General features: G+C 36.2%; 1 long non-coding RNA gene across 1 annotated transcript; it reads right to left on the bottom strand.

Annotated features, from left to right (window-relative positions):
- Positions 1-29,715: 29,715 nt before the first annotated feature.
- Positions 29,716-57,317, bottom strand: LOC108585982. The gene is made up of 3 exons (XR_001902617.3): positions 56,762-57,317; positions 52,955-53,070; positions 29,716-30,901 (listed from the first exon to the last, which is right to left on the bottom strand). It is a non-coding gene; the product is annotated as an uncharacterized LOC108585982 (long non-coding RNA).
- Positions 57,318-72,089: the final 14,772 nt, after the last annotated feature.

Here is a 72,089-nt window from a genome sequence, read left to right as displayed (position 1 = left end):
AGTTAGATACATATGATATGGGTCATATCTGTCTCGGATATGGAGAAATTTGACTAAAATGAAAAATGTTAGGAAGGCATATCCAGCTATATATTAAATAAAGTTGGTTTAGAAAATCATGCATGAGGCCGGGCGCGGTGGCTCAAGTCTGTAATCCCAGCACTTTGGGAGGCCCAGATGGGCGGACCACTAGGTCAGGAGATCGAGACCATCCTGGCTAACACAATGAAACCCCGTCTCTACTAAAAAATACAAAAAAACTAGCCGGGCGAGGTGGCGGGCGCCTGTAGTCCCAGCTACTCGGGAGGCTGAGGCAGGAGAATGGCATAAACCCGGGAGGCGGAGCTTTCAGTGAGCCGAGATCTGGCCACTGCACTCCAGCCTGGGCAACAGAGCGAGACTCCGTCTCAAAAAAAAAAAAAAGAAAAAAAAAAAAGAAAATCATGCATGAATGGAGAAGTCAGTTATTAATATTATTTAAAAACCAGAGGCATATTAACACATTAGTAAAAATGTGATAAATTGGCAATAAATTGTGCAATAAATTTCTTTATTGCAGATATCTATGGCTAGCATGACTATTTCATTTGCCGTATACTAAATGACATTTCATTAATCCTTGGATTTTTATATATCAACACTACTAACCTACTAACCTTTCATAGACTGATATGAACACTGATATTTTATACCTCAGTACAGTCTCATGTTATCTCAACTTAATGTCTAGTGATATAATGAAAAATTTATCTAATGTCATGAGCAAACTCTTCTTAAAATTACTATTTGTTTGTATGAATACAATGCAGCCCTGTAAAGAAAATCCATCAGCCAACATCAACAGACAAGAACTCACTGAATACATAATGATCTTTTTAAATGTTATGAATTCAAGCTTGAACTCTGTACTAACTTTTACGTGTTCATGAGAACATGCCGGGCTTTTTCATAAAACATATCCTAAAGAACTCTGATTGTCACTTTGGCAGTTTCCAAGAGTTGCAGGTGGCTAACTTTCACTAGAACTTAATCGAAAACCTACTTGTTGATTAAGCATTATATGAAACACACACACATACACACAAAACAAACAAATATAAAATGTTTAAACGTGCTGCAGAGAGGAATTTTAAGGGAAAAAAGGTGTTTCGAACATTTTCAAGAGTTAAAAATTATCTGGTTTAACTTGATGAAAATCTCATTAATGGTTTTATAGTTGCAGTAAAAACATATCCTACATAGCTGCTTCTTTTTTTTTCCTTTTTCAGTTTGAGGAAAGGCCAAAGAAAACCTAGAAGCAGGGAACTAATTATAAGACTTTATTTTTACTTTCTCTTTCTCCAGTTTTTGGATAGAATTTAGAAAGAGAGATACTAGACAATGAAAGCCACGGGCTTCTCAGAAACTTAAAGAGTGTTCATCAGTTAAATTTAGTGTAAAGTAAGTGGCAGACATTGTTTTAAGGAGACAAGAAATGTAGAATATATCCAGTTCTTAGACTAGTTGACAATATAAAGGCATTGATGTGAAGTCTAGAAGACTTTATGCCAATTCACCATGAAATTGGAGAAGCTTCTGCAAGTCTTCTTCACACCATTCCCACAGTACATTTTCAATTTGGAACGATTTGGGATATATAAAAAATTCATTAATCTATTACTCTTAAGTCCATATGTCTCACATTGAGTAGTTTAAAAACACCCAGAGGGTCTTGAAATTGTCCCCATGGCATAGCAATTAAAGGCAGTAAGGCATGTATCTTTTTTTAGGAGGTTTTATTTTCAGAGCAGTTTAAATTTCCAGATAAAATGCATAGAAAGCACAAAGAGCTGCTCAACAATTGCCTCCACCCCCCCACACAGTTTCCCTCATTATCATTAACGTTTTGCATGAATGTAGCACATCTGTTACAACTGATAAACCAACCTTGATATATTATTATTAAGTAAAGTTCATAGTTTCCATTGGGGTTCACTCTTTTTGTTGTATGGTTGCGTGGGTTTTGACAAATGCATAATTCCATATATCCACCATTAGACTATCATATCAAGTAGTTTTGATTGCCCCAAAATGCCCTATACTCCACCTATTCACCCTTTCTCCACCTCTTCCTGAATCCCTAGCAATCCTTAATCTTTTCATTGTCTCTCTAGTTTTCCTTTTTATAGAAAACCATGTTTTCTAGAAAATTGGTTGTGATCATACAGTGGGGAGCCTCTTCACATTGGCTTCTTTCGCTTTGCAGTAAGCATTTAGGCTTCCTCTATGTCCTTTTGTGGTTCAGTAGTTCATTTTGTTTTATCTCTGAATAAAATTCTACTTTGTAAATGTACCATAATTTGTCTATTCATTCACTTACAGAAATACATCTTCTCTGCTTCCAAATAAGTGGTAATCAACAGTCGACATCCATGTGCATGTTTTTGTGTAGACCTAAGTTTTCAACTCCTTTGGGTAAATGTCAAGGAGCACAATTGCTGGATTATATGATAAAAGTGTGTGTGGTTTCATAAGAAACTGACAAACTGGTTCCCAAAGTGATTGTACCATTTTGCATTCAGACCAGCAATTCATGAAAATCCCTCGCGCGTTACATGCTCCTCGGCATTTGATATTTTCAGTATTTTAGATTTTAACTATTCTAGAAGGTGCGTAGGCATATCTCATATTGTTTTAATTTGCAATTATCCAAAGATGGAAGATGTTAAATATTTGCCATCTATCTCCTTTCTTAAGGTGTCTAGATCATTTGCCTATTTTTAAATTGGGTTTTTCATTTTATTGTTGAGTTTTAAGAGTTCCCTGTATATTTCAGATACAACTTGATCTGATATGCTTTTTTCCAATATTTTCTCCCAATCTTTGACTTGTGTTTTCATTCCCTTGGCAGCATCTTTCGCAGGACAGAACTTTTAAATTTTAGTGTAGTTAATCTTATCATTTTCTACTAAATTATCTTCTACAAATTATATGGTTTTACATTTTACATTTAGGTATGTCATCTTTTGAGTTAATTTATTTGAAAGGTATATAATGCTGTATCTAGATTCATTTTTCGGCATCTAAATGTCCAGTTGTTTCAGTAGCAGTTGTTTAAAAGCACTGTCCTTTCTCCATTGATTGTTTTTACGTTATTATCAAATTTTGCTTGATTATATTTTTGTGAGTATATTTCTGAGCCCTTTATACATTTCCACTGATATATTTGTCTGTTGTTTTACCAATGCCACACTGTCTTGATTGCTACAGCTTTATGGTAAATCTTGAAGTCAGACAATGTTAACCTTCTGACTCTTTTTCTACTACAATTATGTGTTAGCTGTCTTGAGTCTTTCGCCTTTCTATATAAACTTCAAAATGATGATTAAATGACTGTTCTTGTGATACTATAATGGATAGAATAGTCTTTTCTCTCCTTAATGTCTATTTTCTCTGGGTCATGTCTGTTCTATTTGTTTATCTTGATCATTTTCTTTTAAGTTCTTCCTTCCTTCAAATGGTGGTTTTTCTAGGCTGTCCATTTGTACTCGATAATAAAGCAATGAAAATACTTAGCTGGATCTATATGGGTGTGGCTTATTTGCTAGTGAGCATCTATATTTCTGTGTGTACGTATGTGTAGGAGCTGAACTTTAATTTTTTCAGTGCCCCAAATAAGAGAAAACTGAACATTTACTTTTGGACCTTAGACTTTCATACTAGGTCTCATCAAAGTGTTCATTAAATTTTTCAAAAGCATCTCTGTTTGTATTTGTTTTCATTAACTTTAGCTTCACTTTGGTTTTGTCTGAGGGGTAGTTGTAAGCAGATGTTGTTATCACTTATTCTTCATATAGATTTTCCAATGACCTAATGCCTGTCTCACGCATCATTTCTACTTTTCTTCACACCTGATAGCTCTGATATTTGAAGGGTCTCTGTGTTCTTCAGAAGAGGCTACCTCCCTCCATGAGCATATGCATTGTAACTGGGCCATTTGCAGCTGCAGATTCCTCAGTCCTGCTCCACCACTAACAACTCATCCATCCATGTTCTTTTCTTCAGATATTACCCTAAATCTCTCTAAAATTTTTGTTGTTGTGAATTTTGCTATTCTAGATATTTTCATATATCCTAAATTAATGTTCCCAAAGCCTAAACGTTTTAACCACTGCCCCTATCCATGGTTAGAATGTGTCTGAGAGGTGACTAAATGAAGCAAAATATCATTGTACAATATATATATCGTAACTGGAGCTTACACAATACAGATAGAATGGTCCCGGTTTTACCAAGTGAAATGCTCTCTTACTGTTATTGTATTTTCTAGGATCTGATGGTTTGGTATAGGAGATTGCCCCTTCCTGCTATCACTCTATATGGACTGTAAAAAAATTAGCAAATATGTATGAGGGTATGCCACTCTTCTTCATTTCTCAATGGACTACATGGTTAAGCCATGTGGTTTTCTTAATGGTATTCTTACATTCTGTGTTGACATATCTGGTTATCATGACCCACTGAATAAAATTTAGCCTATTTTGCTCAAATATCTTTCCTTCGTCTAAGATTTCAACATCATATTTTATTACCCCAACATCAACTGCTTTTAAATCCTATTGTTTACCATTAGTTATTTAATATTTTACACTAACTCATTAACTAGAGCTAGTTTCTATTATGCTTATAGTAAACAAATATAGCATTGAAGTACTGTGCTTTGGGAAGAAATGTTATCTTCACTACTTGCAAGGATCCCTTTTTCTTCAATAACAACATCAGGTTCAAATAACCTACGTTCCAGAGAATATTTTTCACCCACTCTTTGGTCAGTAAACAAGAAATTAGGGTTACATAATTTTTGGACACTGTGGGTACAGCCTCCAGAGTTACTTCAGGTTCTCAGTCACATTAGCTCCTTTTTTTTAAGAGGGTCTGTGTATGTATGTTTCATCCCACATGTCTGACATCCCTAGTAATATGTCAGTGCCTGGTGAGGTGAGATTTTCAGGAAAGCTTTTCAGATACTTAATCTCAATCAACAAATACTAGAATTTTAGAACTAAAGAGATGTTTAAGTCATCCCTTTGGTTTCTGTTAGGATATAGTGAGACTTTTTAAATTAGTCTACACATTCTCCTTGCATTTATTCATTACTTTCACAAGGATGTATTGAGCTTCTGCCATGTAAGCACTTTTTTAAATTCTAGTGATCCAATGGAAAAAATCAAAGTCCCTGCTCTCTGAAGCTTATAGTCTTGTGATGCGGAAAGTAAATTGAAAACAATAAAAAATAATAAAATGTCTAGTTGTGTTATATGTTGTTAAAAGGTAAAATAAGGTAATGTATTGAGAATGATGAGAGAAATTGTTAAAATGTTTGTTTAGTAAAGGAGATGTTTAAGAAAAATTTTAGATGGAATGAAAGTGAACAGTGTGTAGTTCTTTGGATCAAGAATGCCAGGCAAAGAGCAGGAAGAGCAAAATTCTGAAGTGAGAACAAACTTGGTATTTGTGAGATGAGCATAAAGGTAATGGTAGCTTGAGCTGAGTGAGAATAAAAGTCACGAGATGATTGTGGTAACAGACACATGAGAACATCATAGGCCAGATTGGATCTACTCTGAATGAGCTATTCCACTAATTAGAAGTGTATGCTCCAAGGGAATGACATATCTAGTTTATGGTTTGTTTTTTTCTTTTTTAAATCAACTTTTAAGTTCCAGAGTACAAGTGCAGGATGTACAGGTTTTCTACATAGGTAAATGTGTGCCATGGTAGCTTGCTGCACAGATCAACCCAACGCCTAGGTATTAAGCCCAGCATCCATTAGCTATGTTTTCTGATGTTCTCCCTCTCTCCACACCCACTTCCACTCTTGTCCTACATCTACAATTTTTCTCAAGGGAGTCAAATGGATTTTTATATGCTTAGGCATATGGATTTTTATCCGTTTGACTGCCTTGAGCAAAATTGTACAGGTAGGTCAAGAGTGGAAGTAGCAAAATCATTAAAAGTTTTTCTTAGAACTAGAAGAGAAATTATGGTGACTTGGACTAGGGTGCTAGAGCTCTGAAGATGATAAAAGTGGCCATATATGGAACATATTTTGAAGACAGCAATGATATAAGTTATTGATACATTTTATGTGGTTATAATAGAAGGAGAGGAAGCAAGGATGGTTTCTTTTGGCCAAGGCAGCAGGTGGTGCCACCATTTGCTAAAATGCAAAAGATTAGAGGTGTAATAGATTTACCAGAGGAGTATAAAGAGTTCCAGTTTGGATGTGTTGGTTTTTTCTTAGCCATCTAAATGGACATTTAGAATAGAAAATGCGCTATGTGAGTGAATGTGTAGTTCAAAGGAGTGGTCAGGGCTAGGTGACACATTTGAAAGTCATCAACATATAGATAGGATATAAAGACTTACCTCCATTAAAATCATGTGTATAAACAGAGAATTATAAAAGCCCAATATTTTTTCTTTCTTATTTTTAATATGACTAGAGACATTGAACACCAGTTCTCCTCAGAAAGAAGAAACGAAGTTACAGGTGAATAATCATAACTCGAACAGAATATTAAAGGGAGAGTGCCGGAGCCTATGGAAGAACTCAAGAGAAGAAGCTAGCACACAGAAAAAGAAGGAAGCAAGCATCTGGCAGAGATGGAACCCTGAAGGATTTGGTGTTCCATGGAAAGGGCAGGTGGGTGTGTTTGGTTTTTTGGTTTTGTTTTTTGTTTTTGCTCCCTTCACCCCTGCAGCATAGTACTGCTTTCTAAACCATCAGAGAGCTACTCTACCCTTGTAAGCTCAATCACTAGTGTGGGCAGCAAATTGGGAGCTTCTTGAGGGCCTTGCACCAAGCTACCAGCTTGCCCAGGTTCACTCACCACTGGCCCAGACCCCAGCTACAATGACAGGGCACCATATTGAATGTGTACCCATTGTAGGACTCTTACCATGGGATGACTGTGGTCAGAGACACATGAGAACACCATAGGACTGATTGGATCTATCAGTCCTTGTGTCTCCACATCACTGAATTCCCCACAGACATACCCCAGCACCCACTGGGATTACAGCAGCCACACAGAGCTTGTTGGACCAAGGGGAGCTGTGGGATTCCTTGTAGTCTAGCCCTCAGGGCATGTTTCTCCTAGGGAAAGGGAGAGTACAGACTGTCTGGGGGGTGCCAAAGGAAGCCAGAGGAAACCAGAGCATGTACTTTCTTGTGCCCAAGAGCTCCCACTTGTGGGCACAGAGTGACTGTGGCTCTTCCAACAGAGATGTAGGTGCTGTGCTCAATTCTGTGAGGGAAGAGTGTGGTTCTGCTCCAGTGATCAGGCAGCCACAGTGCTCAGGCACAGGCCTGAAGAGTTGGATTTCTCATCTCTGCTAGTCCATTGCTGCAGATGTAGCCATGGATGCCCCTGCAAGAGACTGGCATGGATGCACAAGAGGATAGCCATTCTCAGGGGCACTGCATCCCTACTGGTGGTGTGCCCACTGCACCTGGGCAGCCTTCCTGCAGCAAAGATCAGGAAAGTCACAAAACTTGGTGTTTTGGGCTGTAGAAAAGATTACACACTCAAGCCATTTCAGCAGAAAGTTGAGGGACAGGCATCTTCTATGGCACTCAGCTACATTGCAGCCTGGATATAGATAGCAGTGTCTATCTGAACTGAGAATCCCAAGCCCCGGGACAGGATATGAAAGTAGATTACATTCCTACATGCACAGCTGTGGAGTTGGGGTAACCCCTTTACCCCCTGCAGGCTTCAGTGCATTTCACTAGGAGCTCCCCCTACTGCCCACACCAGGACTGGTGCTTATGCTTGCCGTTGGGTATGTAAGGAGAAACTTGACAGTCTCCCCATCTGGAGCTGAGCTGGGAGCTCAGGGCAACAGGCATTCCACAGACTAGCCCATCACCTGAGACGATAGAGAGCTCCTCCTGGTAAACAAAGATCAAGGCTATACCCTTCTGCTTCTGCTCTGCCAGCTCTTATCCATAAGCGCCACCTATTGGCCTGAAGGTCGATATGCACAACCAAACACAAAACCTGCTGACAGAGCTGCACTGGAGAAGGAGAAAATCTTGAGACCTCAACAGTTCCAATCCTGAAGAAGACAGTGAGCCTGACCATACACCCGTACATCACTACTACATCCACCAATTTAGAAAGCCACTACACAAAAGCTACCTATTACCAAGGAACTTATACAGAGTGTTTGCCATTGAAAGCACCCAGAGCCGAAGCCGAATGACTGGACACAACATACATTAGTGTCACATCAAAAAAAAAAAAAAAAAAAAAAAAAGAAGAAGAAGAAGAATATAGCTTATCCACATGAGAAGGAAGCAGAGAAACAATTATGGTGATAAGAAAAAGCAAAGTGTTACAACACTCCCAAAGGACCATACTAACTCTCCAGCAATAGATCCTAATAAAATATTTGAAATACCATATAGTTCAAAATATTGAACTGATTCAAAAGATTGATTTTAAAGCAGGTCAATGAGACCCAAGAGAAAGTTGAAAACCAACAAAAAGAAATCAGAAGAAATTCAGATTATTGAAAAATTCACTAAACGTGTATATATATAGATATAAACGTTTAGTGAATTTATATATATATAGATAGATATATAGATACATACATATATGCGTGTGTGTGTGTGTGTATATATATATATATATAGGGAGAGAGAGAGGCTCTCATCCCCTAGGCTGGAGTGCAATGGCGCAATCGCAGCTCACTGGAACCTACGCCTCCTGGGTTCAAGTGATTCTCCTGCCTCAGCCTCCTGAGTAGCTGGGATTACAGGTGCCTGCCACCACACCCAGCTAATTTTTTTTTTTTTTTTTTTTTTTTTTTTTTTTTTTTTTTTTTTTTTTAGTAGAGATGGGGTTTCACCATGTTAGCCAGGCTGGTTGAACTCCTGACCTCAGGTGATCCTCCCACCTCGGCTTCCGAAAGTGCTGGGATTACAGGCATGAGCCACTGTGCCCAACCTAAATGGATACATATTTAAAGGAAAAATTTCTGGAAATGAAAAATATGTTGAAGAAATTACAAAATATAGCTGAAAGCTTTAACAAACACTAAGCCAAGCAGAAGAAAGAATTCCAGAGCTTGGAGACAAGTCTTTTGAATTGACCCAGTCAGACAAAAGTAAAGAAAAAGGAATTTTTAAATATGAACAAAACCTTCCAGAAATATGGGATTATGTAAAATGTCCAAACTTATTAGTTATAGGTATTCCTGCGAGAGAAGATAGAAAGTAAAATATTTGCAAAATCTCTTTCAGGGAATAATTAAGGAAAAGTTCTCTGATTTTGCTAGAAATTCAGATATATAAGTACAACAAGCATAGAGAACTCCAAGAAGATACATTGCTAGATGGACTTCGGGAAGGTAATAAGTTCATCAGACTATCTAAAGTCAACGTGAACAAAAAAAAGTCCTAAAAGGAGCAAGAGAAAAGCATTTAATCACCTATATAAAATCCAATTAGACTAACAGCAGAATTATCAGCAGAAACCCCCAAGCTAGAAGTGATTAGGGTCCTACTTTTCAGTATTCTTAAAGGAAAAAAAAAACTATCAGCCAAAGATTTTTGTATCTTACTTAACTAAATTTCATAAATAAAAGAGAAAGTCTTTACCAGACAAGCAAATGCTAAGGGGATTCATTAATTCATCACTAGACCATACCTACAAGAAATATTCAAAGGACTTCTAAACATAGAGATGAATGATCAATATTCACCCTCATAAACACATACAGAAGTATGTAACTCACATGTCATGTAAAACAATGACACAATTGAGACTCAGAAGCAAGTAGATAACAATTAACATTATGGCAGGGAGACAACCTCACATATTGATAGTAACTTTGATGGTAAATGAACTGAATGCTCTACTGAAAAGATATAGATTAGTGGAATGGATTTATAAAACAGAATTCTTTCATATGATGCTTACAAGAAATGCACCTAAGTGATAAAGACACTTATATACTCAAGATAAAAGGGTGGAGAAAGACATTTCACACAAATGGAAACCAAAATAAAGCAGGAGTAGCTGTATAGATCAGATAAAACAGATTTTAAAACAACAGAAGTGAAAAGAAAGACAAAGAAGGTAATTATATAATGATAAAGGATTCAATTCAACACAAATATTTAATAATCCTACGTCTATATATGCGACCAACACTAGGCATACAGATTTATAAAACAAATACTGTACTACTAGACCTAAGAAAAGAGATAGACAGTGATACAACACTAGTGAAGGATTTCAACAACCCACTGACAGCAAGCACTAGGCTGATAATCAAGGCAGAAAATCAATAAAGAAACTTTGAACTTAAACTGGGCTCTAGACCAAATGGACCTAACAGATTTACAGAATATACATTTTTCTCATCTGCATGTGGAACATTCTCCAAAACTGACCATATGCTTGGCCACAAAGCAAGTCTCAATAAATTAAATAATATATGTATTAAATATCTTCCTAGACCACAGTGGAATAAAATCAGAAATCAATACCAAAAGGAACTCTCAATAATATGCAAGTACATGGAAATTAAACAACTTGCTGCTGAATGATCGCTGAGTAAATGACAAAATTAAGGCAGAAATTTAAAAAAAAAATAGAAATGAATGACAATAGAGGCAAAACATAGCCAAACCTCTGGGACACAGAAAAAGTAGTGCTAAGAGGAAAGCTTATAGCATTAAATGCTTAAATCAAAACCATAGAGAAATCTCTAATTAAAAATTTAACATCTCACCTCAAGGAACTTGAAAAGTAAGAACAAACCAAACCCAAGACTAGGAGAAGAAAAGATATTTAAAAAGATCAGAGCAGACCTAAATGAAATTGAGAATTAAAAAATGGAACAAAGTATCAACAAAACAAAAAGCCAGTTCTATGAAAAGATTAAAAAAAAAAAAAATGATAGATCACTAGCTACACTAACCAAGAAGAAAAGAGAGAAGAGTCAAAGAAACACAATCAGAAATAATAAAGGCAACACTGCAATTGATACTACACAAATACAATAGCTCATATGAGACTATTATGAGCAGCTCTATATGCACAAATCAGAAAACCTAGAGGAAATGGACATATTCCTGGAAACATACAACCTCCAAAGATTACCAGGAATACATAGAAATCCCAAACCAACCAATACTGAGGAATGAGATTGAATCAGTAATAAAATATCTTAAAACAACAACGACAACAAAAAACCCTGGACCAAATGGATTCATGGCTGAAGTCTACCAGTCTTACAAATAAGAACTGGTACCAATCCTACTGAAACTTTCAAAAAGTCAAGAAGGCTGGACGCAGTGGCTCACATCTCTAATCCCAGCACTTTGGGAGACCGAGGTAGGAGGATCGCTTGAGCCAAGAGTTTGAGACAAGCCCAGGCAACATAGGGAGACCCTGTCTCTACAAAAATTGTTTTCAAAAATTATGTGGGCATGGTGGCTTGCACCTACAGTCCCAATTACTCAGGAGGCTGAGGTGGGAGGGTCATGTGAGGCAGTGGGTTTAAGGCTGCAGTGAGCTGTGATCATGCCACTGCACTCCAGCCTAGGCAACAGAGCAAGACACTGTCTCAAAAAAGTTAAATAAATAAATAAAGTTGAGAAGAAAGGAATCCTACCCAACTCATTCTATAAAGCCAGTATCACCATAATACCAAAGCCAAATAAGGACACAGGAGAAAAACACATATCCCTAATGAACATAGAAAATACTAGGAAACGAAATCCAGCAGTACATCAAAAATATAATACACCACAATCAAGTGGGTTTTATTCCAGGGATGAAAGGATGGTTCAACATGTGGAAATTAATAAATGTTATTCAACACATAAACATAACTAAAAGCAAAAAACATGATCATCTCAACAAATACAGGGAAACATTTGAAAATATTCAGCATCAATTCATGATAAAAACCCTCAACAAATTTGGCATAGCAGAACATACCTCAAAATAATAAAAGCCATATATGACACACCCACAGCCAACATCATACTGAATGTGGGAAAGTTGAAAGCATTATCCTCAAGAACTGAAACAAGATGAGGCTTCCCACTTTCACCATTCCTATTCACAAAAGTCAGAGCTAGAGCAATCAGGCAAGATAAACAAAAGACATCTGAATTGAAAAAGAGAAAGCTGAATGATTTATAATCCTTTGGGTATATACCCAGTAATGGGATTGCTGGGTCAAATGAAATCATTCTACTATAAAGACACATGCACAAGTATGTTTACTGCAGCACTGTTCACAATAGCAAAGACTTGGAAACAACCCAAATGTCCATCAATGATAGACTAAATAAAGAAAATGTGGCACATATGCATCATGGAATACTATGTAACCATAAAAAAGGATGAGTTCATTGCCCTTTGCAGGGACATGGATGAAGTTGGAAACCATCATTTTCAGCAAACTAACACAAGGACAGAAAACCAAACACCACATGTTCTCACTCATAAGTGTGAGTTGAACCATGAGAACATATGGACACAGGGAGGGGGAACATCACACACCAGAGCCTTTCAGGGGTTGGGGGGGGCGGGGGAGAGATAGCATTAGAAGAAATACCTAATGTAGATGACAGGTTGATGGGTGCAGCAAACCACCATGGCATGTGTATACATATGCAACAAACCTGCACGTTCTGCACATGCACCCCAGAACTTAAAGTATAATAATAAAAATAAATAAATAAAAAGAAAAAGAGAAAGTCAAGTTATCACTGTTTGCTAGTGACATAATGTTATACCTAGAAAACTCTCAAGACTCCTCCAAAAAAATTCTAGATTTGACAAATGACTTCAGTAAAGTTTCAGGATACAAAATTAACATACAAAATCAGTTGCATTTTTATGCACCAATAATTATCAAGCTGAGAACCAAATCTAGAGCTCAATACTATTTACAATTGCTACAAAATAAGTAAAATACCTAGGAATACAATTAACCTAGCCAAGGAGGTGAAAGATCTCTACAAGGTGAACTTAAAATCACTAATGAAATAAATCATAAAAGACGTAAACAAATGGAAAAACATTTCATGTTTATGGATTGGATTAATCAATATTGATAAAATGCTTATATTGTCCAAAGTCCTATACAGATTCAGTGCAATTTTTTGTCCAATTACCAATGTCATTTTTCACAGAATTGGAATAAGCAATCCTCAAATTCCTATAGAGTCAAAAAATAGTCTGAATAGCCAAAACAATCCTAAGCAAAAAGAACAAAGCTGGATGTATCACATTCCTTGAATGCAAAGTATACTACAAGCCTACAGTAACCAAAACAGCATGGTACTGGTATAAAAATAGACACAAAAATCAATGGAACATAATAGAGAACTCAGAAATAAAGCTGCATACCTACAGTCAACTGATCTTTCACAAAGTAGACAAAAATATACACTGGGGCAAGGACATTCTATTCAATATATAGTGCTGGGAAAATTGGATAGCCATATACAGGAGAATGAAACTGGACCCATATCTCTCACCGTATATAAAAATTAACTAAGATGAAAATCACACGTGCATACACACACACACACACACACACACACAATTGACTATTAACTATACAAAAGAATAAAATAGTGGTTTTTTTTTTTTTTTGCAGTAACATGGATGAAATTGGAGTCTATTATCTTAAGAGAAATAACTTAGAAACAAATGTCAAATACTGCATATTCTCACTTAAAAATGGGAGCTAAAAATGTGTACACATGGACATGCAGAGTGGAATAACAGATATTGAAGACTCCAAAAGGTGGGAAGTTGAAAAGGGGGCAAGGGATGAAAAATTACCCATTGGGTACAATGTACATTATTCAGCTGATATTCATGTAACAAAACTGCACTTGTACTCCCTAAATTCATTTTTTAAACCTCACACTATCTACAAAGGCCAATAAAGAGAAGTGCAATAAAATGAAAAAATAAAAAATACGGCCAGTTCAAAAGCTTGAAGCACTATAACATTTAGAAATGAAAAAGAGAAAGTACCGGCAAACATCAAAAAGGTGCAACCAAGGAACTTATCTCCTAAAGCTTACTTTCAAGACAACTCAGTTTCTTAAAAATTGTCTATATTGTATTTCTCAAATAAACTCTGATGATACAGTTCACGGGCCTCTATTTCCCAGAAATCAAGTATAATTACACGTCTGTTAAGACTTCCCTATTAATATCAATGAATAACACCAAAATTTATAAGAATTTGCAAAAACCATCACAGGTATAATCACCAGCTGGGTCTCAAGCTTTTTTTTTTTTTTTTCTTTTTTTTTCTTTTTTAAAAAAAAAAGATTTATTCAAGTGTAACACACACACATAAATAAAATAGGCAAAAGTATACTAATCTTTTTTTTTTTTTTTTTTTTTTTTTTTTGAGATGTAGTTTTGCTCTTGTTGCCCAGTCTGGAGTGCAATGGTGCAATCTTGGCTCACTGCAACCTCCACCTCCCGGGTTCAAGCGATTCCCCTGCCTCAGCCTCCAGAGTAGCTGGGATTATGGGCATCTGCCACCACGCCTGGCTAATGTTTTGTATTTTCAGTAGAGAGATGGGGTTTCTCCATGTTGGCCAGGCTGGTCTCGAACTCTTGATCACCTCAGGTGATTCCCCCTGCCTCAGCCTCCCAAAGTGCTGAGATTACAGGTGTGAGCCACCATGCCTGTTCAAGTATGCTAATCTTAAGTGTATATCTCAAATATTTGTTTATAGATACGGAAGTGACATCTACATGTCAAGCGACACCACCTCTGACACCAAATTGTGTGATTTTCTGACACCAACTTCATGTCCAACAGTTCATCCAATTCTGAAACCAATTCCAAGAGTTGTCATAGACTGCACAGATTAATAATTTAGTCCTACAAAACTCCCCCTACTTCAGGCATCTGTCCAAATTCCAGGGCAGGACAGGGCAGTGGTTATGGCCTGAAGTTCAGAAATATGGTACCTATATTGCTGAACAACTGGCTATTAATTAGGAGTTCCACAACCCTCTCCTCAGGCTTGACAATTCACTAGAACTACTCACAGAACTCTGGAAAACACTTTACCTGCATTTACTTGTTTATTATAAAGGATACAGCTTAGGAATAGGCAAATGGAAAATATGCATAGGGCAAGGTATGGGGGAATAAGAATGTAGACCATGCATGCAATGTCAAGGCATGACACCCTTGATGTGTTCACTGATGTGAGAACTCACTGAATCCTATAGTTTATGGTTTTTATGGAAGTCTCATTATGTAGGTATGATTGATTAAGTCATCACCCATCGGTGATTAAACTCAATTTTTGGTCCTTTCCCCTTCTGTGAAGGTTGAGAGATAGCCCTAAAAATTCCAATTCTCTAAACATGTATTGGTCTTTTTGATGACAAGCCCATATTCTGAAGCTAGTATGGGCCCCAGCCATCAGTCATCTGATCAATCAGGATAAAAGACATTCTTATCAATCATGAACTCCAAGAGTTTTAGATTTGTGCCAGAAACAGGTGAAATAGAGCAAATATTTCTTTCTTACTGCACAAGAACCTATATATATATATATCCTTGAAGCAAAACTCAGATCATGATACAGAATATTTTGGAAATTTGCTTCCTGGATGTCTTGATCATTCATCCACTTCATTCATCCACTTCATTCTTAGCTCCAACCTCAACAATTTTTGTGGTCCTGGCAAAGCCAAATTGAGATTCTAGTGACATCTCAGAAACTAGAGTGTGAGAGGTTTGATCTATGGGACATTCTATAATACATACGGAATCCCAAAAAGGTGTTCAGTTGTCTGCAGTTGGAAGGCTAGGGAGAGTGATGGAAGAGATTTCTAAAGAGTTTACCAGTTGTTGGAAAATACTCTGTTCTACATAAATATAACAGCAATGCAAAAGAACATCTTTCCACCACAGACAACAAGTTTATCTCTTTTAAAAAAATGTTTTAACAAGACGTTTTAATGTTTTTCTGAAGTGCTCTAGAATATTTTCTAAATATGTCAATAGTCCCAGATATATCAGATTTCCTAAGCACTTTATTAGTCACTAGAAAAATATGGAAATCCAATAATGCACCGAGGCATTCTTTCTCTCCAACAGGTCAAATCTGGAGGTCAAAAGACTGTTTTCTACTTAGGGTTATCTGGTTATAGTCCCTCCATAGTTTTCAAAGTGACTTTTAACATTAAGGGTTATTAAGCCAGGAAACTCTGAGTTTCCAGTTCAGTACATGAGAAGCTGGAAGGAGCCACTCTGTCCTAACTCACAAGAAGCTGAACAAACTGAAAAAATCAACAACTCTTCTTAGATCCATCAGAGAGGTGAATTCAACGGTGCAAATTATTGCACTAAATGCAAAGGTGAATGCAGAGACTCTCAGTTTGCCAAAGCAAAAACCTCCAGGAGAACCAGTGCTGGGTTAGGAAAATCTGAACTGTAATTGATGAATTGCTAGAGACTCAGCATAAACAAATCTGACATAAAATCTCCAGGGAGACCTAGTTATCAGTGCCCCCCACACTTTTATGAGTTTTACCTCCAGGAGCTTAACCAGATCCTTATAGTAAATATGGGGGAAAAAAAATTCCTCATGCTTCCAGCAGAGGGGAAAAGGAACCATTTGTAAATACACCAGAGCACGCTCTTCTTTTTAACAAGATCTGCACTCAGGAAAATCTATTTAACCAGAGCATAACTTAACAGAGTTTTATCAGAGATTAAACTACCTGGAGGAAAGGAAATACACAAATTCAGTCCCCTCTAGTCTTCCATGTGGAAGAAGGAAAATATTCAACTACACACCACTCTAAATGTACCAATTAAAAAACAGAGATGGTCAGAGTGGATAAAAAAATAAATAAACAAAATCAACCGTATGTTGCCTAAAAGAAATCCACTGTAAATGTTTTTTTTAAAAATATAGATTAAAAGTAAGTGTATGGAGAAAGAAATATGATAACACTAATCAAACACAAGCAGGCATAGCTGTATAAATTTCAGACAGCTCAGACTTCTGTATAAATTTCAGACAGCTCAGACGAAGATAAGCTCTCTGGGATAAAGGACATTACATAATGGTAATGGCATCAATTTTCCAAAACACATAACTGTTTTTAATGTGTAAGTGCCCAACAACAGAGTGTCAACCTATGTAAGATAAAAACGGATATAACTGCAAGAAGAAATAGATGAATCCACTACAGGACTACAGGCTGTAGGCCTATATAGGGAACCTCCATTGTAATCTCAAGGAACCAGTATTTCTGTGGTCTGTCATTGACTGTACATCATTATGTGGCACATGAACTCACTGTCAACTGATTTTTGACATAGAAGTAAAAACAGTACAATGGAGAAAAAAATTGTCTTTTCAACAAATGGTGCTGGAAAAATTGGACATGCACATGGAAAAAAAATTGTATCTAGACATAGACTTTACATCCTTCATCAAAGTTAACTCAAAATGCATCACAGACCTAAATGTAAAACAGAATATTATAAAACTTTTAGAAGGTAACATGGAAAAAAACCGTAAATGTCCTTAGGTATAGTGGTAACATTTTAGGTACCATACCAAAGGCATAATCCAGGAAATAAATGTGATAAACTTGACTTCATTACAATTACAAACTACTGCTCTGTGAAAGACAGTATCAAGAGAATTTAAAAAAAGAAAAAGTCACAGATTGGGAGAAAATATTTGCAAAAGATATATAAAAATATGCCTCACATCATATAACATCCATCAGAGAAATGTAAATCAAACAACAATGAAATAGCCCTATGTACACATTAAAATGGCCAAAATCCAGAACCCTGACAATGCCAAGTGTGGGAATGAATGTTCAGTAACAGGAACTCTCATTCATTCTTATTTGAAATACAAAATGCTACAACCATTTTGGAAGACATTTTGACAGTTTCTCCCAGAGCTAAACACACTCTTACATTATAATCCAGTAATCATGCTCCTAGACATTTACTCAAAGGCCTAGAAAACATAGGTCCACATTAAAACTTTGCACAGATGTTTATAGCAGCTTTATTCATAATTGCCAAAACCTGGAAGTAACCAAGATGTCCTTTAGTAGGTGAATGGATAAATAAATGGTGGTACATCTAGAAAATGGAATATTACTTAGTGCTAAAGAGAAATGTCCTCTCAATCCATGAAAATACACATGGAAACTTAAAGGCGTATTTACTGTGTGAAAGGAGTCAATCTGAAACAGCTACATACTATATTACTTCAACTATATGACATTCTGGAAAAGATAAAGCTATGGAGAGAGTAAAAACAATCGGTGTTTTCCAGCAGTTAGGAAGAGGAAAGAATAAACAAGAGGAGCACAGATAAGTTTTCGGGCAATGAAACTATATGTATAATACTACAATGGTTGAGATATGCCATTACAAATTTGTTCAAGCCCATAAAATGTATAATACAATACCAAGAGTGAACCTCAATGTAAACTATAGACTTTGTGTGATGCTGTGTCGAGGTTAGGTCACCAGTTGTATCAAATGCACCACTTTGTTGAGAGATGTTGATAATGGAGGAAGCTCTGGATGAGTGAGGGCAGAGGGTATATGGGAAATCTCTATAACTTCCACTCAATTTGTTGTGAAGCCAATACTTCTCTAGAAAAATAAAGCCAATTTTTAAAAAAAATCACATAAAAATCAAATATTAATTGCACTTGAGGATCGTGGAATTTGGAACAAAATATCTTCCTCAATTTTGATCCCTTTTATTCTCTATTATTATAATATATATTCTTCAGTTTCTCCCCTGCTTCATTCTCCATCCTACATGAGTTTGTCCTGCTCTGTGACTTGAGATGAGGCAAGAAATATAAACTTAGACAGTATCTCCTCAGTTTCACTTAACCTCTGCCTTCCAGTTGGCATCAGCCAATAAAGATTTTGGCAGCACATAAGAGAACAGGTAGTAAGAGGTCAGGAGGGTCACCCTAAATAGCTTGAGCTTTTATTGGCTTTTATAACCCTCTTTCCTTGTACTGTCACTTTAGTCCTTGTTGTAATAATGTTTTCCTATTGCTATTTTCTTGGTGTCTCAACATTCTATATTGGTTCCCATAGCCATGCCTACCCCTCTTTAATTAAGGCTAGCTGTGCCTTCTGTGTTCTGTCAAGACTCTGACTAATAAAGTTCTTTAGCATACATTTGATTTTATTCATTTTTGTAATATACTAACATAACCAGAAATGTTAATGAATCCGGAGACCAAGATAAAATGTCATTGATTAAGCATTTCTTAATATGTTCCCTTATTCCATTGGCTTACAGTGTTCCCTATAGAATTGTTCCCAAATGCTCATTGGTCCTGAAACTCTATCTGCTTCTCATTCTCAAAATCCACATTATACTCATCAGTAGAAAACACTTTCCTCCTTCCTCTGGCTTCTTCTTTAATGTATTTTTCCTTAGTGTGCTGTACCTACTTATCATGGCTCTGTTGAACAGGGTAAGTCTGTGGCCAACTTCCTAGGCATCCTGGTTTCCACACCATGGGAAGCATAAACATAGAGAACGTTGCTTTCGATTAGTGAAAGCACCCTGGGCAGAATCCCCTGGATCCTGCAGATGCTCACAACAGCAACTATTATTTTTCTTGTCCTGACAACTGCCTTTGACAAATTAGTTTTTGTGTATTCAATTAACTGTTTTATTTTTTCCTCCCTCTCACAGATTCTACACACTTGCATAATATTTGAGTTCTTGGTATGTAAACAACAAGCCCCAGGTTGACTTCTTATCCAATAAATACAACACACGTTGTGTAGGTGCATTTAATTAGCATGTTGAAAGAAATATATCCATCAATTAGAAATATTTCTCACAGACTTTCAAAAATTATAGAAATCTAACTTCATGTTAAAATTCCAGATTATTTAATGCACATATAAGGACCTTTCTTCATAGACAATAGTCCCTGGATAAATTCAGCTAGAAATATTGTGGGTCTCATTATTATAGACTCAAAAACTAAGGCATCATCCAAATTCTGAGTCAAGCGTGCATTTTTTGCTTTAGCTCATATCCACTTATCCCACTACTTCAAGGGCTCTAGTGTGTTTAACACATCCCTCTCTACAGTTTTTTTCCTCCCTGTAAGAATTTATTCCTTCTACCATACTTGCTTATCTTGGACTGACTCCTAGACCTGGTCATCATTCCAATGACAGTTTGGTGATATGATGCAGGGTATCTAGCTTGTTTCTACAGTGTTTGTTGATTTAAGCATGCCAGACAATATCCTAATGTTCGAAACCCTGAAAGATAGCCTTCACAAATATTGCACATCCATTATGCACTATAAATTCTGGAAGGATATACAGGCATAGTTCCTTTCCAGGAAAGAAACAAAAAAGCAATCTTAATACGAGTAAAGCACAAACACAAACAGAGCCAGAGAAAGATCTAAACTTTTCTTTCCTGTACATATTGAGTTGCCTTTTATACATAAATAAAACCTTTCAGCCGGGCACAGTGTCTCACGCCTGTAGTCCTAACACTTTAGAAAGTTGAGACAGGTGGATTGCTCGAGCCCAGGGGTACAAGACCAGCCTGGGCAATACGATGAAACCCTGTCTCTACAAAAAAAAAAAAAAAAAAAAAAAAGTACAATAATTAGCCAGATATGGCGACATGTGCCTGCAGTCCTAGATACTAGGGAGGCTGAAGTGGAAGAATCACTTGAGCCCAGGAGGCAGAGGTTGCAGTGAGCCATGATTGCACCCCAGCCTGGCCAGTGGAGCAAGACCCTGTCTCATTAAATGAATGAATAAGTGAATGAAACCTTTGAATTGATATACAGAAGCTTGCTTCTCCCTGCACAGAGTACAAGTCCAGGCAGACTTGAAACAGGCTCCATTCTGAGAAGCAATTAATAGAGAGATTTTACTGTTTGTAGACACGGAAGAGAGATGGTGTTTCCCATTTTATGTGGTTAAGACTAATAGTAATACTCTTTGTCATACTCACACTAATGTAATTTTAAAAGATGAGAAATCAGTCCTAGATATTCAGCAATTTCTTAGCTAATTTAACATTTGCATATAAACATTTTGTAAACTAGAAATACAAATATTGTTAACTTTTAAATGGGATTTACTCTAATGTTTTTACTTATTTATAAAACTATAGTATGATTCCTTTGATAATTTATATTTAACTTTTTCTTAAATATACCACCAACATCAAAGTGTTTGTTTCCATTTATTTTATAGTACGTTTCTAATTTTCAGAGAGAGAAATATACATTCTCATTTTGTCTTCTTATAAAGAATACCATGAATTTGCTCTGTACCTAGGCATAAATGTCAAGTATGTGGTCTCTATGCAGCTTTGGTCATTCAATGCATAAAATCAACTGATCCAGTAAAAGTTTGCTTTTCATGACCTTGGGTTCATTGGTATTATTTTCTAATCTACATAACTAATTGTATAATTTTTAGACTATCAATGTATAGTATTATAAAATTACTTAGATGCATTTGATATGATTGGACATGTTTTATGTATTATTTCTGTATATATGATCTGAAGTTTTATTATCTATTTATCCATCTATCTGTCTATCTGTTTAAAGTTGGAGATCCACCAGGACAGTGATCTTGAAGAGGAATTCAGTGCATAAGTGTTAACCTTACATTCAGCATGTCTTTTCCATATATACACATACCTTATATACATATGTGTGTATATAAGGGGTGTGTGAAGGGGTGCCTGTGTGTGTGGAGGGGGAAATATATATATATATATATATACACACATATTATTATTATACACACACATCTTTGATCTCTTTTACTTATCATGGAAAAATGGAAAATTCTGAAATAAAGCTACTTAAGAAAATAGCAGCTTATTTTATATGCACTGTTTCCAAGGATAAAAAACTAAAAGTATACCTTAAGAGCCATATACTGGCTCTTGAAGCTTCTACTCAGAAGTGACATATGTCACTTCTAATCACCATTACTGGGCAAAACAAGTCAATGGCTAAAACTTACCTTAGTGTGGTGAGTAAAATGTTCCTTTTCCTGGGAGTAGCATCAGCATATGCAGCAAACTGTAATATACCGTAAAGTAGAATACTGCCATTGAGGTTATCACTTAAAATATCATAGTTGCTTAAGTGTAAAAATAATTCTTCAGTTATTTTTCTATAATACAATGTAATAAGTTATGAATCATATTTTTATTTTTTTATCCCTGGAAAAAAAATTGTGTGTCTGGAAAAACAAACACAAAATTAGTGCTTTCAAGATGGGATATGCCTAAGTTTTCCCATTAATGAGCTAAATGATTTTTTTAACAGACACACTTGGAGGCTGAAGTAGCTGGGGACTGATGGATACAGATGGATGGTGAGCTAGGGAATTGGAGCTATTCTAATTTGCACAGAAGGTAAGTATGAATGCATCTTTTTGTGGCATATTTTTCCAGGGTTCATTTGAATGATAAATATAAATGAGTGAAAATATGTTTCCAATATAAAACTTAGGCTTCTTCCTCTCCCCATTAAAATTTACTTAGATGATTAGTAATGTACCCAAGAACTATAAGAACTTTGTCTTTCCTGTTGCACTTACATTCTAAAACAGAGGATCCTGTCAAGAGCAAAGAAAAAAAAAAGCTTCTTTAACTGAAACAGACATTTATTAGGTATCTAAAACGATAAGACCCCAGAGAAGGAGAAAAAAACAGAACTACGGTGTAAATATAACTAACAAGTAAATAAAACAGTCACCAAACATATTAGCTTTCTTTGTTAAAATTCTTCAGAATGATTGTCTACACAATCGAGTCTGAAGTTCCAATCCAAAGGACATACTGTAGGACAACTCTGGGCATTTGTGGCTCAGATAAATTAAAGAGGCTGTTGGATCAGTGCTGGGTTTCTCCAAAGAAAGGTGAAAGACAGCTGTCCATTTATGTATATAAAATGAGTGTGGATTACTCTTGCTAGCCAATATAATATGCAGTCATATTTTGCGCACATGGTACCCATTAGTGAGAAGAGTAATATTTAGAGAAGTTATCATGAAGACAAGAATTCTGCCTGATAAAGTGTACTCATAATTAATAGAATTTAATAGGTGGGATAAACCTGTGTTTTAATGACATTTCATTTTTCCATAAAAAATCAAAGTAAAATTGACATATTTTTAGGAGCATAAAATGTAATATATGTGTGTTTTAGAAAAACAATCTAGTTTCATACTAAAGTGAACTCTAATAATTTTTAATTCATTCATTATTTCATATTAGTTATTTCCTCTTTTGGAAAATCATTTCATTTTTCTCCACATAATTTTCCTACAGATTGCCTTAGAGTGAGGGAAACTAAAGGTGTTAAAAGACACAGTGAAATTAAAGCTCTGTTCCAAAGTGGTGACCAACAACACCATGAATAGGTTTTGGAATTATTTTTGAAAGCTGTGTACTATCACTCCTTTATGAATCTTTGAAGCAACCTGAAACTAAATTAGCTTTTATTTATTAATTTTCTTAGATCTTCTGGAATCTGTTTTAATACAGTACTTGCCATGGTTAGACTAGGCATCAGATTCAGAATTCTGGGTCTTTTTCATGTCCTGATGATCTTTGAATGTGTGGAAAGCTTATCATATCCATTTTTTTTCCAGCTGTAAGCCTGGATTTAATAATACTACCTAACATTTGTTGAGTACTCACTGTGTGTCTGGCTCTATTATAAATGCTTATTTAACCCTAAAAAACAACTCTGGGAGATTAGTACCATTATCATCCACATTTTACAGATTTAGAAAAACTAAAGCTGTAGAAAGGTTCTTAGCTAGGGAATGTATAGCCAGGACTCATGCCGGCCATTTTGTCCCAGGGCCCTTAACTATGGCCATCTCTACTTGCATAAGATTCTATACGAACAAAAACGTTAATCATAGTTAAGTTTTTCTAGGATATTCAAACAAAAGTAATAAATATGAAAAGATAAGGTTTACATTTTATTGTTATTTCTGACAAAGCATGAGTCATTTCTTTTAGTCATCTCTTTATATTGCATAATTCCAGATGGAAAAGTATGCATCACACTGTACTAACACATTCAGAAATACAGTAAGTAGAATTATTTAACCACATTGTGTTCAGGAGAGACTAAAGCATTTATGTGCCAAGAATTTTTCTTCATACAGTTTGGTTTATACTAGCTTTTGGAAGCTGTCTTGTCCATTGAAAAAGTATCTGTGAATAGTACATAGTGAATAGAAAATATTTTTGCAGATGTTCAGTGGTATTCATGAGTTCCTACAAACACCCGCAAACACCCACAAATTTTCCCCTGAGTCTTGGCTAATTTTCACTTCACAGATCTGTGAAATATTTTACAATAAAAGAAGCATGTCAGGAAATCTTTGGTTGTCTGGTTCTTTTTTTCTTGGCTCCTGGTGTTTTATCCCTTACCCTGTTTTGCCACCAGGTTTTGTTTGTCTATGCACAAAACATGTATGTATTTGATCAATTTATTGAACACTTCCTGATGAAAAACTTCAACCTACAAGAAATGTAAAGATATTTTAGAGTAAGTATTCTTAGGTTCATCACCAATGTTGTGTCATTAAAATTTACTGTATTTGTTTCATCACATATCTTTTCATGTCTCTGATAGAGCTTTATATTTTACACATTTCAAGGTAGGCTGCAAATATCTCTAGCTTGCCCCTAAATATTTCCGCATGCACATTATTAACTATAGCTAATTTTGTTTATTTTTTAAATCTTATGTAAAATTTACATGCAATAAATGAAGAAGTCTAAATTGCGCATTTGCAGAGTTTTGATATTGGGTTTGAGTATACCTTATCCAAAATGATTTGGAGCAGAAGTGTTTTGCATTTTGAATTTCATCAAATTTTGAAATATTTGCATATACATAATGACATATTTTGGGGATAGGACACAAGTCTAAACACAACATATTTTAAGTTATATACACATATACCTATACCTAAGACATATATACCTTATACATATAGCCAGAAGGAAATATATACAATATTTTAAAATAATTTTGTATATTAGAAAATTTTTATATACATTGAACCGTCAGAAAGCAAAGGTATGACTATCTCAGTCATCCATGTGGACAATCTGTGGTTATCTGGCATCACCATCATTCCTGACTCTGAATGTGTATGCTACTTGTAAGAAGTCATTTTCTTCTACATATTCATATGTAAGTACTTTAAAATATATGATATAGCATAAATACAGTGAAACAATAATGTATTCAGGATAACTAAGCAATACAGTAGCATCACCAGAATCTCTGCATCGTCTGTTTAACAGCAGCAGTAAGAAGCAATGGCAAGCTTTCAGTCTCCACCTATGATGCTGTGTTTTGATTAAATGGTTACTGTATATTGCATTTTACTTTTTTAGGTGAGGAGAAGCATCAGAATGAGCTGAAGGACAAAGAAGTGAGGTCCTCTAGGGATGAGAAGGCATTCTGCTTGGTGGCTTTTGAAAAATGTTTTCTCCAGAGTCGTCTGCCTCATTAACAATGCTTTTTGTCTTAGAAGTCTCTCTTTGATTTTATGAGATTTCATCTCATATGTTTAAATCTATTTAAACATAATGTATTGTTTAGTATAAAATTAATGAATTCATTATTGTGTAGTTTTTAACATGTGAGATGTAAAATCTCTAACAATAATAGTACAAAAGACATGAAGGGAGAAAAAGAAGGATACAGTTGTAAGTTTCTTAGACCATGTGTGAGGTGGCATCATATTATTTGAAGGTAGATTCTGATAAGATAAAACTTATGTTGTGAAGTTAGAATAACCAGTCACATAAAACTATATGATATGAAATAAAATGAATGGAAAGAAAATGAATTGGGATGGGGAGCTGTCAGCATAGCGATAGTATTAAAGCCATGGGGCTGGGTAAAAACACAAGTCCATGGATGGAGCTATGGGAAACTCCAACATAGATAGTTTAGGAAAGGAAGGAGAAGCTTTTCATAGAGAAAAAAAAAAGAAATAATAAGGCAGGGAGAAAGTAAAGACTGATTAGGGCAAGATTGGCTTCTTTTCAACTACTGGACTTTAAACATTTTGTTGATGCGGATGAGGCAATTTTATAGAAACTCTCCCACAAATGGAAGTTACGTGCTCTTCTTGAAGTAGATGCTTTTTCTGATATTCTTAGAAGCATATATAAGCATATATATATATATATAATATATTAATATGTATAATATTTTACATGTCTGATGTATAATATACTCAATTGAGTAAAAATTATTCTTAAAATATAAAAATGTTTGTAAAGACAAGTATGTCCTTATTTCTATTGACATGTCAATTTCTATTATATGTATAGTAATCTTGGCAACATCTCTCATGATGATGGATGGATTTTTTTTTTTTTTTGAGACAGAGTCTCTCTCTGTCACCCAGGCTGGAGTGCAATGGTGCAATCTCCGTTCACTGCAACCTCTGGGTTCAAGCGATTCTCCTGCTTCAGCCTCCTGAGTAGCTGGGATTACAGGCGCCTACAACCACGCCCCGCTAATTTTCGTATTTTTGTAGAGACAGTTTCACCATGTTGGCTAGCCTGGTCTTGAACTCCTGACCTCAAGTGATCCACCCGCTCCAGCCTCCCAAAGTGCTGGGATTACAGGGGTGACCAACCACACCTGGCTGATGGACTGATTTTTAACAAAGCACCAAAGTAATTCAAAATGGGATAAGTGTTTTTCTTTTTCAAAAAGCCCATTTTTCTGGAAAGCCTGTGAGAGAAAACATAAATGAATATCCTTTTGTGTGGATGAGGCAAATATTTCTTAGATATAGAAAGCAACAATCATAAAATCATAAAAAAGAAACACAACTAAGACTTTATCAAATTATAATTGGGATTAGATAGTCCAGAATAATTTTGATAATTCATGTAAATGATTCATGTATTTTCCATGCTTAATCTTACCTAACAATCAACTATATTTCAATTGTCTCTTAAGTATGAATATTTCTCTTGATAAGTAAATGGTACACTATCCATAAAGTTATTGAAACAATTTTATGTATTTTTCTTTTTCTTCTACTGATAGTATATTCATAAATCATGTCCACCACATTATCTGGCATTGCACTCCTTAATTTGTTCAGCTTTTCAAATTTCATCATTACTAAATAATTTTCTTTGCAAGGACTTTTTTTTGCAGGAACTATATGCATTATGATTTTGAAAGTTACAGAAAAAAATAATTAATTAAATTAGTAAATAATGCTGACAGCCCCTAAAATGGTCCCCAGTGATTCTTGCCTTCTGGTACAAATGGTATATGTCATCTCTTTCCTTTGAGTATAGGTTGGACCCGTTAACTCTCTTCTAAGGAAAACAATACAGCACAAGTGATGTGATGCCATTTCTATAATTCATTTATAAAATGACGAGGACTTCTGCCTTGTCCTTCTCTCTCATTCTCTAATCTCTTAGAATCCCCTTTCTGGTGCAAGCTGCTACATTGTTAGTAGCCCTACTAAGAACCCACATAGACGTCCCTGGCCAGTACACATAGGGATGTCTGCAGCCCCTGCCAACACCTTAGTTGCAGCCTGAGACCTCCTGAGTCAGAGGCAGCCAGCTAAGCTCTGCCCAAAGTCCTGACCCATAGAAATGTTAATATAATGTTTATTGCTTTTAAGCAGCTAAGTTTTAGGGTAATTTTTTATGTAGCAGTAGATAATTAACATAAAGAACAAGAGAGTTATGTTGATATGCTGATGGTAGCAAGTCAACTAGGCTCAGTCACTGGCTGGGTGATTAAGGTCTAACGCTAGCCCCATAGTATCTCCCACTGAAAAATAATTTTGAGAAAATTTATGAATTATCTAAATTATTAACCTTCAGAAGACACAGGAACAAGAATACTAAAAGGACTAATAATAAATATTTGAATATCAAATGTCTACCTTATTCAAAAATTATAAATCTTCACATTTATTGCATTGTTCTTACAATACTAAATTTGAACAATATAAAAGAGTCACAAATAACCTTTTTTTATTTATACATAGCTCCTCAACTGCAGCTATGGTACAGTCTCTAACTGCAATGCTATATGCTGCGCAGAAAATCTTTGTGTCTTGATTTATTGGGTGTTACAACTGCATTATGACATTCTGTTCCACCCCACCTCTCTGTGCTTTCCTCAGTCTTGGATACTGGTGATCAGGCATTGCTAGCACCCTGCTTTAAGCACCATGGATTTCTCGGGTGCTTGCCTGTAAAGCAGAGCAACCCCATCACAAGTAATTGTAGCATGATTAATAAGGAAAAGACCTTCAATGTTTGCTTTTCTCCTACTTTCTTTATCCCTAGAAATGTTACCACATGCAGTATTTCATACAAGTGACCTGAACATGAGAGATGTACTATTTTCTAGGAGGACTATAATCTTGTGATTGTCAAAATTAATTTTAAAAATCAGAACAAAAACTGACATACTACTCAACAATATAAAAGTTGCAGGGGTTTTAATTTTAAGACATTTATTTTAAGGATTGTTGTTGTTGTTGTAAAACAACAACAGGTTTTGGCATAAATGTAGTTTTATCTGAGAGATTCTACCCAGCAAACTTCATAGACTTTTCTGTATGGGACTGCCATCTAGTGGACAGTCCAGTGGGGCTAGCTAATAACAGTAGGAAACTTGGTTTGGTATTGGTAAACAGAGCCAGTTCATTACACAAATATTTATTGAGCACCTGCTGTATGCGAGGTACTTCCTTACAAGCTGTGGGAGATTTTTAAAATGATTAAAAACTTAGACCTAAGTTCAAACTTTTTTTCATTCTTTTCACTGGAATTTTAAAACTACAACCTGCTACACAGTGTCTTTTAATCTCATGACTTTAAATTATTTAACGGTACGGTGATATTTTAAAAGCCTCCATGTCTTCTATACACTTTTCCTCCCTCCTATACCCTGGCCTATTCTGAATTTAAAATAAATTAAGGCAGTATAAATAGAAAGTGGTTTTGAATCAAACCAGAGTTTTGAAGAATCAATATGTAATGAAAATACTATGAATATTGGAATTTCTCCTCCTGGCTTAGTCAATGACAAATTTCCTCAAGAAAATTTAGGCCAGCACGGTGGCTCACACCTGTAATCCCAGCATTTTAGAAGGCCAAGGCAGGTGGATCACGAGGTCAAGCGTTCAAAAACAGCCTGGCCAACATAGTGAAACCCCATCTCTACTAAAAATACAAAAAATTAGCCAAGCGTGGTGGCGGGTGCCTGTAATCCCAGCTATTTGGGAGGCTGAGGCAGGAGAATCGCTTGAACCTGCGAGGCAGAGGTTGCAGTGAGCCGAGATCGCACCACTGCACTCCAGCCTGGAGGACAGTGCAAGACTCCATCTCAAAAAAAAAAAAAAAAAAAAAGAAAAAGGAAATTTAGTTTTCCATAAACAACAAAATCAGGTGTGACATTTATTGTGAAGGCTCACTATTTATTTTATCTACTGAGTTTTAAATGATGTTTTATATAAAAGCCAATAAATCACTCTTTATAAAAAAAAATATAAACCTTGTAAATTTAATAAAAGCTAAAAGGTGAATTGAGTGTATAAATGAATTCAGTATCTACAATAATAATGCAGAAGAACCTTTCAAATGCTCATATTTATGCTAAAATTTTAAAGAAGGCAATATCACCAGTGGTTTCAGTAACAGCCTGCTAAATTTCAGAAAAGAGAGAAACATAGACATTTATGAAGATAAAGTATTAACATAATTATGAAAAGAGTATGACAATTTTTTTTTATTTTAATTATACTTGTCCCAGACATTTTGGACTGGCAACTGCAAAAAAACGTATCTTAAAGACCAAAAACAAGTATACCCAGCAGACTCAGAATGAATACATGGAAGCTCTTATAATTATTCATGAGATTATAATGATTTATTTGGAAAGGCCACTAGGAAAACTTTATTTCTAATATATTTCCATATCACAGTTCACTAAAAATAATAGTTGTCATTTGTATAGTGCTTTGAAGTTCATAAAATGCTTTTACAAACTGTATTTTATTCACACATCTGTGGGCAGATACTCATTTCCAGTCTAACACATGAGGTATTTAGATTTCACACAGCTGGCAGACCAGTGCTTCTCCTTTAAGTCAATTATGGGCTATTATCTGGAAAAACGTGAGATTTTTCACAGTAGAAGATGTGATTAATCCTCTTTTTCTAGTGTAGTGAATGGACTTAAGGATCGAGGGAAAAACTTAAATCTAAATTTAAGTGTATTTTTCTACTATATAATACTTGGTAGAAAACCATTTTACTGTTTAAAATTGTATACATTTCATAGAATATAGCTAGTTTAGAGATTATTTACTTTCTTAGAGCAAATTCTTTTTCGTCTATCTCTACTTAGCTCAAGGTAAATGTGTTACCCCAAAAATTACAAATTCATTTCACCTGGAGTTCCTGAAGTTATTTTGTGATCCCACACTTACTGTCTTCCCTTTGAAATACTTTATGCTCATCATTCAAATGCACACACAGTTAAATCCAACTCATTACTTAGTATCAATTTTCTAACACACATTAAATTTGTTTTGTTTGTTTTGGTTTTGATTTATTTTTCGTTGTTGGTTTTTGTTTTGTCTTGCTTTTTAGTTCTCTGCATGTTTCAACAGGCATCTTAGGCAGCACATGATCCTGGAGTGTTTTTCTAGTATACTACCAGTCGGATTTTCTTCAGCATTGTCATTACCACTAGAAGCATTACCAGTTCTACAAAAAATCATAAAAGGCTGTGTTTAGTGTTAAACACTTTTCAATACTGATATTGCTATAATAATGCAGGACCTTCTCTGTGATTTAAAGCACCATCAAATAATTTACTCAAGTTCGATAAATTTAGTGTCTGGAGACTTTTGTACTTACTTTCTGTGTGGCTCTGGTTAAGTCATTCCTTTGCTTTTCTAGTCTGAGATTCCTCATTTAAGAATAGAAGATAATAATAAGACAACATAGGACTTATATGAGATAAAATGGAAACCATTTTTAAACTCACACAGAAAAGCATGAAACAGTATTTAAAATGTGCCCTTAAAAAACAAGTTTATCTAAGATGTATCATATATATTTTAGATAATTTTACTATTTATGCCAGACACACACACACACACACACACACACACACACACACAAATCATCTTTTATTACCTTTCAAGGAGAAATTTTTAAACAAAAACAAGAAACACTATATACTTTTAAAAAAAATTTGCAACACGCGTGTTGGGATTTGGGGAGGAAATTCGGAGTTTTTTGCTTATTATTACATAGCCATTATCTTGGTTCTTTTGAATTGTTCTTAAGATGTAATGTTTTCTTCATAATGGTCAAGCATTTTCTTCTTCTTGCTTAAAAATGATAGTTCACTTTGAAAGCAAAGATCCACATAACACACTCTTCATTTAAATCTATGTAATGAAATAAAATCTTTATGTCCACACATTTTGAACTCCTACCTTCATGCATTTATAGTGTGTTACATTTCCCAGTTTTCTCATATTTAATGTTTTATGGCCTGTTCTCCAGATTCAGGTAGTAAAATGTTAGAAGGTATATTTAAATAGACAGAAAGGCTGCAGAAATGTATTTTAATTACAGACAGCTTAGAATGAAAACCTTTGCCCAGTTTCAAAATAGGTTGCACCAAAAACTAATGAGCAAATGAAAAATGTTCTCTAATGAAGCATGGTGAACTGTGCATGTGCTGTTGGATATTGACCTAAAAATGGCTGCTTAGTATTCAGCCAAATTCAACCAAGGCCTTTTAATCACTGGTGAGCAGTTTTTCATTTGCATAAATACCAGGTATTTAAATGCCCCTGCCCCATACCCATATACCACTCATTTGCATAATGGAAAATAACAGAGGCAAAATATAATTCAAGCAAGTATGTTTGGAAGAAAAAAGGATGACTGAACATTGGAAAACAATTTATGAAAATCTCTTTATCAGAAATTACATATTGAATTAGCCAACTCTCTTCTTTAATATTCAAATCCTCTGTACTCAACTATCTTGTGGCAAGCTTCACAGATGATTGCACAAACAAATCAGAAATATATCTCAGAATGATTATAGGGCCAGAGAGCTTATGTACCCTGGCCTACATTTACCTGCATTAGGTGTTTAAAGACCAAAACACTAGGTGCATAAATGTCCCAGCCACATACCTATATACCATTCATCCACTGATAAAATATAGTAAGAAGGAGGCTGTAAGCTCAAAATAACCATTTAGGAATCTCTAGTATATGAAAACACATTTAGGTATGAACTATGCCACAGTTGGGTGATTAGAAGTAACTCCCCACAAGACTTAATTCTGTCCTGAAAGATGGGTTGATGACTTACTCATGGAAGATTCAATAGCTGGCAAGTTCAAGGAGGATATCTAAGGGGAAGACATTTGAATGGTGGAGATAGACAAACTCAGGATTTATGGGCAGCCATTTTCTGCCATGTTAACCAAGTAACAGAAAGCTCATCTCAGAAACATTAATCGACAATGAGAGACAGAGGAGAGTTGGAGGGTTTACATTTTACATTTCACATGATTCTTTTTGTTCCTGTTTTTCGTTTCACTTTCTCTCAACGATGCCCACTTGAATTTCTGCCTCAAATTTCATTTTAAAAGCTACAGACAAAACTTAGTCTACATATAGTCAATTTCTTTGTTGGACTGTCTATATGTTTAAGCTGGCTCGAGTTGATTCCTTATATTCAAAATAAAACCTTCATACACCAAATCATGAGATAAAACTGTGAGGGGACTAGAGAATGAAATAGGTTATACTAGATTTTAAAGTGATTTTGTTAAAGTAAATCATATAACATAAAGAATTTTAGAAAAACAATATTTTCTAAGCAAGTCAATATAAGTTTTAGAGATCTTTCTTCCAATGATTACATTTTTTTACCCTACTTTAAAAAGGATCCACTTTCCTCTTGTCCTTATTCCATCAAAAACCCATTTAACACTTCCACTTTATAATGAATACATAGTAAATTGTTAAAGATGACCGATAGTTCAATAAATTAGTATTGGGTTAAACAGAGCAAATTATCCACTTACTCTACTGCTAATATTAGTAACATTTTTGGTAAAAAATATGCATGGCCTGTTATTAGCTAGATAAGCTATCCATTCTTACAAACCCAGGAATACGATCTGATAATATTGCATATTGCAATCATTTGTGAAATAATATTGAAAAGTAATGGGGTTTATTTGAACTTAATGCTCACCTGAGACTAAACACCCAATGTACTCTTCTTTGCTATTTACAGTTTATTTTAATCTGAATGAAGATCAATTATACATGTGTGTTATGCAGTGTCAAACTTAATTGAAGAATGTGCATAATTTATTAGCATAACTTTAATATTTCTCAAATGACAAAATATTCCCAACAAGATAATTCACACTAAGAAATATAAGGACTTTTATATCTAGTGAGTATAAACTCAGTCCTGTTCCTTATGTAGAATGATATATATATATGTATATACACATATATACATTCACTTTTTTTAGTAATCAAGAATTCTAGAAATATCCTGGAAAACAGTTCTATTGCTTAATTTTACCTCCTACTATGCAAGTTTTCTTTATTCTTACCTTTAAATATTTTAATTCTGTCTTCTAAAATTTTCTAATTTTACTGTTAAATCTACACTTGGGAAGTTCAGGTTTAAAATATGTGTTTAGTAATACACATTAAGATTTTCACAGTGGGGTATTTAGTAATGTGCTTCTATGTATAGAAACACATACAGATACAAACGTACATGTTCTATATTATTTAAATAGATGTTTTTCATCAAAATATATGTTTCTGAGCAATTACTAATATTACAAAATAGGTTCTGTAGTCAATAATAAATGCTTTAAGAATAGAACAACAAAATAAGCCTAAAATTTTGAGTTAAAAAGTTACTCTAGTTTTTTTTTTCTTTTTTTTAAGACGGAGTCTTATCCTGTTGGCAGGCTGGAATGCAGTGGCATGATCTTGGCTCACTGCAACCTCTGCCTCCTGGGTTCAAGCAATTATCCTGCCTCAGTCTCCCAAGTAGCTGGAACTACAGCGTATGCCACCACACTCAGCTAATTTTTGTATTTTTAGTAGAGATGGCGTTTCACCATGTTGTTCAGGATGGTCTCAATCTCCTGACCTCATGATCTTCCCACCTAAGCCTCCCAAAGTGCTGGGATTACAGAAGTGAGCCACCATGCCTGGCCGAAGTTACTCTGTTTCCAAGAAAATTTTCTCACTTAGTATAATAATTGTTAAATGCTATAATTCCACCACCCTGGCTCAATTATCTGGCCTGAGGAACAATAAACAAGCATGTGAAAATAGACTGAATAAAGTGATAACATGAAATCAGAGTACAGAATATCACTGAGGCATTTAAAGGGGTACAGAATGCAAGGGCACAGCTAAGAGATTAAGGGTCTGCTGGACTATGTTGGATTATTCAGTAATAATTTCGGACAATAACTAAAGAAAAGCTTATAGTAGACTGGATTCTCTAGTTCTCTTTCTTGTCCTTTCTATTCCTCCATATCTCAGACCATATGCCCAGTAAGTAGGAGAGCAGGAAGTGCTATCATCTTGGAAGGAAAACTAATTGAATTTATTTTTGCTTGGTTAAATCAATGCTGTTGTATGAAAAGCCATTAAGAATACATGAACAAAAAAGACATGTAAAAAACCAAAAATATAAAAACTATTACTTAGGCCAAGCACTGGAGCTCTAGTCTGTAATCCTAGCACTTTGGGAGACTAAGGTAGGAGGATTGCTCGAGTCCATGAGTTTTGGTGCATAGCCTATGTCCAGTCTACAAGCAGTCTACACTGTAAGCCTTCACCATACTGCCACAAGAATCTGAGGGTTTCTTTCTGACAGCAGATCTTTGCCTTCAGATGAGGTAGGCCATGACACCTGGGATTATCAGAAAGAAATTCTCAACCAATTACAGAAAAAAGTCTTGTTCTATGAATACCCCAACTTCCACAACCCCAGGAGAAACAATTCTGAATTGTACTCAGTACAGTCTCAAAGAGGGACTCTGAAGGATGGATCCCTTAACGCCCACAGTAATAATCTGCTTAATAATGAATCCTGATTGGATTTCAGCCCTAATCTGTCTCACTTCCCCACCCCACCCACTATGGGTGCCTTGTAGGGAAAACTGCCAAATAAACTTTTTCACTCAAACTCTTATCTCAAGGCTGGCTTCTGGGAAACCAAACCTAGGACAACTATTACCACAAATGGTCCTAGAAAGCAGGTTCTAAGGATGGACTTGTGGGACTGGATCACTTATTGCTCACATGACCACAAGTGTCCAATGGCTGGTGACAAATGGGGTAGACAATAGCTGGTGCACTGTGGCCTGACAATTACTGTGTGTCTCTCTAGTGCTTGAAAATAACTGAAAGATGAATTTGGAATGTTTCACAATGAAATGATAAATGCTTGAGGTGATGGATTCCCAACCCCCCCCGACATACATTACACATTTTATGTCTATACCAAAACATCACATGTACCCCATAAGTATATACAACTATTATATGCCCATAATAATTAATTTTTTTTAATATTGGGGATTAGAATGAAAAGGGTTCAATAGCTTATGGAATAGTGCTAGTATTTGAAACGTATAATTTTGTAATTACAAAGATGTTGGAGTTAGTTCAAGGTATAAATTGTGATTGCCTCCCTTAACAAAGAAACCAACAAACTCTAGTCAGCTATCAACTCAGAGGGTCTCAATGATAGCATTTAAAGAGACCCTAATCTCCTGCCACCAAGGTCTGGCTATGCTGGGCATCATGTCCAAGATTTGATTGTAAGGGTGAAGGAATTACAAAAGTAACTTGAATTTATTCCCTGGAAAATATTTTATACTAAAGTCAGGGAAATACAAAATGACAAAAGATCAGCAAAGAACTTCTCTGTTTAAAGAGAAACAGTGTGACAATAGCTATAAAGCCTGATAACTATGCCCTTCTTCAACTACCAGGATCTTTAGTGTGAACTTCTTATAAAAATTTGATATAACAGGTTTCCCATTTTGTGTTGTTTTCTAGAAAATCCAGAACTCAATTTTCAAATCACTTCTATTAGTCATTGAGGATTTCACACCATGGATTTTGTGTACAACCTTATATATTATTCAGGTGAGGCTAGATTTTGCAATAGTAATGAACAATCCCAAATCACAGAACCTTAAAACAGCAGTTTATTTTATTTTACTTTTTGAGACAGGGTCTCACTCTGTCACCCAGGCTGGCCTGCAGTGGCACATTCATGTCTCACTGCAGTCTTGACCTTCCTGCGTACTTAGGTGATCCTCCCACCTCAGCCTCCAGAGTAGCGTGTAGCTGGGATAACAGGACAACTGCCCTGATAATTTTTGCATTTTTGTAGATATGAGGTTTCGCCATGTTGCCCAAGCTGGTCTCGAACTCCTGGGCTCAAGGAATCCATTCACCTCAGCCTCCCAAAATGTTGGGATTACAGGCATGAACCACCCTGACCAGCCCAAAAGTTTATTTTCTACTCATGCTATGCATCTACCTTAGCATATTTTTCTTTTGGAAATATGATGAAAGAACATTAAGCATCACAAACGTTGCTGATCATCATGGCACAAGACAAGAAAGAATGGAAAAGTATTCAGTGGCTCTCAAACTTCCTCTCAGAAATAACAAATGTCACTTGTGCTCACATTTTATTGACCAAATCTATTCACTTGCCCCTACCTAACTTTAAGGAAGCATGAAAATATAATCCTACAATGTGCCCATAGAAGAACTAAAACTAATCTTTGGATGGCACCACTGTCCATCATGCCTCACTCCTGGCTTCAAGATGTGTTCATTTTACTTAAGGCGTCCTTGCTCCTACTTAGTCATTCAACCATTGTTTCCATCTGTAATCATTTTTAAAATTACTAATGTATTATTTTCCATCATTTTCCAGTTACAATTGAATCCTTTTAGAATAAAGTTTGGTTTTATATATATATATATACACACACACACAAAATATTATATAAATTATACATAATATTATATAATACATATTATGTACTATTAATATGTAATTATATATATTATAATATATATTATTTATGTACCATTAATATGTAATTACATGTAATATTACCATAATAGATATTATTAGAGATATCAAATATGTCACTTATTCACCTAATTTTTTCATATGTTTAAAATAAACATATAATTGTCACATACTTGTGTTCTTTCTACATACATTTCCAACAACTTTTCCAAGTTCAGTGTTGAGCAGTAAATATAAGAGACAATTTTCCTCCTGGCAATGGACTCTCCTAGTGAGAAAGTGTCATGAAGCAATGCTGTTGCCGTGGTTATCTGATTGTGGTAGGGCTTGTTCATATAATTTCACAAATTCTTGTCATACGTATTAACTAGCAACTTTTCATTTACTAACCTTGCTCAATATATAAACAAAATTTTAGATGCATGCGTTCGAAACAATGGTTTGCATTCATGTCAGTAATGAATACATTACTATTAATGTATCTATGAGAAAGAGAATAAACATTTGTTTGTTTGCTTTGTTTTCTTTTTATTGTTCACTTGGATTTCACTTTATTAATCTTTACTAAAGGAATTCAAATATGAATTTTCACTTCTAGCTATCTCTATTAAAAATGAGGTTTAGCCCATTCCTAGATGAGTAAGAGACTTGCAGTTGTAAATTTAAAAACTGGAAAAATTGCTATGATGGGTATCAGTTGATTATCTCATTTTAGCTTTAAGACACATGCTGATGGCAGTGGTAAACATTAGAACCATGATTTAAACCAATTTTATTCTGCTTATTCTTCCCAAATTCACAGCATTTTCCCTAACCCATTTATGTAGGTTTCAATGCTGTGTAAAATATGTTGGCTGCACATTACTAGATTAATATCATTATATAATTTTTAATTTTTTAGTAAAATATTTATAAGAATAAATAATAGACGAAAGTGAGGCAACAGTACATTAGAGGAAAGTATAATAGAAATTAGCATAGTTTTCTATATTTTAAGATTTACATGAAAAATTCATAGAAAACCTTTCTGCAGATGTTTTATCATTTTATTATTGCTATATGCTAACATGCTGATTGAAGTGACCATAGATACCATTTAAAGGATAGCCACAAGCACACACACATTATACGACTGAATGTATATGGCGAATTAACAAAAAAAGTGCGTGTTGGGTGGGAGTTGAGTCAAAGAGTAAGAAATAAGCAAATAAAGAACCAGTACATCAAGCTGATAGTAATGGCAAGACTCTGAAGTTCAGAAAGAACACATTTGCCACAACTTACAAATACATATAAGTACCAATGTTTATCAGTCAATCAGCTGATTAAACAATAAGTACATGAAAACAAGTTATGGAGAAAGGCAAGCTCCTAAACTCTGGTAAGACCCTTAGACATAAAGTATATGACATTTCAGAAAACTCTTTTTAAATTATATTTTGGGTTTTATCCAGTTTTGGTCCCTTTAAACACTTTCTAAACACTGTAAAAAGGAATTTCTGTTCACCAACTATTGGATACAATTCTGTTCAGCTGGATCACAGTGAAAAACAAAAGAGAAAGGTTGTTGGGATTTCACAGGCAAAGTCAAGGTCCCAAGGGAGTCAGCTGTGCAAAAGGCACATCTATATCTTTAAGAGAATGAAACTCCTGCCCTTTTTTGGTGCCCAAGTAGTGTGTGTAAAATTTAAGTAAGCCGGGCATGGTGTCTCACGCCTGTAATCCCAGCACTTTAGGAGGCTGAAGCTGGTGGATCACCTGAAATTAGGAGTTGGAGACCAGCCTGGCCAACGTAGTGAAACCCGTCCCTACTAAAAAAATATAAAAAATTAGCTAGGCATGGTGGCGGGCACCTGTAATCCCAGCTACTAGGGAGGCTGAAGCAGGAAAATCGCTTGAACCCGGGAGGCAGAAGTTTGGTGAGCCGAGATCGTGCCACTGCACTCCAGCCTGGGCAACAAGAGTGAAACTTGGTCTCAAAAAAAAAAAAAAAAAAAAAAAAAGTAAGTAAGATATAACAAAAAGACAATACGTTAGGGTTAAATTTTCAGGATATCTTATCTTGAGTTGGAGATCTCAAGAACTCCATGTCCTCAGACAAATTCCATATAATATTATATCACTGGCAAAAATGAGTCTTCAAAAGAATGAGTTATTTATGTAATCATATTTATTTTAATCTCATGGCTTTTACAGCATCCTATCTTATCCTAGAGAAGCAGACAAATATAAAAAACCCAAATGCAAGTAATTATGTAAATAACAACATATGCATTATTCATCATTGCCTTTTTAGCTATTATGCATACAATTGTTTCCTGAGCTGATTATACTTCTCTGCTTGTCTTTTAGACTCACAGACATTTAATATCTAGCAAAGTTGTTTTAAGAGATATGGCAATCTGTCTACAATTATTTGAATGACAACTGTTCTAGTTATTACAGATAGTGTCTTTCTCAGCCTCCACTTCAAAAGCACTTTAATAATGGCGTATTAAAATTTAAAATTTCTATCATAATATTCTGTAATTTTTTTAGAAAGACAGGATATCTGATGAGTTCATGGATACACTTCTAAAGTCTGAAGAGAGGCAATTGCATAAATTCTAATAAATACCAAACAGTTTCATATCTACTCAGTCAAGCCTACGTTTGTGTGCCTAACTTATGAAAAATTGAGAATTTTGAATGCATGTACTGAGGACATTAACTCTACTCTGATTTCTTCAATGAATTCTTATGTGTGCATTCCTTAAGTGCCTTCATATACTTTTAAACATGGAGTTGTGATGACAGCTTTTCTATCTACTGAAAACAGTGTGGAGGTTCCCCAAAAATTAAAAATAGAACTACCATACAATCCAGCAGTCCCACTTCTGGGTATGTATCCAAAGGAAATGAAATCAGTATGTTGGAGAGCTATCTGCACCTTCATGTTCATTGCAGCATTGTTCACAATAGCCAAGATATGGACACAATCTATGTGTCCATTGTGGAGAAATGGATAGAGAAAATATTTATATGCAGACACAAACACACACACATATTCATGAGTCTCTGTGTTTTTGTGTATGTTTTTATGACTGAATAATATTCCACTCTATGTGTGTGATAATATTTTTCACATAGAGTGGAATATTATTCGACCATTAAAAGAGGAAATATTGCCATTTGTAACAGCCTGGATGAACCTGGAAGACATTATGCTAAACTAAATAAGCCAGATGCAGAAAGACAAATACTTCATGATCTCAATGATATGTGGAAACTAAAAATGTCAAACTTGTAGAAGCAAAGAATTGAATGGAGGTTACCAGGGGTCCGAAGGTAGAGGAAATGGAGAGATATGCATCAAAGGGTACAAGCTTTCATTGTAAGATAAATAAGGAGTCAGGGGCAAGATGGCCAACCAGAAGCCACTGGAGGGCCCCTCTTCCATGAAGAGGAACCGAAATATCAAGAAACCTTCACAATTCAAACAGATCTTTGGGGAGAAAATACTGAGGGTCAATAGAGGGGACACAGACACCATGGATTAAAAGGGAAGGAGGAAGGCACACTGCTCATCGTTGCTGGGTTCCCAGACCAGCCCCTGGACCCAGACTGGACTGAAGGAGAGGATGAGTGAAGGAACTACTCACTACACTCCTGGGGTCACTACATTCCTGCAATGGACTCATGAGATCTTAGTTACAGGAGTTCCCATGACTCCCACAAAGAGCTGGACTGGCGGGGTGGCTCTGACCCCAACAGACAGTTGGATTGATAAGGGGAGCTGCTCGGAGAACAAACAGAGGCCAGCTTGAACCAGCATGGAGCCCAGAAGGCTTTGCTGTGTTGTACAGATGAAGCATCGCGTGAACATACGTGCCCATCTCCAAGGCTCTCCACCTTGTACTGAGCAGCCACAATCACTGCTGTCTGCCAGCTAGGAGAGGGCAGGGCCCAGGACAGGCCCCACCATCATTGCTGCTGGATCGAGGTGCATTTGTTCCATGTTCCCCATTACCTGCAGGTCCCTCCCAAGACTGCCTGCCTCACTGTTCCCAAGGGAGGGTGTCCACAGCACAGTCTCTACTGCCCCACATAGAGGAGTGTGATGTGGGTTTGTGTGCCAGAGGAGGAGCAGGGCCCTCCTCCCCTCTCAAGACCAGCCTGGGAAGTGTGTGACCTGATAGCCAAGAATTCTCCCTCAAGGAGTCCCATGGCCTGAAACACCTAAAACAGCTTAGCAATCTGAGTGCAAATGGAGCAAGCCTTAGCTGGTGGGGGCTGCTGTGGGGTAGGGGCTGGAGGGAGACCCACCAAGTCAGGGGAACACTAGCTAGGAAGGCCCCATGGTTGCCTGCTGGGCTGAAAGCCCTAGTCTGTGGGCACCATTCTGATGGTACAACTGTGGTGCCACTTCCTTGCCCAGTAGTCTTCCACCCCTAAGCTATTGTGTTACCAGACCACGTGCTAATATACCCTGTGACCAGATTTGACTCTGGCAAGCACAGGGAGCCAGTAGGTCACCAGGGAGTTTCAGGTCCTGTGGTGTCCTAACCCTCAGTGCAGCTGGTCCCTAAAGTGTGAGGTAGTACAGCTCATCAGTGTCAGTCTTGGGACAAAGGAAACATGAACATGGCACTAGTCACTGAAGGGGGCACCACCAAGGCTTCTGAATGGGCTGGGAGTCATCTCTTGCTCCTCCCCTTCCCTCCCTAATGCACTGTTGCAGACAAGGCAGTGGCTCTTCGAATTGGGACCTGCTAAGCATGTGCTAAAAGAGGATACTTACTGAGATTCTCCAGCAGCTCTACTGGGGCTGAAGGTGAGGGTGAGCTGGGGGGTGGTGCTTTTCAGGCTTCTCTGGCCCTTCAGTGGGCAGCTATTGCTAAGAGCCTACCTATTGACTCTTACCATTATGCATCACCTATTGGATTACAGCTGAATTACACCACCAAACAAATACTACAAAAAGCAATGCCTGGGAAACCCCCTCCCTACCAAAACCTATCTCCCTACTGGAACATACCCAAAAATGAAGCCAACCCATCATACACAACGTACACCACATTCATACCCTAAAGGAACAAAAGAATAAAACATAAAAAGCCCCATTCAAACAACAGCAAATTCAAAAATAAAAATAAGTATCAGCTCCCTCTGATAAAAAGGAATCAGTGCAAGCACTCTGGAAACACAAAAAGTCACAGTGTTTTATCACCTCCAAAGAGTTGCACTAGCTCCCTAGCAATGGATCCTAACCAAATTGAAATGTCTGAAACGATAGATACAGAATTTAGAATATAGATGGCAAGGAAACTCAGCGAGATCCAAGAGAGAGTTGAAACCCAACCCAATGAAGCCAGAAAAGTGATCCAGGATTTGAAAGACAACATAGTTATATTAAGAAAAAAACAGACTTTTGGAATTAAAAATTTTAATGCAGAAATTTCAAAATACAGTTTGAAGCCTTAAAAACAGACTAGATGAAGCAGAAGAAAGAATTTCAGAGCTCAGAGACCAGTCCTTTGAATCAATCCAGTCAAAGATAAATAAGAAAGAATTTTAAAAAATGAACAAAGCTTCCAAGAAATGTAGGATTATGTAAAGCGACCAAACCAACAACTAATTGAAATTCCTGAGAGAGATCAGAAAGTAAACAACTTGGAACATATATTTGAGGATAAAATCCATGGGAGTTTCACTAATCTTACTAGAGAAGTAGACCTGCAGATATAAGGAATACAAAAAAACTCCTGCAAAATTCTCTGCAGTACAACCATAACCAAGCCACATAGTCATCAGATTTTCCAAGGTTAACACAAAAGGAAAAAACACCTTAAAGGCACCTGGAGAAAGGGACCATATTAACTATAAGGGGAAATCTCATCTGACTAACAGCAGACTATTCAGCAGAAATCTTACAGGCCAGATGAGATTGAAAGATTGAAGCCTTTTTTCAGCATTTTTTTTTTTTTTTTTTTTTTTTTTTTGAGATGGAGTCTTGCTCTGTCACCCAGGCTGGAGTGAGGTGGCACAATCTTGGCTCACTGCAACTCCGCCTCCCGGGTTCAAGTGATTCTCGTGCCTCAGCTTCCCAAGTAGCTGTGATTATAGGCAAGCACCACCACACCTGGCTCATTTTTGTAGTTTTAGTAGAGATGGGGTTTCATCATCTTGGCCAAGCTGGTCTCAAACTCCTGACCTTAAGTGATCCGCCCGCCTTGGCCTCCCAAAATGCTGGGATTACAGGCATGAACCACTGCACCCAGCCTGTTTTCAGCATTCTTAAAGAAAAGAAACTCCTGCCAGGAATTTCATATACCACCAAACCATGCTTCGTAAACTAAAGAGAAATAAAGTCTTTCCTAGACAATCAATTATGCAATCACTAAGGGAATTCATCCCTACAAGACATGCTTAAGGGAATTCTAAACATGGGAGCAAAAGAACAATACTTGCTATGCAAAAGCACACATAACCAGCACTTTGGGAGGCCGAGACAGGCAGACCACAAGGTCAAGATATCGAGAGCATCCTGGCCAACATGGTGAAAAACATCTCTACTAAAAACACAAAAATTAGCTGGGCATGGTGGTGTGCGCCTGTAGTCCCAGCTACTCGGGAGGCTGAGGCAGGAGACTGCTTGAATCCGGGAGTCAGAGGTTGCCCTCCAGCCTGGGTGACAGAGCGAGACTCTGTCTCATAAAAAAACAAAACCAAAAAATAAGTACATATATCACAGACCCCATAAAGCAACTATACAATCAAGACTACAGAGTAACTCAGTCAACACCACGACAGGAACAAATCTTCACTTATCAATATTAACCTTGAATGTAAGAGGCCTAAAAGCTCCACGTAAAAAACACAGAGTGGCAAATTGGATTTTTTAAAAGCCCAACCTGCTGTCTTCAAGAGATCCATCGCTCATGTAATAACACCCATAAGCTCAAAGTAAAAGGATAGAGTTATATCATGCAAACCGAAAATGAGAAAAAGCAGGGGTCATTATTCTTAGATAAAACAAACTTTAAACCAACAACAGTCAAATTGACAAAGAAGAAAATTACATAATGATAAAGGTTTCAATTTTAAAGGAAGGCTTACTGATGCTAAATACATACATACCCAATATGGGAACACCCAGATTTATAAAACAATTATTCTTAGGCCCCCAAAAATGTTTTAGACAGCCACACTATAATAGTGAAGGACTTCTAACACCCCACTGACAACATTATACAGCATTAGCATTAGCATTAGACTGAGGCAAAAACTAAAAATGACATCTATATTTAAACACAAGACTTGATCAATTGGACCTAATAGACATTTACAGAATATTCCACCCAACAATTACAGAATATACATTCTCTGTTCTGCACACGTAATATACTCTAATACTGACCACATGCTGAGTCATAAAGAAAGTCTCAAAAAGTTCAAAAATATTGAAAACGTATCAAGCATCTTCTTAGCCCACAGTGGGATAAAAATAGAAATCAGTAACAAGAGGAACGCATAAAACTACACAGTTACCTAGAAACTAAATATCTTGCTTAGAATGACCAAATTAAAGAAGAAATTTACAATTATTTAAAACAAACGAAAATAAAGACAAAATATACCAATATCTTTGGGATCTGGCACAAGTAATGTTAAGAGGAAAGCTTACAGTACCTACATTAAGAAGAAGAAAGAGCTAAAATTAACAACATAACGTATTACCTAAATAAATTAGAAAAACAAGAACAAACTAAACCTAAAGCTAGCAATAGAAAAGAAATAACTAAAGACAGAGCAGAACTAAACAAAATGAGACAAAAAAGTCATACAAAGGATCAACAAAATGAAAAGTTGATTTTTTGAAAGGATAAAAGACTGGTAGACCACTAGCTAGATTAACAAAGAAAAAATGAGAGAAAATCCAAATAAGTGCAATTAGAAATGACAAAGGTGACATAACAAACAATCCCACGGAATATAAAAGATGCTCTGACACTACTCTGAATCTCTATATGCACAAGCTAGAAAATCTAGAGGAAGTAGATAAATTTCTGGAAACACACAACCTCCCAAGATTGAACCAGAAAGAAATAGCAACCTGAACAAAGCATTAATGAGTTATGGCATTGAATCAGTAATTAAAAAAAAAAAAAAAAAAACCTACCAACCAAGAAATGCCCTGGGCCAAATGGACTCGCAGCAAAATTGTACCAGATGTGCAAAGACGAGCTGGTAGCAATTCTACTGAAACAATTACAAAAAAAATAAGAAAGAGGAATTCCATCATAACTTATTCTATGAATCCAGTATGAGCCTGATTCCAAAATCTGCAAGTGACACACACACACACACCAAAAAAAAAAAAAAAAAAAAAAAGAAAGAAAACTACAGGCCAATATCCCTGATGAACATAGATGTAAAAATATTCAATATTCAACAAAACACTAGGAAACTGAATCCAGCAGCACATAAAAACATAATCCATCACAGTCAAGTGAGCTTTATTCCTGGGATGGAAGGATGATTCAACCTATGCAAGTGAATAAATGTGACTGACCACCTAAGCAGAATTAAATGAAAATGGATTCACAGCCAAATTCTACCAGACATACAAAGAAGAGCTGGTCCAATTTTACTGAAATTACTTTAAAAACTCAAGGAAGAGGAACTCCCCACTTATTCTACCAGATACACCCAATACCAAAACCTGGCAAACACTCAATGTAAAGAGAAAACCGTAGGCCAATGTCTGTGATGAACACAGATGCAAAATTCCTCAAGAAAATACTAGCAAACTGAATTCAACAGCATATCAAACAGTTAATTCACCACTATAAGTAGGATTTATTATTGCAATGCAAGGATAGCTCAACATATGCAAACCAATAAATGCATTTTATCACATAAATGGAATTAAAAACAAAATCATATAACCATCTCAATAGATGTTGAAAAAGCTTTCAATAAAATCCAACATCCCTTCAGTATAAAAACCCTAAAGAAAGTAGGCACTGAAAGAACATACATCAAAATAATAAGGGCCATCTATGACAAACCCACAATCAATATCATACTGAATGGGCAAAAGTTGGAAGTATTCCTCCTAAGAATTGTATCATGACAGGATGTCCATCCTCACCACTCCTATTCAACATAGTATTGGTAGTCCTAGGAAGAGAAAGTGGGCAAGAGAAAGAAATAAAAGGCCTCCACATAAGAAGAGAGGAAGTCAAATTATCTCTCTTTTCTGATGTTATGATTCTATACCTAGTAACCCTAAAGATTCTGCCAAAAGACTCATAGACTGATAAGTGATTTCAGTAAAGTTTCAGGACACAAAATCAAAACATAAAAATATAAAATCAATAGCATTTTTATCCATCAATAACATTCAAACTGAGAATGAAATAAAGAACACAATCCTATCTACAACAGACACACACAAAAAATATCTAGGAAGTCAAATATCTGTATAAGGAGAAAAAGAAAACATTGCTAAAAGAAGTCATAGATGACACAAAAATTGTCAGACATCCCATGCTTATGGATTGGAAGAATCAATATTTTTAAAATGTCCATACTGCCCAAAGCAATAAACAGAGTCAGTACAGTTTCCATCAAATTACCAACATCATTTTTCACGGAATTAGAAAAAAAAAAAAGCCATTCTAAAATTTTCAAATGGAACAAAAAATAGCTCAAATACCCAAAGCAATCCTAGGAAACAGGAGCAAAGCCAGACATATAACATTACCCAACTTCATAACATACTACAAGAATATAATACAAGCCTACAGTAACCAAAATAGCATGATACTGGTACAAAGATAGATACATAGGACAATAAAACAGAACAGGAAACCCAGAAACAACACCATACACACCTAGAAGCAACCAATCTTTGGCAAAGTCAAATAAATAAACAACAAGCAAAAGACATCCTCATCAATAAACGGTGCTGGGGAAAGTGGCTAACAACATGTAGAAGAATTAAACTCTACTCCTATCTTTTACCATTTAGACAGATTAACTCAAGATGGATTAAAGACTTAAATGTAAGATATCAAACTATAAAAATCCTAGAAGAAAACTTAGGAAAACCCAGACATTGCCCTTTGCAAATAATTTATGACTAAGTCCTCTATAGCAAACATGACAAAAACTGATATTTGGGACCTACTAAAAAGCTTTTGCATAGCACAAGAGATAATCAATGGAATGAACAGACAACCTACAAGAGGAGAGAAAATATATGCAAAATATGCATCTGACAAATGACTAATTGTCAGAATCTGAAATAAACACATCAACAAAAAGTAATAAACAATTCCATTAAAAAGTGGGCAAAGCATATGAACAGACACTTCTCAAAAGAAGATAGGCCAGGCACAGTGGCTCATGCTTGTAATCCCAGCACTTGGGGAGTCCGAGGCAGGTGGATCACCTGAGTTCAGGAGTTTGAGACCAGCCTGGTCAATATGGTGAAACCCAGACTCTACTAAAAATACAAAAAAAAAAAAAAAAATTAGCTGGCGTGGTGGCACATGCCTGTAATCCCAACTACTTGGGAGTCTGAGGCAGGGGAATCACTTAAACCCAGGAGGTGGAGGTTGTAGTGAGCCAAGATCATGCCACTGCACTCCAACCAGGGCAACAGAGCAACTCCATCTCAAGAAAAAAAAAAAAAAGATATGCAAACATCACATCCAACAAACATATGAAAAAAATGCTCATCATTACTAATCATCAGAGAACTATACATCATGACCAAAAGATTTTTATCTGATGTAAATCAGAATGGCCATTATCAAAAAGTCAGACAATAACAGATGTTTAGAGGCTGCAGAAAAAAGAGAATGCTTATACACTGTAAGAATATAAATTATTTCAGATACTATGAAAAGCAGTTTGGAGATTTCTCAAAGAACTAAAAGTAGACTTACCGACCTATCTAGAAATTTCATTACTGGATATACACCCAATGGAAAATAAATTATTCTACCAAAATGACACCTGCACCCACATGTTTATCACAGCACTATTCACAATAGCAAACACATGGAACCAAACAAAATGCCCATCAAGAGTGGAATGGATAAAACAAATGTGGTACAGGTATACCACGGAATACTATTGAACCATAAAAAGAATGAAATCGCATCTAATGCAGCAACGTGGATGCAGCTGGAGGCCATTATCCCAAGCAAATTAATGCAGGAACAGAAAACCAAATACCACATGTTCTCACTCATAAGTGGAAGCCAAATATTGGGCACACATGGATATAAAGATGGGAACAATAGACACTTGGGAATCCCAAAGTGGAGAAGACAAGGAGGGTAGCTAGGGTTGAAAAACTATCTATTGGGTACTATATTCACTATTTGGGTGACAGGATCAATGGAAGCCCAAACCTCAGCACCAGCCAAGACCATGCCATTGCACTCCAGCCTGGGCCACAGAGTGAGAACCCATCTCAAAACAACAACAACAACAACAACAAAATAAATAAATAAATAAATAAATAAATAAATAAATGGCAGAAATTTATTTCTCACAGTTTGAGAGGCTGGAAAGTTCAAGATCAAGGCACTGGCAGGATTTGTGTCTGGCAAGGGCCCATTTAATAGATGGCATCTTCTCTTGGAGTCCTCACATGGTGGAAGCATAAGGGCAAAAATGGCCTAAGCTAATTCCCACCAGCCCTTTGTATAAGGCACTTATCCATTCTTGAGGTCAGAGCCTTTATGACTTAATCATTTCCCAAAAAGCCATCTCACCTCTAAATACCACTACAACATCTCCCACCAGGTCCCTCCCTGGTTTTAAGTTCCAACATATGTTTTGGAGGGGCCCATTCAAACTGTAGCAAATATAGTGAATTTATCCTCAGTTCACAACCACTTCTTTTGAGCTAAGTCTGCATGTTACTTATACTACAAGCTATTTTTTCATCAGGGCCTGGTATAGTTCTAACAATTCCCCCAGGAATGGTAATGGTGACAATTCATAGTAATATTGTGATTTTCTCATTTCAGCTTTCAAAAGAAGGTAGTGAGAATCAATTCATCTGCCACTCTCCAGATTGTCATAATCATGCAGAGTGAAATTGGTAGGCATTTTCACAGGCCTATTCCAAAGTGTATGGCAAGGTCATGCAAAAGAATACCTTTACATTACTGTATGATTCCACGCATGGTGTCTAAAACCAGATAAAAGTATATTATTTGTTATATATACCCATATGTTAAAACAATTTTCAAAAAAAGTCAGTATAACTGTTGGTTGGAATCCTGGAGACTACTGAGTTTCTGTCAATATATTATTTAACTTGCATGGTTGTTCAATATGTGCTTTTGGTATAATTATTTTTTAATTGTACATATACATATACACATGTTTCATGCAATCTTCAATTTTTGTTTGACATTTTACTGGAAAAAATAATAATGTAGAGATAAAACATATGGCTTCATCATTATTTCTTTCCTAACCCCACTTGCTGTAAAGATTAACTGGATCATACATAAACACCCATGATTTATCTCCACAAGCCCATTATAATATTCCGTCTTATATTTAAATCTTCTTCATTAGACTGTGAGCTTTTCTTAGGAAATAATTGTACTTTGTCACTTTCGAACTCTGTAACCTAGAATAGAGCATGTCATCTTGTAGCCCCCTGAATAAATGCTTCTTTAGAGATTTAATAAATCAAGCAATCATTCAGTTTAAAGGAAATACAGTAATCATGGGTTAGAGGAAAGATTTTAAAGTAAATCTTTAGAGAAATTATCTTCTCTCAGTGTTAATTTTCTTACAGTTAAAATATATATGATACGGCCAGGCGCGGTGGCTCAAGCCTGTAATCCTAGCACTTTGGGAGGCCGAGACGGGCGGATCACGAGGTCAGCAGATCGAGACCATCCTGGCTAACACGGTGAAACCCCGTCTCTACTAAAAAATACAAAAAACTAGCCGGGCGAGGTGGCGGGCGCCTGTAGTCCCAGCTATTCGGGAGGCTGAGGCAGGAGAATGGCGTAAACCCGGGAGGCGGAGCTTGCAGTGAGCTGAGATCTGGCCACTGCACTCCAGCTTGGGCCACAGAGCAAGACTTCGTCTCAAAAAAAAAAAAAAAAATATATATATATATATATATATATATATATATATATATGAATGATACATTTACTTCACAGAAACTGGCAATTTCAAATGTTAGCGTATCAAATACAATAACTATAGAATTTGTTGAACAAACTATGACACCTTTGAGGGTAAAAGGGTGCATTTAAAGCAATTAAAATTATATAATTTTGAAATACTTATTAACAAAATATTGTAATATATAGTTGGTCTTATAAAGTTCTATTTAAAAGACATTTTCAAAAAATTACAAGTATTTATGCACACGATACGGTTAGGCTTTCTGTCCTCACTCAAATCTCATCTTGAACTGTAATCCTCATAATCCCTACATGTCAAGGGAGAGACCAGGTGGAGATAATATCCTGGGGGTGGTTTCCTCCATGCTACCCTTATGATAGTGAGGGAATTCTCACAAAATCCGATGGTTTTATAAGGAGCTCTTTCCCCTTCACTTGGCACTTCTCCTTCCTGCTGCATTGTGAAGAAGATGCCTTGCTTCCCCTTCACTTTCCGCCATGATTGTAAGTTTTTGAGGCTTCTCCAGTCATGCTGAACTGTGGCCAACTAGAGCTTTCATTGTTTGGCAAAAATTCTGAATTATGTGCTGCTTCAAACCAGTAACAAGTTTTCCAATTTAGTAAGGACATGGTTTTTACTTCATTGCCATGCTCTTCCATATATGTATTTGCATTATCACTGCAAACACACATACCTTATCTTAATGTGAAATTATTCATTGAATTTATAATAGGACACATACTAATTTCAGAGGTTTCATTTTCAGTAGAATAATTCTTTAAAAGTGAATTCTTGATTCTGTGACTTGGAATGGGAAAAAATTAATTGTTGTTAGAGTGTGCTGATTTTCTTTTGGAAGCATCTGATGATGCAGATATAAAAGAGTTGGCAAAATTTTCTGTTAATATGAATTCATGGCCATTGCATCCATTTCCGTACCTCTGTGCATAGACACACACACTTTGAACAAAAAATAAGCAACATTAATTTAGAAAATTATTTAATACACACCAAAGATCATGCAGACAGAATGATTTATATACGCTTTCTGCAGCAGGCCATGTTCATCATTGCTAAAATCTTCTAAGAATAATTACTAAAGTTTAAATTACTGTTTGAGGCTTTGTCAGCATTGTCTTGGTTTTTATTTCATCAGTGCAGTCTTCATATTGGTTGATTCATGTCAACAAATATTTTATCTCAAGTTTTTCATTAAACATACATTTTTTGAAAAAATTTGGGCATCTTAATGAAAGATTCATAACATTAAAAATACTAATTTATGTATATATTTAAATAATTATATACATGATTATAGGTCTACATTGTACAATGTGTAACTAAATGATGTAGTAAGAATGCTTAGAGCGTTCTTTGTAAACCCTACAGCACAGCTGCTCAACTCTTATTTATCATGCATATTTCATATACACTTAGCTATATTTTCTCATGTTCCTCAATCACTCTGATTACTGGCAAACTAACACCTTCATGATCTTTTAGGCAATACCACATTCTCATAATTTTAGGGAATACCTTTGCGCTGTACTCTTTAGAAAATAAAACCTGACTATCTTGGCAGCACAAATTCTTTGAGTTTGATCCTTGGTTACAATGGAATATTCTGGTTTCTTCTCCCTAGGCCTCTGGATGGGGCTGTTGTTCCCCTGTCAGGACTCTTCATTTTCACCTATGTCTTACATCTGATTCTCAACCTTAACACTATGGATCATTTTAATGACAACAAGGGCGTAACTATTTATTTCACCCAATAATATGACCCTGTACTGGTGGGAAATTGAGGAGTGTGATGTTTAGGTTGTCTCTGTCTCACCTGGAGTCACATTGGCCAGGTTGTTGGACCAGCTTCAAGTCTAGTTTCCAAACGTCCTGTAATAACACAAATCCCAAGCCACAGCAATATGCCTTTCTTCTTCTCTTCACCTCACTGATGAAGGGCTTCCCTAAGGCTGCCTACTTTCCCCCATCATGCCAACAAGGTATGCATATTCTATGTAGATATTAGATGAATCTCTCAGGCTCAATCGTCATGAAGGGGAGGGAACATTAGTTCTAGGATCAGTTTTTCTTTGTTTACTCTTATCTCTCCAATATCATACCTTCCTCTTTATAAATGCCTTTTTAAAAAAATAGCAAATCTGTCTTCTCCATACTTTATTGGGCTCTCCGCAGTAGCAAGGAACTTGAAATTTCCTGCATTTGGGTGTGTGTGAAAGTACTACTTAAGTGTACACTTTGCTTAGCTGTCATTGTACAATACATTTTTGGTGATAGTTTACTAAAAATAAGCAGTAAAACGGGGCTTATTTGTGTGGTCTAAGAAAGAAGGAATCTACATGGCAAGTGGCCTGGATATAATAACTGGATTTTTGGCATTTTCACCCCAGGAGTACCTGTTATATGGCTGAGCCCTTAGTTGTTTCCTTCCTAAGAAAATAAAAACAGGTCACCAAACAAACCAAACTAAGAAAAAAAATATCTCCTACCATGACTGGGCATCAGGAGTTAGCAGTCCCTAGACAATTCATATATAGCTGAGGACACTTCACTTTATCAGCAAGCATTTTATGCTTCCTTTTAGAGAGGTTTAGTTCATCTTTATCTATAAAGAAATGTGGGGGAGAGGATGGTTACTATTATTTTATCATTACTAATCAGCTTATGCTTAGAACTACATGTTAAAATAAGAATTATTTTTACTGCCCAGCTATCTCACGTATGACTGTTTGAAACCACAACAGAAACTCAAAGTACAGTGGGGGAGATGTCAAATCCATTAAAGCTTATTTTAATACAAATGTTAAAAATGAAAAATTTAGAACAAACGTTAAACTAGACAGAATGCAAGGTTAACTTGCAAAAAAAGGCATTCTCCGAGAAAGCACAGTTATAAAGTTACCTTAAACATAGAATGCCTAATATTTGCCTGGAAAAAAAGCTAGTGCTCTCTTTCTGTTTTTTATTTCTTTTTTAAAAATTGATGCATAATAGTTATATGTATCTATGGAACACATGTGATATTCTGATATATGTATACAATGTGTAATAATCAAATCAGAATAACTAGGGTATCCGTCACCTCAACCATTCATCATTCCTTTGTGTTGGAAACATTCCAAATCTTCTCTTCTAGCTATTTTGAAATATACTGTAAATTCTTTTTACTTATACTCATCCTACTGTGCTATCCTACCCTGGAACTTATTCCTCTTATCTAACTGTGTTTTCTACCCATTAACTAGCCTCTCTTCATCTCTTCTTCCCCCTACCCTTCCCAGTTTCTGGTAACCATCATTCTACTCTATCTCTATGAGATCAGATTTTTCTAGTTCCCACACATGAGAACACACAAACTTTGTCCTTCTGTGTCTGTCTTATTTCACTTCATATAAGGTCCTCTAGTTCCATCCACATTGATGCAAATGACAAGATTGGATTCTTTTTATGGCTGAATAATATTGCATTGTGTATACATAATATATTTTCTGTATCCATTTATCCAATGATGGATACTAAAGTTGATTACTTATCTTGGCTATTGTGAATAATGCTGCAATAAACCTGGAAGTGCAGATATCTCTTTGATGCACTGATTTCTTTTCTTCTAGATATACATTCAAGAGTGGGATTGCTAGAGCATATGGTAGTTCAATTTTTAGTCTTTTGAGGAACCTTCATACTGTTTTCCATAGTTGCTGTACTAATTCACACTTCTACAAACGGTATACAGGTATTCCCATTTCTCCACATTCATTCCATCACTTGTCAGTTTCTCCTTATGTCAATAACCATATGAGAAAATGCAAATGGCCAACAGGTATATGAAAATATATTCAGTATCACTAAGTATCAAGGAAATGCAAATCAAAAGCACAATGAGATCTCATTTTACATCAGTAAAAGTGGCTACTATCTTTTTCTGTTTTCTGTAGGTACATGTACATATAATAGTCTTCATTAATTAAAACTAGTTTTGACTAACTCTCATTAATACCCCAAAAATGAATATATCAACATATTAAATGACTTGTTTTAAAATATATAATTTGAATTAATGTAACTAGGAAGTGAAAACAAGTCTAAATATACAGTTTGTTGGCAGACAATTGTAATGGATGGATGGGTGGATGGATGGATGAATAAATGGATGGGTGGAAGAATGGAAGGAGAAATTGATTCATGGATGGACAGTCTGAAGGGCAGATTAAAAATTAAAGAAAAACGTGTTGCTTAGTTTAAAATTGTTCCAGATATAGAACATGAACCTTCCAGAAAAAGGAGGCCCAGAAAGAGTAGAGGTGGAATGATATCTGGCAGTTCTCAACCTTAATAAGGATTGTGTAACCCTTTTCTGCTGAACACAGCCATAAAGCAAAGTTTGCCATTTGCCAGAAGTTACACCAGTTAAGAATATCACTTTGAATGTTCTAATGTTGCAACGAATTGGCCGTATTTTTTTAAGTTCTTTTCAACTAATCCTTTCAGCTAGTCTTGAGATCTGCTATGCATCAGAGCTGCTCCATCATGTTTGGGATGTGCAGACAGCTCTCTGAGAGTCTTTGGCAGCAGCCTGTGAATCTGTGCCGAAGAGGGATTGTTTTTAAAGTTGCTTTCTCTTTATTTTTGTTGTTGTTTCTCCAAATACTTAGTTTGCAGCAGCATCTGCCATCTCAGCTTAGACTGTCCAAACAGATGTCCCATTACCTCATGTGATGAGCAAGTCGCTTGAACAAAGCTCCTGCTCCTCCTTGGCAGGTAGTCCTAGACACTTTTTTCAAACCCAGACCGCAAAAATAGCCCGAATCCACCAGGGGATGAAAACTAATGAGAGGCAGTTTTTCTGCAAACTTGGTGAGGAGGATAATGGACTCCCTCTGAGTCCTCAGTTTTATTAGTATTTCCATTTCAGTAAAATGTGCTTTTGACACAGCTTTCAAATTATCACTGAATTTATCAAGCCCATTTTACTTGAGCTTGATGCTCTTGGTGAAGCAGATCGGGAGATGACTTAATATTTCTAAATATGTAGTGAGTGTGAAACGTGGGCAAACTGTGGTGTCTTCAGTCTTCATGTCCTGCTGCATATTGTAAGTAAACAAGCAGTGCCCCAGATGCACACACTAGTCACAAGCAGTAGCTCTGCAGCGAAGGTGCGGTCTTGCCTATGGATGCTGCTTCTCTAGAAGAAAGGCACAGTAAATGAACACGATGCTAATTTTTTACTTAAACTGATTGTTGAGGAAATAATTTATTACCAACACTGTTATCTCCTATTTGAATGTAATCCTTTCCCACATAATTCCTCAGAATACTAGGAAGTTAAATCTATTTGCTCGTGTTTTGGAAGTAGAGTACCTGGACTTGGGAAATATGGAAACAAGGTTCTACTCTCTGTATGCAATGCACTGTATAGTTTTACATACAGTACCTCATTACATTTTATACAACCTGTTTAAGTTAGATGTTACTATCTGAATTTCATTAAGGTAGAAACAGATATTAAGTATGATATTAAGTATTCCTTACTTATGCAAGTAAGAAACTGGCACAAGTTTATACCTAGAAGGTGGCAGAGAAATATTCAAACATACCTGAATCCAAATTAAATTTTCTTCTACTGTGCTATCAGTGAGGCAAATAATTTTTGGTACAATTCTTTTGATCTCTGAGCCTTATTTTTTTCTCTCTAAAATGAGGCAACTTTATAGACTTAATAAAAAGACAATCATACATACATGAACATACACCCACAAATGCAAAAAACACAGACACGCACTCACGAATACACTCACATTGCTTAGCACAACCAGGAACATAATAAGTGTTTAATATATGGTAGCTAATTTTGTTTTTGTAGTATTTGTAAAGCGCAAATAACTATTAACTGCTTTACTCTTGTCTATCTTAATGATTATCTGCACTAGATGGCCTATATAGCACCATTTACCCCAAGGAATACTACTTATTTATTTATTTAAGCCAGGGTCTCACTCTTTTGCCCAGACTGGCATGCAGTGGTGCAATCATAGTTCACTGTAACCTCGACCTTCCAGGCTCAAGTGATCCTCCTACTTCAGCCTCTCAAGTACCTGGGACTACAGACATGAGCCACTATACACCTGGCTAAGTTTTTGTTTGTTTGTTTTTGTTGTAGTTGTTGTTTATACTTTGTAGAGACAGAGTCTCACTATGTTTCCCAGGCTCGTCTCACACTCCTGAGTTCAAGTGATCCTCCCGCCTTGACCTCTCAAAGCGCTGGAATTGCAGGCATGAGCCACCATGCCCAGCCTTACCCCAAGTAATACCCTAATGATGGTCTTTCTGGTTAAGTGCATGAGCTCTTCGAAACAGGAATGCTGTCTTCTAGAGGACCCACTGGACAGACCACCACAGTGGCCCCTTCACACTGGGACACCACCAACAATGGCCTTCACAATGACCTGCACATTATGACACCACTACCAGTGGTTTTCAGCACCGAGGCTCATTCTGTACATATTAGCAGTGGTTCCCAGTATGGCTGATAACTTTTATTTTCTACTTCATGTTTCTCTAGCATAGTGGTTTTGATTATAGACCCTTCTACAACTGAATTGTTACAAAATCTTCAACAAGTTATTTAACCATGCTAAACTGCAGCTCTTCTTTTAACCTTGATTAAAAAATTATTTGCATAAAATGTTTAACATAATAGTACCTCAAACATAACCAGTATTCAATAAATGTTAGCTATTATTTTTGTTTACTTGTATTATCACAAGTAATAATATTATAATTTAAATAATATTTGTTCCTCTTATAATAGCTGTATAAATTTAAAAGCAGGTCAAATACTTATAATACTTAACTTAAAGTTGCCTTGAAAAGGACAGAGAAAAGTATTTTTATTATGGTAAGCATAACTGAACAATAATTATTTGTAATGTTTTAAAATTATATCTCCTGTAGCAAAAGGCTGGATCAAAGCCCTAAACATTGCTAGAAGCAACAGAAAAATTAAATAATAACACACATACTCAATGACGGGCATTTTAAAAATTCATTTTATGTGGGAAGTTTTCTCCTTCATTTAGCTACCCAGGGAGTCCTAGAGAGAAAATGAGAAGAAGCAAATGATTGAAGAAGGAAGGACAGAGGGAGAAAAGAAGGGAGAGAGGAAGAAAGGAAGGAAGGAAGCAGTAATAGATCTACAAATAAGCTTTTCCTTCCTGTCTTTTGAAGCCCGATGCCTACCTGACCAAGTGTTTAGAATGATTTGCAGCTCTGTCTTCTAGAACTTTAGACCTGGAAGATGTCTGAATAACACAACCGATGTCTAGTAACACAACCGAAGCTCAAGGAACTAATTGATTTTCCAAAGGTATTCGTTTAGGGAAAGGGAAAGGCAACGAGACATTTGATAGAGTGAAATGATTTGGTGTGGACGTAAGCTTTAAATTATTTTCAAAGTCATATATGTGCATGTTTGTGTCATTATTTTCAGAGAAAAGAGTGACAAACAAAGCCAGTTTAAAAATAAATTGTTAAACAGACTCTGCTGAGACATTTGGAGTTAAATTGAGAAAATATATATTTTTATTCTCAGAGTAAAATAATAAGATACTTCTGTAGCTGCCAATAAATCTGTTTAATGCAGAGAACAGTGGGAAGTCAATGTTTTGAGTTTTGTTTTGGAACGTCTCTGGGAAGGTTTTCTTCCACATATAGTAATTAGATATATTGTAAAAATTTGTCAGTGGCCAGCAGGGCAATTTCATACTTCAAGAAGATTTTTCAGTTAAAGAAGAAAACAACAACAATGTAATAGCATTCTCCCTCATTAAGTACACCCAGATATCCCCTTTTGAGCTAGAGTGTACTGTTATTGACATAGAGCATAATCAAACAATTTTTTAAAATGACTGCATTAACTGAAGCAAATCATATGAAGTACTTATTTTCTCTCATTGTGGTATGCAAAGAAAAAAACTCTCATCCCCCTCAAAAATAAATAAAAGAGAAATAATCTACTTAGGAGGGTTTTTACAAAGAATCCTAAACATAAAGAAATGATTCCACTAATCTCTGTTTCAAGATAAATTTGCTTGATTTGACTTTTGCATTTGAATTACATTTATAATTAGAAACAAAGTTGTAAAGATCAGAAACTTATATCAGAAAATAGAGCATTTTGAGTTTCAGATTTCAATGTGCAAGATTGACAGCCTCTATTTTGGCTCATACTAGCTTTTTCCCTAATTCAGTAACAAAAAACATATTTATTTAATGTATGCATTTATATATGTATAAACAAAACATACTTCCTTTAAGGAGTACAAATAATTTAAAAATTTAAATAGTTTTGTCATGAATATTATTCATTATGAAGTAAGAATATAGCAAAAATTTAAAAAGCAAAAACTTGTACTCAATTAAAAAAAAAGTAAGACATTTAAATATTAAATGGTCTGTATCATCTTCCCTAAGAAAAGTAAAAAGATAACATGGATTAAATAAACAAAAAGGATAAACATAGTAAGAATGTAAAAGAGAACAAGATATTGATGAGAATATTTAAGTCCTATAGTCAAAATTAAGAAAGGTAAAAGGCCTGGTTGATTGTTTCATGGCCAATGCACAGTTACAGGACAAGATTTCTAAATAAGCTACATCACTAGGAATAATAAGTCTTGCAAGAAAGGCAGTTGCAAAGAGTTATTTTCTGGTGTTTATTTCTGGTATTTATTTATTTTCTGGTGATAGGAGAAGGTGTTTTTTTGTTTGTTTGTTTGTTTGAGACAGAGTCTTGCTCTGTCTTCCAGGCTGGAGTGCAGTGGCGCAATCCTGGCTCACTGCAACCTCTGCCTCCCGGGTTCAAGCGATTCTGCTGCCTCAGGCTCCCAAGTAGCTGAGATTAGAGGCACACTCCATCATGCCTGGCTCATTTTTGTATTTTTAGTAGAGACGGGGTTTTACCATATTGGTCAGACTGGTCTCAAACTCCTGACCTCAGGTGATCCACCTGCCTTGGCCTCCACAAGTGCTGGGATTAGAGGTGTGAGCCACAGCTCCAGGTAGAAAGTTTTTATAAACGTAACTTGCTGGTATAGTCATGAAAATATTTTGTAACCAGTCACAATACAGAGGTATTTGTGTGTGTGTATGTGTGTGTGTGTACGTGTGTGTGTGTCTGAAAAGAACATAATACTTGTATTTGTACCTGCACATTTAGAATTTTCTTTCATTGGTCCTCCCTATAGCTCAGTATTTGGCCTTCCTGGCATTAAACTGTTTTTTTGGTAACACACTATAATAAGCTACAAAAGTTTTCCTTTAAAAGTAAACGTGGATTAAAATAAACTTGACTTAATATCATAGAAAGTTGGCAAGACTTTTGTTCAAATTCCAGTTCCAGAACTTGCCATCTGGTTGATTCTGGGCTAGCTCTGTAACCTCTCTGAACTTCATTTTTCTCATCTGAAAAGTAAAGATTCTACATAAAAATATAAAGGCTTAGACCAGTGTATTTCATAAAGTGTATATCATAACGTAGTTTCTCAATAAACAGTTATTGCTACGAGTATTGCTATTACAACCACCAACATAAAAACTACCACTAATAACAAAATTTTCCTGTTGAACTATGAGTGACAAAAAATATTTTCCTGGGTAAATGTAAGAATTAAGTGATCTAATTTATGTAATATGCCTGAAGCTATTACTCAATAAGTTTTAATTTAATTTATTACTCAATAAGTTTTAATTATGCTATGTCTACTTTTAATATTGCTTTCCAATAATATTTTTCTAATATTAATACTTTTTTATCCATGAAAACTCCTGGGAGAAAGGGAAATACAAAGTTGTTTGTAAAAATTGTACAATTTCAGATTTCCAGTGTTTCTTCCTTTCCTGGACAATTAATAAACAACTATATTCATATTTCATATTCATATCCAAAAATAATGACTTTCATACGCATTGTGCCCTGTGATGGTCTCAACTACTTTGGTGATCTAAGCAGGTAAATAAGTTCGCTGAAGTTACTGTAACAAATTACCACAGACTTGGTGGCATAAAACAATGGAAATTTATTCTGTCACATTTGTAGAAGTCAAAAGTCTGAAACAAAGGTGCTGGCAGAGCCACACTGCCTCTGGAGGTTCTAGAGGAGAATCTGTCCCTTCCTCTTTCAGCTTCTCTTGCCTTTAGGCATTCAATTGTTTGTGACTTTATTCTCTGCTTCTTCTTTCATATAAACTTCTTCTCTATATCTGTCTTCTCTTCTGTCACTTATAAGGTCACTTGTCATTGGGTTTTGGACCCATTAAAGGCAATCTGGTATGATCACATCTCAAGATATGCAACTTAATTACCTCTGAAAAATTTCAAATAAGGTCACATTGACAGATTCTGGGAGTTAAACATAGACACATCTGTTGGGGGGACCACCGTTCAATTCACAACAGCAGGTCAGGTAATGCTGCAGAAGGAGATAACTAATCTTCCCAGAATTTTACGAATTTTCATAGTTTAAGTATCATGGTTAGTAAGTTGTGGAAATGGGGTTAGAATTCAGGTTATGATTATTGCATATGCGTGTATGCTGGGAAAGCACCTTGATCCAAATCAATAGTTAGATGTTGTTTAACTCAAACTTTAGCCAAAGTGATGAATTTATGACATAGTTCTTCCATACAATGTCAGAAAATGTCATGGGGAATGGAATCTAAGATTTAATAAGGCTGTAAAACAGTAGGTCATATAAGGTTAGTTGGTTTTCTTTAATAGAGAACATAGAATCTTTTATATTAAAGTACAGCATGACTTTCTGGGAGAAAGAAAATACTGCATAATACAACATTTCCCAAACCTATTTAACTCTGGAATAATTTTTTTTTTTCTTTTCAGAATATCTTTTAAGTCATTTTCTATAGCACAAAGTTTTGGGCCAAGTTGGTCTAATCTAAAAAGAGAAAAAAACTGGATTGTAATTCCTGAACTTTGGAGCCAGGTAGGAAAGAAGTCCACAGTGAGAAAAGATGTGTGGGGGAAGGGTCTCCCACTAGAGGCAATTCAACAAATATCTATTGATTACCTACTCTGTTTAGAAAATGCAACCCTCTGAATACAATTGATACCTTCTTATACCTTATGTTGTAGGTATGGGATCTAACAAGATAAAGGGAAGAATTAAGTTCTTAGAAGAGAGAATGATGTTTGCCCAGATCCAGAGGAAAGAAAAACCTCAGTCTAGACAAGGAGAAAAGAATGTAACATTATTCTTGATTTGGGAGATTTTTAACAAACCTTACTGTTACATTTTCAAATTCAATTTTATTTATTCTAAGAGGATGAAAAGGAATCCTCACTCTATCTTTGAGCCATTACCCATTTCGGACTGCCATGCTGTCTCATTCCATCCTGTGCTCCAGGTCATCCTTTACCACATTCCTAAACCTTGTCCCCTTCTTTCTCAACTTCTATTTCCCTCTGATTGTAGTGGGATAGGGTTGTTTAAGTAAAATGAAAGGTCTTTATAAAATTTACTAAGATTTGAATTACAATTTACACTCAAAGTTCCCACTGCAATTTTTATATCTAATTGTTATAAGTTATAAGCAAATTGTTATAAGTAACAGAAAGAAAAAGTCTACTTTTCTGAGAAAATTACACAGTTACAAGCATTTTGTTAATATTTTTACTTGGTGGTAGCTGGACTGAAAAAGTGATAGTAAGATATAAAGTATGAAGTATGAAAGGAACTAAGAAGAAAATTAAGTGACTTTTTAAAGTCAAATTGTAAATATATGAGTCAACAATCATTTCTAATATATATTTAATATTATTTTATAATTTTCCAATTCTAAAATAGTCCAGCATGCCTTCTTTTCACATTATTCCACTTCACTTTTTTTACTTTATTCTCTAATCTATTATCATAGCAACATGACTTAACATCTCCATTTTCTGCTTCCAAATTCATATATGCTGCCACAGGGCAATTGTGACTTTCCTAGTTTTAGTGTAAGCCAAGACTTTGACATCAATAAGAAAAACTTTGGGCCAAAAATATTGTTCCCTGATGAAAGTACACATTCAAATAATATTTTCCAAAAACTGTAAGCTTGGAATATGAAAAAATATGCAGAGTGATTTATGGAAAGAAGAATCTCTAGTACTTGACATTGAACATTTTAATTAGAAATGCATATGGGCCATATGTTAAAATTGGATTTCCATGTCTATCCAGAGAAACCACAGTATCTACCAGGAAATAAGTTGAAAAGAGGGATAAGTTGTCTTTTCATCTTTTAAAAATTCTTTAGAGTCTCAAGAGAAGGAGTATATAGTCTATGTAGATTTAAGTTGAATTAGTTGGACTTGAACAAGTATATATTATTTCAAGCTTTCATGTTGCAAGTAAGGAACTTTGATTTGTGTCTTCAAGAGGTTGCTGAAGAATGTATAGTACAAGCATTTCTCATATGCAAAACTTTTATAGAGATATATAATGATATTTCTGCCTATCAAAGTAACACTTAGAAAATTAAGAATCCATGCTACTATGTGTGTCAACATAACCACAGAGTAATCATTTAATGTGCAAAATAATAAACTTTTTCATGAGTATCATAGCCAAAATTACTGACTTCTATAACATTTTAAAATCTGAATTCCATCAAATCAACCTTTTATCTATTAATGATGTGCCAATCAGGAAGCAGTGACGGGAAGGGCATCAGCTTGAGTCCTGGCAGAGACTTCAAGATGGGTGACTTTGATATAATCTTTAAAACTCTGAGATTCTAATTTGCCATCTTCAAGATTAGGATGTTATTTATAGCCATTTGCCAGGGTTTCTTTCTTCTAAAAATTTAACCAGTTTATGAATATAAAATCACTTGTCATAGGTCTCTATATGATGACTACTGACCACTACTTGCATCAGAATGATCTAGAGTGGGTGTTAAAAATGCCAATTCCTGAGTCCCACAGCAAACCTACTAAATGGAAGTTTTGAGAAGTGGCTTCAGGAAATCTACGTTTTACATACCACTTCTGTATAGCACTCTTCCCTGTACTAAAGTTTGATAACCACTAATACACAGTGATTTATTTTAATAGTTATGCAGTACTCTATTTTCAGTATTACTTTATAAGTTGAATTAATAACAAAAACTAGCTTTTATTTGTATAGGGATTCATGATTATAGATTTGAAGTTATTTTCTTCACGCCAGGAACATCTTTCTGTTTCACTCTAGAAGAGAAATTTCAAAGAGGAAACAGACTACAGATTCTCCTGAAGTCCATTATCAATATTTGCATTAGTAAATTAGGAACAAATGTTAGAATAATAGAAATTCAAGCGAGAAAGATTCTGTTATTTGAATCTTGTAGTAATTGTCAGAGAAAATAATATTTTATATTTATTATAAAACTTTTGATGTTAAATGTTGAATGTTCCCATTGTGGTGCAAATCAACATGGATTATGTGCAGTATGAGATTTTTAAAAAATGAGTGGATATGAAATGAGGGAGTCATACTCTCATTCATCTTATTTGAATAAATGTTTTAGTGAAGCAATAGATCTCCAAAAATTATTTTATATTAATGACAGTTTGCACTGTATGCATTTTATAGCTAGCATAAGGATAAGGTTGTAAGATCCTAATCAGGGAAATTAGGCAAAGGTTTCCCCTAGTGTTTCTGTCTTTGCTCTGAACAAACAAGAACATTTTATGTCAAATACTCTTCAACAACCTTCTATATTGTCATGAAATATCGGGGAACTCGTTAGTCAGGTAATTTGGTCATAGTCTTTGATTTCCAAAGTCCCGTAATAAGAAGATAAACAAGTTGGGGGTTAGCTATATAACAAACATGATAAAATATGTTCACATATTAACATACTGAGGAGAAGGTGGGAGAGCAGCTTGCAAAGGAAGACCGCATGTAAAGCTACTACACAAGTGTAGGGTTAGGGGATGACCAGTGGGAGAAGCCTGATAGATTTGGTTAAGCTGATAGATGGGTGAGGCCATGATGTCAAAATGAGCTATAGTCATATGGCATGTGACACCTGCTTGGCCCTCACATACAAACAGGCACAGGAACGCATGCCCAAGGACACAGGTATGTACTAGAGTGGAGCCCACGCACTTTTGGGGTCAATGTGGTGAGAGGCTGTGATAGATACAAAAGGCTCGTGCCTACTGATGATGCCCAATAATCTTTTCTTTTTCTTTTTTCTTTTTCTTTTTGAGACTGAGTCTCCCTCTGTCTCCCTGGCTGGAGTGCAGTGGCATAATCTTGGCTCACTGCAACCTCCACCTCCCGAGTTCAAGTGATTCTCCTGCCTCAGCTCAGCCTCCCCAGTAGCTGGGAATACAGGTGCCAGCCACCACGCCTGGCTAAATTTTTTATTTTTATTTTTATTTTGTTTAGTTTTAGTAGAGATGAGGTTTCACCTTGTTGGCCCGGCTGGCTTCGAACTCCTGACCTTAAGTGATCTGCCCATCTTGTTCTCCCAAAGTGCTGGGATTACAGACAGGCATGAGCCACCACATCCCACCCAATAATTTTTTCTATGCACCTCCCACTTGAAAGACCTGGGACCTAGAGGGGAAAGTTATTTTCTTTCTTGGCAGAAAGACGTTTGACAATACTCAAGACTCAGCACAGAGATTAAGATCCTAAAACACATTGGGAGTGGTGTGAGCAGTAACCCAAGACCCCCAAATACATACTTTACAAGGAGAGAAGCACTGTGTGTAGAGAGCAGTAAGACTGCGCTTGTGTGGTGCCTTCAGAATCCACCTCTTACGTCTCCCACTCTGAGGAGAAAAATTAAGCAGTGTCCCCAACTGCTGTGCTCTGAAATTCATCATCTGCACCCAGGAAATATGCCTCTCACAGGGAACTTCCAGACGATGACACACTGTACGAGGCATAATCATACAGGCCTTCCTGGGAGAAGCAGGGCTCCTCTGAAGGGTGAATTTGACTTAACTCTCTGTTGTCTCTTCTAAAACTGTCTTAGAACTACCATGCAGTCTAAGGCCTTCCTTCCTCTCCACTCTCCGCAGGGTTCAGGTCTACAACATGGCCCGACCTAGCCAAACCTCTTCCGGCTCCTTCTCTACTTTCTCTCACAAGCATTTCTCCCCAATAAATACCATAAACATTTAATCTTGTCTTGGCATCTGCTTTTTGAGAACCTGGGCCAACATAGTGCTAGCAAAAGAGGTCCAAGAAAATAGGTAGTAAGATGGGGATTTCGAACTGGCACAGTCACTATCCAACTGTCAAGAGGACTCCAATCTGGTTGGTAGGTAGGGCATAGAAAGTACTTAGCACCAGGTGGCAACTCAGTGGCTAAAGATCTCACTGGTGGTGACCTGAAAATATGTCCTGGTGATGGGAAATGAAGTGGCTGATGCAATGACTCAGGCATTGTAAAGATACAGTGTTTTGGGGGCAAACAATGCCTTCAAAAACACATCGGTTGGCTGGTTATAGCTAAATTGCTCAATTATAGTGATAACCTACAGAGAGATGACAGACCAGGGACTACTAACAAGTAGTTAATGACTAAGTTGGAAAGCCAGGCAACAGAGAGACCTTTATCACCTATAGTGCAGTGGCAGAAATAGCTGAGAGACAGGCTGAACGAATAATTGTAGCAGTAAGGATTCAAAAACTTTTGAATGCTCAGCCAAGGTGGGTGTTTTATGCAAAGATCAGGGCTTTGGTGAGGAAATTATAGGATCCTCCAACACAAAATGGAGAGATCTAGTGTATGCATCTAGAGATGTTAGCTCTGCAGACCCCCAAAACCCCTCTGAATTTGAAGAGGTAGCCCACCTTCCATAATAAGAGCTAGAGTTTCTATCACTGTAAAAGAGGCTGCAGAATGACACACCCCTCTCCCACCTGCCATGTAATGGGTGAATCTCACAGAAGCTACCTTCATTACCTCTTCCAGCTGCCACCAGAGCTATATCACTGTAGAGTAAATGCCCCTGATAGCAATAACTTAATCATATACTTAGAATGACCTCGTGTGGCAGACGCACCTGAATGTGTGTCCAGAGCTAGGGAATCTGGGTGTGGCCAACCAGGAGATTTGTTCCTCATCTATGAGGAACATCTGACACCCCCATCTCCCATGTTTCTGTGGAACACACGCTGTATAGCAGATTGAGGTCCTGAGTTTTGGGTTGGCTGAAGGTTGCCAGGTGGAGGTTATTACAGGGAAGGCATCAAGTGAAAATGTTTTAGAACTGCTTGCTATTGGCACGTGGTTGCAGTTTTCCTGCCCAGTCTGACACCACTGGACGGTAGGAAGGTGGATATGTTGTCCAGTCCACGGCCCCTAGACTGGAGGGACAGAGGTGGTTCTCCTGTTCCACCCACTGCCACTGGACTCTCTCCCCTGTATGTAATCCCCCAGTAAAACCCCGTGTCTCATTTGCTGGCTCTGGGTCTCTTCTTTGGCCTCTTGAACCTGGTACCTTCCCTATTCATGTTAGTAAACGTTCAGCACAACACTCTCTCTCCAACCCGGCCGGAGATGTGCTGGTCTCATAAGTGATAATGAAACAGACTATATGACCAAAGAGTTGCAAGAATTAGCTTGTTTATACAAGTAAGATCCAGAAAACAAAAACAAAAACAACCCCCAGGGTCGAATTTGAGCAGACTTGACTACGGGAGCTAGAATTTAAGACTAGATAAGCAAGAATTTCTTCAGTTATTTCTTGGGGAATGCAGAATGTAACAGCTTAGTCCTCAGAAGATGAAGCAAACTTCATCTTATGGTAGTTTTCAGCATCTTAGGAAAGCAAAGACCTATGCTCAGTGAGCGAGAACACCTGAGCTACCCTAACAGCTAACAGAGAAAGGAACAAAGAGGCTGAGGTCTTTTGGTGTGCTAGAATGGATATATTATGAGAGGCAAGAGACCTACCTGAAGGCTAGGTTCCACAGGAATGGTGCAAGGTCCTATCATTCACCAACGACATTAGGTATGCTCTGTTGAAAGGAGGACCAGTATCATCAAGATGTTCAGCTGTAGCTCCCCTCTTTAGGCCAGTGCTGAAGATAGTCACAGCTGTCATAGAGCTGAACTCATTAACATCCATGAGGATGATTCCCTAGAATCATCACCAATAGAAGCCAGGTGACATTGTATAATCACCAGAAGCCAGGAGACTGCAATTACAATAATTACAGGCAAAGTCACGGGACCAGCTAAGGAGGCTTTTTCCTCACAGAGTTATGGAAATGGTTAATAGAGCATAACATCTCCAGGGGCAAAAGAGATGAATAGCTAAGAAGTATACTGCTTAACATCTATGACCAAAAAAGGAAATAATGGAGGAGCAGAGGGATGAGGGCAATTGCTCCAATAAAAAGTAATGAGATCTTGCTCATTTCTCAGGCCTGAGCCAGTTTTCAAATCTGGATCCCATTGACTAACAGAGTGGCCTGGTCCCTTGAAAATGAACTGTGCAGCACCGTGGTAATTACATACTGTAATGACTCCCCCAGTCCATCCCAAAGGGAGCTATGTCCATTTACTTGGGTCACTGTACACTGAAGTAAGAGGAATATTAAAACAGCTGGAGAACTGGGGCCTGAGTTGACATTAAGCCATCATCAGAGCTTCTTACTGGAGTGGGGGTTTATTGGAACCCTATGATAAATAGAGTCCTGTCTAAAATTCCAACTCACAGTAGGCAAGGGGGACTTACTAAGTGTTCAGTTATCCAGTGCTCAAGTGTACAATTGGAATTGTTATACTTTGCAGTTAGAACAACCCCTCACATACTTAGCCTACAGGGAAGAGTATTCTTAGGAGGTATGACCAAGTGGAAACCCATAAAATTGCCCTTCCCTAACCAGGATAGTAAATGAAATAAAACATTACATCTCTGGAGTAAAGAGGCAGGTAGGATGGCAGAAATTAGCACCACATTTAATAACCTAGAGAATTCAAGGTCAATGATCCCAATGTTATCTCCATTTAATTTTCTACTCTGCCTCCGAGAGAAACTATATGTACCCTTCGGTATCATTTTAGACTACTGCAGGCTTAATCCAGTAGCATCTTGAATCACTGCTATTTTTTAAATACAATTTCCTTGCTAGAACCAAATAATGAAGTCTCAGTTACATGATATATGATCATCAGCTCACATTCAAGTGGACTGAACAAAAATATTCATTTACAGTTTTGCTCAGGGCTGTGTTAATGATCTGCCCTCTGACACAAAACAGTGCCAAAAGATGTGGACCACTTGAATTACCCCAGAGTATCACATTGATCAGTTATATTGAATACATCATGCCAATTGAGCAGAACAAGCAAGAGATGGCTAACACATTGGGGAACTTGGCAAGACATGTGCTTCATGAATTGAATGTTAAGACCTATGATGATTCAGGGGCATGCCACTTTAGTAAAAGTCCGAGGCTGCAATAGTCAGAGAACTGGCTGAAAATATCTTCCAAAATAAGAGGCACATTATTGCATCTTATATCTGCTACCAGAATGAAGGAAGCACTGTCTCATTGGCCTCTTTGAATCTCAAAATATCATATTCCACACCTAAGAATACTGCTGCAGCCCATATACAGGTGATATGGGAAATTTCCAACTTTTAGCTGGTCTAGGAGCAGTGAAGGACCCTGTAGTTGCTCAAAGAGGCACTGCAAGCCATCCTGTTACTTGGACCAAACAATTGAGCAGACTCTTACTGTGTGGAGATTTTGTTAGTGGAAAAAAACACAGTATGGAGCTTATGACGAACAACAGTGAGAGGACCACAATGCAGATCCCTGGAAATCTGGAGCAAGACCATGCTATCCATACAAGGAAACGATATGCCTTGTAAGAAACAGGCATGCAACGGATCCTTACTAGAGATGAATGCATGAAAACAGGCAAGCTTTCCTTCCCAAGTCATATGGTCAGAGGGTCCCAGCAGTTCATCACAAAATGGAAATGCTATATCCATTATTGAATCCAAGCCATATTTAATATTAGATTTTGATCGAGGCTAAAAGTTACCTTTCTAACTTTCTCCTATAGGCAACAAATATTATTATATGATTTTTCTTTTTGATAAAGATCAGCTTATTATCCTTTAGGAGCAGGTGTAAAATGCAACCTAATCAATTAATTTTAAAAAACCTTAAAAACACCTAATAAGATATTCACATGGTACAAAAGAATATTACTCCAGCATCAAGAGTTTAAAGTAAGAAATTTCCTCTAAATTTTGAAAATGATTTTTTCATGTTTTTAATTAATTTTTAATCTTATTTTAATATTCTAGAAGTATGCTTATGGATAAATTATTTCTGTAAATATTAATGCTTAGATATTTTATTTAAAATATTAAATAATTTATCTTCAAGTATGGTTAAGATATATATTTCTTGGAGATCGCTGCCAAAAATGTTCAGTACTTTTGACTTTTATACTTATGTAATATAATTGTAATGACTTTTATTACCCTTGTCTATTAATTCTAATCTTTGTCAGTTTTATATTATTTTGAAGTGATTAATTTTTCTCCTTAGCATAGTTCATATTTTCCTACTTTTTTGCATGCCCAGTACTTTTGTTGGATGCCAGACATTGTAAATTTTACCTTGTTTGGTGCTGAATAGTTTTTATTTTCCAGTAAATATTCTTGATTTGTATTCTGGGACACAGTTAACTTACTTGGAACAGTTTGATTCTTTCTGGTATTTCTTTTAAAATTAGTTTGATGGAACTACAGCAGCATTTACTCTAAGGCTAATTATTTCCCTTTAATGAGGTGTTATGAGTTTGTGTCCCCCTCAAAAAAGATTTATTGGAAGTTCTAACACCTAGTACCTCCTAACATGACCTTATTTGGAAGCAGTGTCTTTGCATATTTAACCAGGTTAAGATGAGGTCGTTAGAGTGGGCCCTAAGCCAGCATGACTGGTGTCCTTATGAAAAGGGGAAGTGTGGACGTAGACATACAAAGGGCTAAGGTGACCATGTGAAGATGGACGTAGAGATAGGAGTTACGCTGCCACAAGCCAAGGAATGCCTGAGACCACCAGAAAGTATGAAAGAGATATGGAACAGATTCTCCCTCATAACCCTCAAAAGGTTGTCAACACATTCATTGTAGACTTTTGACCTCCAGAACTGTAAAACAATAAATTTCTGTTGTTTAAGCCACCCAGTTTGTGGCACTTTGTTACTGCAGGCCTAGGAAACTAATACACGAAGCAAGGCTTTCTGAGCATTCTACCCAATGCCCTGTGAACAATTAGTTTTTTTCAGTCTGACTATGGCAATGGGCCATATTCTTAGCTGTCTCTGAGGTCTGACTACTGTTGCCTCAAATCCTTTGAGGTGGTTATTTCCATAGCCTTGAGTAGTTTCCTCTCATGCATGCATTGATCAGTATTCTGCCAAATATTCCAGAGGACCCTTTGCAGACCTCTAAGTTTTCTCTGTGTAGTTCTTTCTCTGAGGTACTTTGTTCTGCAAACTGTAGCAATCTTGGTCTCCCACTAAGTCTCACATCTGCATCTTTAACTGATAGAGTCCGCTGTTCGCCATCTGGTCCCTCTCAGTACTACAGCCTGGTAAAGCTCTCAAGACTGAAAGCTCAAGGTGAGCAATTGTAGGACTCACCCCATTATCTCTCAATGATTACTGTCTTTCCTTCCCTCATGTCCAATTTCTTGAAAACCACTGTTTTATATATTTGGTCTAGTTTTCTTCATTGTTTCCGCTGTGAGGGTAAATCTCATATAGATAGTATTTGTTTTTATTACTGGCATATTTTTATAAGTTTCTGAAGTAATTTCCAAGAGTATACAGAATGAAATCATAAACATATACTTCAGTACACATCACTGCTTTACTTTAGGAGATTCCAAATAAAATCCAAAATCTACCTTATGTATATAAATTATCTTTCATGGTCCAGTCCATGCCTATTTATATTTGACTGTATTTCTTCTTCAGTGGCTATGCATCAGCTCACTGATCTTCCATTTCCTTACACTCACAAGGATGTTTATCTTTGGAGCATATATGCTTGCAATTCTCTAGACCTGGAATGCTTTTCCTAGATTTTCCCATATGTTTCTGCCTTTCATTTCACAGGTCTTAGCCCAAATATCTACTCAGAAAAGCTTTCACTGAGTTTGTCTAACCTAGCTTACCTACCTAGTGGCTCTGTTACTCTTTGTTTTTTATACGGGTTGGGCATCCCAAATCTGAGAATGTGAAATGTCAAATGCTCCTGACCCTAAAACTTTTTGGGCATTGACTTGATGCTCATTGGAGGAAATGCTCATTGGAGTATTTCTGATTTCAGATTTTTGGATTTGTAAACATAAGTGTACATATTCCCAAATCCAAAAAAAAAACCAAAATATGAAACACTTACGATCCCAAGCATTTTGGATAAGAGATATTCAGCCTGTACCATGTTTCACCATCTGTAGTATTATATTTAGTTAGCTTCCCATGTTTCCTTAAAATATAATTTCACTTTCTTATTTGTAGCTATTTCTCCAGGGTATTAGATCAGTGTCTGTTGCATAGTAGAGCTCATTAAATTCTTTTGGAC

Source organism: Papio anubis, chromosome 3 (genome assembly GCF_008728515.1).
Source record: "Papio anubis isolate 15944 chromosome 3, Panubis1.0, whole genome shotgun sequence".
Classification (NCBI taxonomy): domain Eukaryota; kingdom Metazoa; phylum Chordata; class Mammalia; order Primates; family Cercopithecidae; genus Papio; species Papio anubis.
This window is presented reverse-complemented; position numbering and strand designations above follow the sequence as displayed.